This window comes from Myotis daubentonii, chromosome 3 (genome assembly GCF_963259705.1).
Source record: "Myotis daubentonii chromosome 3, mMyoDau2.1, whole genome shotgun sequence".
Classification (NCBI taxonomy): Eukaryota; Metazoa; Chordata; class Mammalia; order Chiroptera; family Vespertilionidae; genus Myotis; species Myotis daubentonii.
In genome coordinates, this window is record NC_081842.1 from 200033077 (window position 1) to 200104910 (window position 71834).

Here is a 71834-nt window from a genome sequence, read left to right on the forward strand (position 1 = left end):
ACTCCACCCCTGAAATCCCATCCTGCCTCAGTGAGCAGACACTCCTTTTGTGATTGGCTAAGTCAGAGGGCGGGGCCTTTACTGTTCCAAGATGGTGGCCCCCAGGGGCACGGCATGCCATGCGGCCAACATGGCGGCTGCCAAGTCAGGCAGCTCAATATTGTGGCTGTCTAAACTGTTCTCTGACAGAAAAGATGATTTCCTCATTCTCACAATAAACAAGGGAAGAGCAAACCAAAACCCCTAAAAGATAGATGGCCAACATTATATTGCAGAATTTTAAACCATGTTTTTTCTGCCTAGGGACTACAGGTGGAAAGCTGATTTCAAAGGAGCCACCCTTTTGGCTGCTTGACCTTTTCTGGGAAGGTCGGCTACAAAAGTTGTAGCCATTTAAATGCAAACTAACATTCCAAAAGATGACTGCTGGGGGGAATTGGATTACCTGAATACTAGGGGAAGGGTGTGTCTACCCCGCCCTCCACTAAAAAAAAAAAAAGTGTAGCTTTAAACTTTTAAACGGTAAGAAACAAGACCTTAAACTTTCAGAGCTTTAAATCTTAGTTAGAAAATTAAATAGTTAGCATTTTTTAAATTAATACTTTTACATTTAAGGATATATTTCAAATAAAACATAAGGCATTTTCAATTAATAGATTAACTTCTATTATCTAGACTTCATACTAGGCATACTCAGATAGCCACACAAAGGAGGGGAGAAGGCAGGCCTCCTCCCTCCATATTTATACACTTTCACCAGACATTTATTCAGAGTTTAAACAATCCATTCAATTTCTAACAACTTCCCCATTCCTGAGGGAGCTCTAAAGCCTCCCCCAATCTCCTTGAAATGATTAATCACAATACCCAAAGGAGCAGTCTGAGTCCACCATAACGTCCATCCAGCAAGTCCACAAAATAAAACGGAAACACAAACAACTAAAGGGCCCAAAACAGTACAGCCTTCCAACTCCATGGAAGCAAAAAAAAACGAAAGCTAGACGATGGCTGCGCGCCAACCAGCGGGTGCGACCCGCCTTTTCTCAGATTGAGGGGTTCCTACAGATCTTCCGACTCCACGGAAGCAAAATTGGACCCCTTCAGATGGAGGATCGAGGCGTCCCCCAACTCCTCCCGCCTGTATCAGATTGAGGGGGTTTCTACAGACCTTCTGACTCCGCGGAAGCAAAGCTATACCCCTTCAGATGGAGGATTGAGGCGTCCCCCGACTCCTCTGCCCGTTGATCCTGTGTGTCCACTTAGATCATTATTACGGGCATTTACAGATTTCAGAAGTGAGCTCACACAGGATAGACAGGATAGATACAAAACACACACGACACAAACAAGACCTACTGCGGTCAGTCAGGCCCTCCGGACTGGGGGTCCCTTGATGGTGTTGGGGATCCCGGCGAGACCCCAAAATGTTATGCCCAGATTTCAAGATCCCCAAAAACCACACCAGGGAGCTATTCCGATGCAAAAGCAGAGGGTCCTGTATTGAGCTAGCTAACTCCACCCTGCCTCCTGGCCAACGCAGCGACCAGAAGCAGAATGCCCCCACCGTGGGAAAAACAGGGTTTTAATAGGGGGTGGAGTGAGGGGAGGGGAGCTGACTGTGGGCCCTGCCGATTGGCCAGGCGCCAGTCGGGTCTTCTTACACAGGATGTGGTCATCTCTATGGCGCGCACGTCCCTTGATTGTCATTGGTTAGTTTAAAGAAATCCCGGGCGTGGCCAGCAGGGGCCTGGGGCTTCTGGAAAGAAGGTACTCTCCTGAGCACATGGCGGCTGCCCCAAAATGGAGGGTACGGGGCAAGATGGAGGGCATAGCCCTCGCCCTTTCAGCCAGAGGTGGTGCGTTCCAGCTGACTCAGTGGTCCTGAGACCAGGACAGCACAATTTCTCTAAATTGTCCTGACAACTCAGTGGTCGGGAGACCCGAGGGCTCTAGATAATGTGTTTCTATCAACTCAGTGATCCGGAGACCCAAAACTGTAATTTATTTTTTTTTAATATATTTTATTGATTTTTTACAGAGAGGAAGGGAGAGAGATAGAGAGTTAGAAACATCGATGAGAGAGAAACATCGATCAGCTGCCTCCAGCACATCTCCCACTGGGGATGTGCCCGCAACCCAGGTACATGCCCTTGACCCCAATCGAACCCTAGACCTTTCAGTCCGCAGGCTGACGCTCTATCCACTGAGCCAAACTGGTTTTGGCCCAAAACTGTAATTTAGATAACATGCCTAAGTTTAACCCAGGTTACCCAAGGACTCTAGATAATGTATTTCTGTCAATTCAGTGACCCCGAGACCCGAAACTGTAATTAACATGCTTAATTCTGCATCTGTAATCTGCTTTTTTGGGAGCCAGGTGCCACATTCCAAACCCTGGGATGTAATCAATACCTTTGTAATTTTTGCATCTATAAGTCTGGTTTTGTCACCATCTTATGGCTATGAGATTTGGGAATGGCCCCTCATAGTCCCGGATTGCAATAAACGTGACTCTTTAATTCGACATCTTGAGGCGTCCTTCTGTGATTCGCGGGGTACATTACAACAATAGCTTTGCTGGGTAAAGTAATCTTGATTGTAGGTTCTTGCTATTCATCACTTTGAATATTTCTTGCCACTCCCTTCTGGCTTGCAAAGTATCTATTGAGAAATCAACAGACAGTCATATGGGTACCCCCTTGTAGGTAACTAACTGTTTTTCTCTTGCTGCTTTTAAGATTCTCTCTTTGTCTTTTGCTCTTGGCATTTTAATTATGATGTGTCTTGGTGTGGTCCTCTTTGGATACCTTTTGTTTGGGGTTCTCTGTGCTTCCTGGACTTCTAAGTCTATTTCTTTCACCAGGTAGGGGAAGTTTTCTGTCATTATTTCTTCAAATAGGTTTTCAATATCTGGCTCTCTCTCTCCTTCTGGCACCCCTATAATTCGGATGTCGGTATACTTGAAGTTGTCCCAGAGGCTCTTTACACTATCTTCATATTTTTGAGTTCTTTTTTCTTTTTGCTTTTCCATTTGGGTGTTTTTTAGTTCTTCGTACTTCAAATCTTTGACTTGATTCTTACGATCCTCTAGTCTGCTGTTGGATCTCTGTATAATATTCTTTATTTCAGTCAGTGTATGCTTAATTTCTAGTTGGTCCTTTTTCATATCCTCGAGGGTCTCACTAGACTTACTGAGGGTCTTACTAAATTTATCAGTGGTCTCACTAGACTTATTGAGGGTCTTACTAAATTTATCGGCAATTTCTAGAAAATTCTTGAAAAACCTTAAAACCATGGTTTTGAACTCTATATCCAGTAGTTTGCTTTCCTCCATTTCTGTCATTTGTAACCTGTTTCTTTGTCTCCGCATTTTGGCTGCTTCCCTGTGTTGGTAGATGGTTTTCTGTGCTAGGTGTCCTATAGGGCCCAGTGGCTCAGCCTCCCCAATTACCTGAGGTGGACACTCTTGGTGCACCCCTTTGTGGGCTGTGTGCACAGTCTTGTTGTAGTTAAGCCTTGATTGTAGTTGGTATCACTGGGAGGAATTGACCTCCAGGCCAATTGGCTGTGAGAATCAGCTGTGTCTATGGTGGGAGACCTTCTGTGCTGGATACACCCTTATGGGGCAAGACTTGTTTCAGTGGGGCTTTGGTGCTCACCGAGTCTGCTCACTTAGTCTGCCCCCTGAGTATGTCCCATATGGATCTGAGGAGTTGTAATCTGGATGGTCCCACTCTGACCATGGGGTACACTGGCTCTTGAATCTCTAAGGAGGTGCTAATTTAGCCTCTCCCTGAGGCTACCCATCAGGAGCTATGGAGAGATCTGCAGATTCCTCTTCTTTGTTTGGGATTTGGAGGTGCCAAGATGAGGCCCACTGTGAAGTGATGCAAGCTGCTGTGGGGCCTTGGGTCTTCTTTTGGATATTCTGTGTCTCTCTGATCCAGCTGCAGTTTGTTAGATAATTTTAGATTGCAAAGGGCCAGGCCATTCATATGCAAAAGCCTCTGTGCACAGTTTGGGTGGGGCGGGGTCTCAGGAAATCAGCAGGGCAGAGCAAACAGCTATGCCTGATCCTCAGTCCTGCCCTAAGAGGCCCAGGGTCTCAGTGTCCCGGTAATCTCTGCAAGCACCTCTGAGAGAAAGCCACCCTCAAGATCTGCCCACTGCCTAACAGTCCAGTTTCTCCCTGTATAAGTCTGGGTCCTCAGAGACTCACCCGGAACTGGAGTTGGGGCCATCGGGAGCTTGTGTCTCCCTCCCGATTGAAAAAGACAACCTTGTCCTCAGTTGCCAGCTCTTTCCACGTGCGCCTCCATACCTCTGCACTTTACTTCCGCACCCCCTCTGAGTCTCAGTGTGCTTTTCTCTTTCCTTCTAGTTGTAGAATTTCCACTCAGACAGCCTTCCTGTGGTTCTGGATGATGTCCGTTTTGTCTTTCAGTTGTATTTTTGAAGTGGTTGTGCGAGGCAGCAATTTCAGGTGTTCACCTATGCCGCCATCTTGGTTTCTCTTCCCTCTTTATTAGATAGGATTTCTCCAGAGTTTCTTTAAAGAAAAAAATCTTTTCAATAATTATTTTGTCCTTTTAGTTTATTTTTTCTCTGTGGAGCTTGAGCAAAATATTTTCTAGGGATATTGTGAAGTGTGCTGCAAGGGTGCTCCTTGTGAGTTGAGCTCTGCAAAGGTGTCACCCTTTGGTCATCTCAATCTCTCTTATGTGTCTTGGTTTCTCTCCTGGTAGTCTAAAACAGACAGAAGGACTCAGGGCGCTGGTTTGCCAAATCATATGTGCGCTCCCTTGGTGAGCCAGTAAATTAATTATAGTTGAGATGGAATTCTCTATAGAGCAGCTTTCATGTCCCGAGAAATAATTTCTGACACCTCCACGAAGTTTCTCAGTCACCTAAAAGCACCCAGTGATTTGGGCAGGAGGGAGGAATTGCTCCTTCTCTTCGGCGTTCAACTTAACTCTCATTCATATAGCTGTTATTTGCTCAGGCTTACAGAAAAAGCCGACTATGCTAATTGTGAAGCCAACTACGCCAATTGTCTTGTGTAGTCACCAACTTCTGAGAACGCCAATTGTCTAAGAAAGGAGGGGCACTTATCTGAGGTGTCCCTTGAAATAAACTTTAACTGTGCAGGTTTTCGGACATTCAAAGTAGTTGCCAACAAAAAGACTACTTTATGCAGGCAGGAATGTGGCAGGCAATTTCATCTGACCTTATATTAATACTAGAGGCCTGGTGCACTAGGGTCCCTCAGTCCGGCCTGTGCCCTCTGGCAGTCCGGGACCCCTCAGGGGATGACCACCTGCTGGTGTAGGCCCCTCCCCGGCAGTCAGACATCCCTCTGGCAGCCTGGGAGCCCTCTGGGATTTGCATGTTTTTCTTTTATTGGATTAGATCATTAACCATAGTAACTGTTGCTTATGTATCAAAGTTCTATTCCTGCTAAGTCTAGAAGCAGCCTCAGAATCCTTCTCACAATTCATCTTAATTCTGATGCTTAGTTGATCAGAATTAATACCTGAGATGAAGCCTCTTACTACAGATGTATCCCAGAATGCATGACATCCTCTCTGCTTTATGATCCAGCTAATAATACATTGCCTCAATCATGTTGATTGCCGTCATTTTTCCCCTTGCAGTTTCTAGTAGTAGATTACCATCTACTGCCTAGGAAGTAAAATTGACTGTCTCCATGTCGATCGCAAAATAAGGCATTTTTCTCATCAATAAAATTTCATTTTTTCAGCATGAGTAATTTTGTCAACAATGTTTTGAGGCAGTAACAGTTTAAAACAAATTGAGTGAATTATTGTTTCAGGTACTGTGCTGTGTCATACACAGATTTCATTTTATCTTTGCAACAACTCTATACAGTAGGTACTATAATGACACAGATGAGAACACGGAGGTATAGAGAGATCAGGTAACTTGACCAGTAAAACCCAAAAGTGGCTGAGTCTCATTTCAAACCCATGAGCCTTGGCATTTAACCATTACACTCCACTCAGTATTGTGCTAAAGCCTGCTCTTACTGGCTCACAAATTTTCATGAATTTTGTAAGCTGGTTGTTAAACATGTTCATTATTAAAAATTAAATTATATAATCTTAAAAGTGAATAAATTACATGAAAACCAAAGAAAATACATACTCTAAATTCATCACTCCTCAATTCTTTCCTACATTTTACTGTTCTGACTCTTGACATTATTTATATCTTTTGGGTCTTTCTGGTAGAATATAATAGTGTATGACTGCATGTTTCTCCTCAGCTCTGCATTTAGTGGCATCACATTAGCAGCTGAAATCAGCCTTGGATGGAGAATTTGTGCCACAGAAGTTGGCTGATAGTATAAACCAGAGTTTTGTTTTCTTTGATTGAGAGCAAGTTGTTAAACATTTATCAGCACAACACTGACCACATTGGTGGTGGTGGTCTTGTCAGAATGTGTTAGATTATGCAGGTGAAAATCATTTTAAACAGATTTGATGTAGATATTTTCAAAGATGGAAGAATTGTCCCTGTCAACTATGTTAGTTGATTCATAGCTTCACTAATTGTCATCATTGCAAAGTTTTCAGTCCCCATATGGATTGCTGGATATAATATGTCATGCCCTGTCCCGGTCCCCCTCCCTTCGTAGCCTTTGTTACCTTAAGGACTCCAGTTTTCCATTTATATGTGTAAGTACCAACCTTACCGGCTTAAAAATGTCAGCTTTTAACACTGCTCTGTTCCGTATCCTTCCGATGAAATGTGGAGTTGGGTTGCGGCACCGGAGAGAAATTCAGAAGGGGAATGTTGGAGTAATGACTGCAGTAGAAGAGGGAACCTATTTCCCGGGACACAGGCGCTGGCGTCCTGGACCACAGGGCTGGCAGCTTCTCCAAGTGGCTGCAGCTGGGAACTTCGGGTTGGATGGCTTGTCTGTCTCCTGGGCTGCAACCAGCTGCAGGCGCTGGCGCTTGGACCGTAGGTGGGCGGCTTCTCCGTGTCCCCTGTGATACAGTGGGCATCTTCTCCTGCTGGCGGCAGCCTGGGATCACGGGGCAGGCAGCTTCTTCGTCTCTTAGGCTGCAGCCAGCCTCAGGAGCTGGGGCCCGGCTTCTCAGTCTTCCCGAGGACATGGGGCAGGCGGATGTGGGGCAGGCAGCTTCTCCAGCCGGCTGCAGCCTGGGGTCAAGGGCAGGCGACTTTTCCGGCCTGCTGAGGCCTGAGATCACGGGCAGGTGGCTTCTCCAGCCATCTGCAGACTGGTATCACGGGAAGGCGGCTTCTCCAGCCGGCTGCAGACTGGGATCAAGGGGTAGGTGGCTTCTTCGTCTCCCAGGCCACAGCCAGGCACAGGCGCTGGAGCCAGACTTCTCTGACTGCCCTGACTTCTGTGTTTCCAATAGGCCTGGAGCGGCCAGAGCCGGGATGCTGGCATGGTAGCTGTGGCTGCAATGCAAGTATCCCGATTCCGGCCTCTGCCATCTTTGTTGGGTTAATGTGCATATCTCTGGATGGGTTTGGTGGGCGTGGCTGGTGGGCGTTCCTTGGGCATAGTGAAGGTACCTTCAATTTGCATGTTTGTCTATTATTAGGTAAGATAATTATTATTGCCAGAGGAATTATGCCACACAAATAGTTGCAGTTACAATTCACACATAGATTTATTCTCTTTTTATCACTGCAGTGGATCCAAAGCTTCTTAACACAGAACACAATGTTACTCACAAAATTCCTGGTGCCATGGGTACAGGCTTAAAGGGAGCTCCCAACGTGTGGCTTCCTCTGGTGGCAGCAGCAGCGGCCCCTTCTCTGGCTGGCTGGTCAGATCAGGAACCAAGTTTCAGTTTCAGGGCGGCCTTGCCTTCAGAGATCCCTGCGCACAGCTTGGATCTACCTGAGGCCCCACCGTTTGTTCGTCTGTATTCTGGCACCAAGAAGAGCTGAACCAAGTGGGGAAGGGGACTGCGCCCAAGCTGAAGGGGATCAGCGAAGGTAACTTCCAGCGATCAGAGCCACCAGTGCAGCGCAGGGATCAAAGCAGTCAGCAATGACCAGGCGTCCAGCAATCAAGAAATGATCAACTTGAATGGCCTATAGTACCCATGGCAGTCCAGGGGGGAGTAGAGGATTCTGGTAAACAAAATGAATAACAAGATCTCAAGTTTAACAGTAGTTCCTATGGGCATATCAGTAAACAAACTTTGCAAGCATTCGGTTTCACTCTGAAGAGGGGAGGATTATATGTCATCAGACATGGTTATCAGGGCAAGTCACTCTAAGTCAGCAGTCTAAGTTCAAATCCTTATCCATGGAATACACACTCTTGAGGGCAGTGGGGAATGTGTCCTTAATATCACACTTTCAGTTTCAGGACAGTTAACTCAAACATTTTAAAACATTTTTAAAATTTTTTGGTATTTTTAAACATTTCTATATTTTACTACCACAAAGCACCATTCTTTATCCATCCATATCCCTTTGCCCTGGTTTAATTTTTCTTTACAATACTTGTTCTTCCACTTTAGTTTATCATTTATATGATTTTTCCAATGGAAGAAAATAGAAGGTAAGCTCAATGAGGACAGGTTCTGCACATCTTATTCACCATGTATAACCTTACCTAGAATAACACCATCACAGACTAGTCCCTCACATATTATTTTATGGATGGATGCACAGCTGGATGAATGGATGAATGGATCAATTGATGGTCAGTGAATGGATGATGGATCAATGGATGAAAGGATGGAAAGACTGATGAATGATAAATGGATGGATGAATGGATTCATGAATGAATGGGTCAATGAGTTGACATCCAAAATGCCACAGGGAAACACCTATAGACCAAAGCACAAAACACTCCAGCAATTCTTGCACATGAATGTAACTTTATTTTTACCTAAAGCCCACTCATATTTGCTCTTCCAGACACCTCTGAGGGGGTAAGTGTGGTTGTTTCTAGCCCAAATTTCAGGATCTGGGAGTAGAGGAATGAGTAACACAGGACCTGAAGGCTGCCTGAGCCCTCTGGCATCCTTAGGAGGCATCTGCAGCCCATCCCTTCTCCTCAGATGTCTGGGGCTGAGATGTCTTTGGCACAAGAAGGCTGGACAATACCCCTGGTCTTAGCTGAGTGTGGAGGCAGCAGTGAGATGGTCGGGCTGACTCTGGTGGATGACAAGGACCATTTGCAGGAGCTGAGGATCAGAGAAGTTGCATCAGGTGAGGCTTAAAAAGGACACAGGACACAGGAGGTGAGTGGCTTTGGCCTCTGGGACCCACTGCCCCTACCTCCGCCAATGTCCTTGCCTGTAGGACACGTTTTCTTCTCTCAGCTCAGAACTTTCCCAAATATTGTTTCTAAACCTGGGAGACACACGGTAGTACCTGTCTTATTTGGAGTTGGATATTCCCATTCATTGTCCTCCCACCTTTCAAACTGGGGGGTTCTTAAGGCCAATGCCAGACCAGTCACCCACATGCCTGGCCAAATACCTGTATGGCCAGATGCAATATCCTCCCTGAGGATGCCCAGACCAAGGGGGCAGGGAGTGGTCTCTGTGTAGGAAAGGTCCAGGGTCAAGGCCAACCTGAGGCAGGGTTCTGGACATGAACTGACCTGAATGAGGATTTGCATTATCTGACTTAATCCCCTCCACAGCCATGCCAGGAGGGTACTAAAAAATATCATTCTCATGCCATTGATGGAGAGACTGAGGCTCTGACCACACTGCCAGTTTGTGGTGGAGCCTGGAGTCGCTACAGGTCTGACTCCAGACCAGGTGTTCTGGGCACTAGAATGGGTGCCTATAGTTCACGTGAATATTTCTGCAACAACTCAGGTGTCACTAACTGGATAAAAGGAGGATGAACCCTGGCCTGTGTGGCTCAGTTGGTTAGGCATTTTCCCGAGCTCCCAAAGGTTGCTGGTTCCATTCCTGGTCAGGGCACATGCCTGGGTTGTGGACGGACTTGATCCCCAGTAAGGGGGGTGCAGAGGATAGCCAAAGGGGGTTCCCCTCTCATACTGATGTTTGTCTCTCTCCCTTTCCCTTCCTCTCTCTCTCAAAATCAATTTTTAAGACACATATTGTTTTAACGCAAAAGAGGGATGAAAGAATCTCAAGGTCCTGGCCAAGGCAGGTTGCTTCACACTCTAGGCTATGGCCTTCAGGGAGCATGTGTTGTAATAACACCAGTTTCTCAACCTACCCCACTCCAGGGCTCAGGGAGTAGGAAGCACAAGGGTGGAGTCGTCTGCCCAGAAGGGCTCGCCTGTGTTTCAGGCCAACATTGGGGGGAAATTGCCTCATCATTTCGGAGGCAACCAAACCTCTGCTTCCCACATGTTACTCTTCCCCACCCCACCCCCACCTCCGCCCCAAGCTTCCCCAGGTGACACACCAAATGTCTGGAACCCCTCCATTCTGCCATGTCCCGGCTTAAGGCGCTGTCTCCAGCAGGCTCCTGTGGAAAGGTTGTACCAGTAAAAGGTGTTCTAGAAGCCCCCATCACCTCGTGGAGTGAACTCTAGATTGAGCTAACAGGAGGCTCTTGGGCAGACCCTGTGGGGGAGCATGAGTAGGTAGGGAAGGGACATTGAATGAGTAAAGCGGGGAACAGCCACAAATGGTCAGAGTAAAGTGGGGGCTTGGTCAAGAATCAAGGGTTAAGGGGGCTTTAAGGATGTCAGCTTGTGGACACAGAGGCGACTAAACATCACAGCTGTCACAGCCGCCCAGGAGGGCTGCCTTGTATTTATATGGGTAATGGGTGTAACAGGCCACCCCATAGGCAGTGTATGTCAGTTGGATCTTTTCTGGGGCCAATGGGGGAGGGGGTATGGTATTTCCTGGACCTGGGACCGCATAGCTTAGCCTTCAGCTCCCTGGAACAAGTTCAGATCCTTGAGCTCTCCTCAGATACCTGAGCTGAGGGCCCATGATGTAGCAGATGGATGCCGGCGGGAAGCCATTGAAGGTGGAGCTCATGACTGAACTGTAGGCGCCCATGGAGGGGAAGATGAGCCAGTCACCCACGTCCAGCTCGGGCAGCTGTATCTCCTCATTGTAGAACATGTCAAAGGCATCGCACGTCGGACCATAAAGGATGCAGGGGAAGAGGGGCGGCTTTGAGCAGAGCTCCTGCAGGGACACAGGGGTGGGGAATCAGAGAAGGAAGAGCTCCTGCCCCCAACCCACCCTCCCAGCCCATGCCCTCGGCCAGCAGAGCACCTCCAGGCACCAGCAAGGACACTCGCAGTCCCTCACACCAGCCAGTCCCTATGTGGGAGGCACTGCTCTTGACCCGGCCCTCATGGTGCTTATATTCGCTCAAGTGACACATCCTAGCCCTGCTAATTCTCAAGGCCACACACATGGGGCCTCCATTTCCCATCTATAAAAGCAAAAGATTTCAGTCAATAATCACTCAAAATAGTGGATGAAACTCATCTGCTATTGGAGTCACTTGGGAGGAGGTTTAACAAAGGATTGATGCCACGTCCCAACCCAGGAGAGGCCTGATTCCAATTGCCTGGGCCTTCGCCTCGGCATCGGGGTCCTTGGAAGCTTCCCAGATGAGTCTACTGGGAAGCAAGTTGGAGAACCTCCATTTCCTAGGACTCCTGCATCTCCAGCATTCAGGGTTCTGGTCACACACACACACACACACACACACACACACACACGCACACGCACACTGCATACAGAGAGATCACATGGAAACCCAGAGGCAAGGCGATGTGCACACACCCACACAGGACCATGTACCCATCCACCCACCTCCCTGTACAGGTGTCAGTCATCCTGCTCACACACAAAATGCACACACACAGAATTGCGCATGCAAATACAAACAGGCTTGCCTGTGCACATCCTTGTACACGCATGGGGTATGACAATCTACAAAGCCATGTGTAATCTAAGACCCTGCCCCCTTGCACCTCGCAGAGGGATCCCTGCCTCACAGGGAAAGGGGCTGACCTCAGTCCTATCAGGGTCTGGGAGGTGCCAGAGCCACACAAGGGTCCCCTTACCTTCACCACAATTGGCATCCTGGGGACATGATCCCTGCGGAAGGCGCGAAAGCTGCCATAGTGGCCCTCATTGAGATAGTACAACAGTTTCCGGTGGCCTCCTGGGAGAGGGGAGAGGACAGGACTGTGCTCAGCCAGGTCTTACCACTGATGGTCAACACTGAGTCCCGTACCCTCAGGACCGGCCCAGACGCCCTGCCCAGCACTGGATAGCCCTTGTGTCCTGCTTCAGGAGCCTCCCCGGGTCTCCTGCAAGATTTGGGCCTGTTTTTTGGGCTCCCATGGTTCCTCTGCCCCACCCGCTCCTCATCAGAGTGCTGCGGCTGCTACTGCCACTAACAATGATTGTACAAGTAACCCGGGCATTGTTCCAACCTGTCTGCACATATTAAATCATTTCATCCTCCTAACAACACTCTGAGTAGGAACAATGAACACTACTGTACATTTTAGAGAACTGAGTCTTGCCAGAAGTTACACAGGACAATGCGGCAGGGCTGGGATTAGTGCCCCTGTCAGTGCCCGGCTCTCACAGTCAGAGAGCAGCATAATTGTCACCTTCTTCCCTCTAAATGCTCTGCCTCTGTTGATGCCTCACTGAGCACGTGGCAGCTTCTCCCCAGCTCCATCGCACTCCGATGTACATTGAGCTGATGCTCACCTGCAGCCCCAGGCCCTAGGACCTGAATTACTACCAACCACTTTCTGAACAACCACTCCTAGTCCAACCTTAGACATTGATTTCCTTAATCTTTCCAACTGGTTTCTGTGGGCACTGGGGCCATTCCATACCCTGTGAGCATTTAGATGCCCAGATATTTCTGATTATTGGTTTCCTCTCCCTGGATTCCCCCGTCCCCACACCACCACCACCACCAACTTCTCCTGGTGTGAATCACTCTTGTCCCCGCTCTCTCTCAGCTGCCTGCACTGATCCAGCCTCCTGCGCTCACAACCTACTTGTCCCTAAGCCAGTTGGTCATAGGTTAGTCATGGCAGCCCTGAGGCTGGGCGTTCCGCTCTGTTGGCATGTCTGCAAACACAAGGGCACCAGCCTCTCGGTCAGACAGACCTGGCGCCGCTGTGCATGAGCTAGCTGTGCTGCCTTGGACAGTCACTCCCTCTCTCTGAGCCTCCAGATCTCTGCCTGCAAAATGGGAATGGCCCCAAACTGCCTCACAGGAGGGCTGAGCAGAAATGAGGTAAAACAGTAATTGCTCACATGAGAGCCCCTTAAATCACTGGCAGCTCATGCTATTGTGAAGGTAAAAATGGTAAGCCATAATATGCATAACTCGGGCTTTTGTTAAATGATGGCTGAAATCATATGCCCCAATTTACAACATTCTCTAATGAGAAGCTTTGTGAGGAAATGAAATTAGTGGACCCACGTGCCTTTAGGGTTACAAAAGTGTGGGTAGGGCATTTGTCCAAAGGATAAGGAAATAGATTAAAATGACTTAGATTCTGGCTGGCGTAGCTCAGTGGTTGAGCATGAACCTATGACCAGGAGTTCATGGTTCAATTCCTGGTCAGGGCACCCTGCCTGAGTTGCAAACTCGATCCCCTGCGTGAGATGTGCAGAAGTCAGCCACTCTGATTCTCCCTGATCACTGATGTTTCTGTCTTTCTCTCTCCCTTTCCCTTCCTCTCTGAAATCAATAAAAGTATAATTTAAAAATAAAATAAAAATTATTTAGAAATACTTATATGACGGTCACAACATTTCAAAGTAAAGGGCACTAACCCAGAGGGTGAGTCTATTCTGGCTCAACATGCACTTCAGTTTGCACTTAGCTCCCTTTGTGAGGACAGCAACCCCACCCAACCGCTTCCCCCAGATAACAAACAATCAAAAACTCCCCTGAGATGGCTGACCTCAGTATCATTTACTGTTACCCTACAAAGGTCACCCTCAACCTCCAGGCCATGGTACCGACAATATTTCCTTCATATGTTTGTTGTAGAAATACTGTTTACTCACTAGAACTTGGTTCTAAAACTCCGCGCCTGTTAGAAAATGCTTGCTTGGAAACAGTAAGGTGCATACCAGCAGGGGAGGCTGTGGCCCATGAGCTGTGCCCTCAGACTTCCCCTCCAGACACAGGAAGAATAAAGACCCTCAATGCCTCCCTCCAGGCTCTCTGAGAACAACACAGTAATGTTACTAACAGGCTCTATCCTGTAGCTAAATCAAAGCATGTTTCCCTCGAATGAGGAAGCCAGGGTGGAACTCAGACCCTCTGCCCCTCCTGCCCCCAAGGCCTGGGGACCCCTGGACAGAGCGCTCCCTGCCCAGTCCAGGCCCACCCACCAGGCTGCAGCACAGCCTTCTTGGCGATGATGTTGACAGCGGCCACGCAGACAGGTGCCGCGTAGAAGCGGCCTGGCTCCGCAATGACTTCAATGCCGGTCTCCTCGGGGAAGTCCTGGGCCAGGGCAGCATTGATCACTCTCGCCATCTGCGGGGACAGACCCGAGCCCTGTGAGGCCAGTCCCTGTGCGGGGTCTTTCCCTGCGTCTTCCCTCTTCATTCCCCTGACAGCTCTGTGGGAAGGTGACAGCACCCCCTTGTGCAGGGGAGGAAACAGGTCCAGACTGTCGCCCAGAGGGGAGAAGTGCCCGAGGGCACAAGCCTAGTGACCAGGCTGACTTGGAAACATTGAAATCATTGAAAACATTGAAATCAATACATGATCAGCAAAGGAACACTGTCCCCTGGGTGTGGGGGACACAGTAAGGAAACCTCTATCTGACTGTAGCCTTACCAGGGGTAGTAACCAACACGTCTATAGAAGGTGCAGAACCGCATGCTCCCGCGCAAACACACACACACACACACACACACACACACACGTGTAAATGCGCACATGCAACACATGTAGAGTCAGAGACCTCTCAGCCAACACAAAGCCCAGCTACTTGCAGGCACAGGACTGAGGTTCAAGAGCTCCCTGTACACACACACACTCTGTTCAATATACCCCGGCTGCAGCCCCCAGTCGCCCTCTCCTCCTCCCCTCTTACCTCCTCAAACTCCGGCTCAGAGCCCTCCACTCCGGGGAAGCCCCCTCCAATGTCCAGGAGGCTCATGTCATGCCCGACCTCACGGCCCATCTCGAACACCCGCCGGCAGTCGGCGATGGCCTGTGTGAAGCTGTGGGGATTCTGGCAGCCCGAGCCCACGTGGAAGCTGAGCACAGGTGCAGTGACAGGTGCAGAAACACACGAGGAAACGCAAGGGTCAGCAGGAGGAGATACATTCAGAAACAGCTACACAGGCACACGGACACAGACACGGGGACACACGTGACTACATGGAGCTCGTGGGCACCCACAGGAACCACAGCCTTGGCTGTGCACATGGGGACCCCAGAGACACACACCACATGACAGTCTGTGAGTTGGGGCTCTCGTGGTTGTGTGGTAGTCACCTCTCTTAGCTACCCCTCCCCAAGCCTCGCAGCAGGGGTTCCTCTACTTTTCCTCCTTGGAATGCAAGTGATCTGAACCCCAAATCTCAAACCATCCACCAGGGGGCACAGAGGAACCAATCAGGCGCAGGTGGGGTTAGGTGAGGGAGGACGCTCCTCAGGTGCAACATTCAAGGGGAAACCAAAGCACTGAGCCATCAACATAGTAACCTTCATGCACTATCTTATATAATAAAGATGTAATATGAAAATTGACCATTACGCCCTCGCACAAGATAGCCGCCCCCACGTGGTCACAAGATGGCCACCCCCATGTAGTCACAAGATGGCCACCACAAGAGGCCGGCAGGGGAGGGCAGTTGTGGGTGACAGGCGGGCAGGGGCGGGCAGTTGGGGGAGACCGGGCCAGCATGTGAGGGCAGTTGGAGGCAACCAGACTCACAGGGGAGGGCAGTTGGGGGCGACTGGGCCAGCAGGGGAGCAGTTAGGCATCGATCAGGCTGGCAGGAGAGTGGTTAGGGAGTGATCAGCCAGGCAGGCTGGCGAGCAGTTGGGAGCCAGAAGTTACGGATTGTGAGAGGGATGTCTGACTGCCAGTTTAGGCCCGATCCCACAGGCAGTCAGACATCCCCCGAGGGGTCCCAGATTGGAGAGGGTGCAGGTTGTGCTGAGGGACACACCCACTAGTGCACAAATTTTGTGCACTGGGACTCTCATCTATATATATTAGAGAGAGAGGAAGAGCGAGTGAGAGAGAGACCTCAATTGGTTGCCTCCTATACACACCCCATCAAGAGATCAAACCTGCTGATGCAAAAATATCTATGAAAATAAAATACAAAAACTTTAAAGACAACATTAGTTAACAGTAATTGGATCCATAGGAAAAAGAAATATCAGCAATGCAAATCCTGTCTTGATTTAAAATTTCATATTCTCTCATCATGGTTTTTTTCTGTGTTAATTTTTAAAATACTGTATTAAACATTATTTATATCGAGTACAAAGTTTTCAGCATCCCGTTAAATTTTACACCCAAGGCCAGTGAATGCCTGCCCCACCCTCCCAGCAGCTGACACCCACCTCCTCTTCTGAGGACCACAGGGAGCCCCCGGAGGCCCAGAGGGGCCACGCTGACCCGAGGGCACCCAGGGAGTCAGAGGCTGCGGACAGGCGTGGGGGCCACGAGCCCTGCCTCACAGGAGGGAGAGTCCGTGCTCTTACCTGGCGCCCACCACAGCCAGGCCGAGGTCTCGGGCGGACTTGAGCAAGTGACCACACAGCTCCAGGCTGGCCCCAAACTTGGCGCTCATACGGATGAGGCTCTGGCTGTCCTCGGTCCACAGTCGGAGGACCAGCCTGGGAGGGGGTGTGAAATGACAGGCATTTTCAGACACATGAATATCAGGCCTGGATGCTTTTCTGTCCCCACCCAAACTCCCTCAGGCGTCCCTCCACCCCTGCCTCGGTTTTCATGGCTGTCCAGCCATGGAGATCCAAGGAGGGAACCCACTACTTTTTTAATTTTTTAAAATATATTTGTATTGCCGAAACCGGTTTGGCTCAGTGGAGAGAGCGTCGGCCTGTGGACTGAAAGGTCCCAGGTTCGATTCCGGTCAAGGGCATGTACCTGGGTTGCGGGCACATCCCCAGTGGGAGATGTGCAGGAGGCAGCTGATCGATGTTTCTCTCTCATCGATGTTTCTAACTCTCTATCTCTCTCTCCCTTCCTCTCTGTAAAAAATCAATAAAATATATTTAAAATATATATATATTTATATATATTTGTATTGATTTCAGAGAGGAGGGGAGAGGGAGAGAGAGATAGAAACATCAATGATGAGAGAGAAGCATTGATCGGCTGCCTCCTGTACGACCCTTACTGGAGATCAAGCCTGCAACCGGGGCATGTGGCATTGACATGAATCTAACCCAGGACACTTCGTGCACAGACCCGACACTCTATCCACTGAGGCAAACCAGTTAGGGCTACACTACTTCTTACAGACTTCAGCCCAGGCAAGAAAAACCAGGAAAAAGATAAAATTATTAATTTTTTATCCCTTCAGCAGACCTCCTGTCACAGGATCAGAGATGTTAAATAACTTTCCCAAGAACACACAGATGCGACAAGTAAGTCAGAAATGTGACCCCTGGTCTTCCTGAATCCTATGTGAGTGCTTTTCCCATGAGGTTGCTGACTCCAGAACCCTAATGCCAGGCTCTGCCAGCGCCTCTGCAGACACAGGAAATCCTTGACATGAGTGGGCACCAGGGAGGGCACTGGGACACCTGGCACTAATTCTTGCTCTTTGCTGGTTGGGCATCCCCTAGTCACCACGGAACAGCCTTCATCTCCTTGCTGAGGCCCAAGTCAGTTTGCCAGAACTTCCTCCCTGTCCCCACCTGCCTGCAGCCCTGCTGGTCTCACCTGGCCCCAGGGTGGTGCTGGGCCACCTTGGTCAGCTCCTCCTCACTGTCGAAGGTCAGGAGCTGCACCCCATGGCGGGCAGCATACTGCAGGTAGGAGACCGGCTTGCAGGGGTGGGCATAGATGATGCGTGAGGGGGCGACGCCCAGGCCCAGCACCTGCTCCAGCTCCACCTGCCATGGGCAAAGCCAGAGTAAGGGGCTGCCTCCCTGCTGCCCTGCTTTTTGGGCACAGGAACCACAGGCATGAGGAGCTGTCCCCTACTGAGTCCCTCCTGTGCATCTGGCACAGCGCTGGGCACATATTGTGCTCCTTAAGCTTCTAGACTGCTCTGAGGAACATATAGTTGAACCCATTTTAAAGACCAAGAAACTGAGGCTCCAGTGAAATGGCTGGGCCAGGACAGAACGGGGTCTGTGGATTAAAGCACATGTTCCCTCCACTCCTTAGCTCAGGCTGACTGCCCTCGTAACCTAGACCAGTGGAGGGTGCACCACTCCCAGTTCATTCATTTATTCTTTCACAAACAACTGGGCACCACACACATCAGCCACTCTTCATGGGCTGCTGTCCCCACTTTGAGACACCTCGCAACTGGCCTTTTCCCTCCAGGAACCGTCAGGCCTATGGATGAGGAAACTGGCTGTGGCCCAAGCTCACCTGGCTGGCACAGTCGAAGCCGGTGCCCAGGATGGCCAGGACACGCAGCACCCAGGGGCTGCTGTTACACTTCACCGCATAGAAGGGGGAGACCCTTGGCAGGGCCTGGCAGAAGGCCTGGTGGCGGCTGGCCAACACTCCCAGGTCGGCCACCATGAAGGGGTCTCGGTGGTCCTGCCAAGGCAGAGAGAGGGGCAAGAAAGGCTGGGCATTGTGTCATTTCAGTGAATCCTCACAGGGTCTCCATGCGGCAAGTACTGCTGTTACCCAGTTAGGAAAGAGGAAACTGTGGCTCTAAAATCTCTTTTTATTTTTTTCCTTTTTCGTGAATACATTGGGGTGACACTGGTTAAAAAATTATGCAGGTGTCAGGTGCACTACAATATGAATCTTTTTCTCAAGGTCAATAGCAACTACATGGCAATGGTAGGATTTGATCCTTGATCTTCTAACTTTTACAACAGGAAGACAGGAGGGCAACAAGCTTTATAGACCAAATGGGCGCCAGGACTCTCCAACCCTCACCCGGATCGCTTGGCACAGGGTGGAATCCCAGGAGCTGGTGGGGGACTAGAAGGGGACAGGAGAGCTACCCCATGCCACCAGGGAACACAGCTATTCAGTAAGACCCAGTAAACTGACTAATAAAACACAAAGTCATATTCTGTCCCACCTAAGTAGGGACTGAGACCCACTCTCCCCTCCCTCCTCTCCCCTCACCGAAGCAGAGAGCTCCCGCATCTTCCTCAGGACCACCTCCATGGCAGATTCCTCAGGCCCCAGCGGGACGATATCCTTCATCGCGGAGCTCCCAGGGTGCCCTTCGTTCTCCTTCGAGTCCATGAGGGTGGTGCTCACCCCTGACTGTCCATCAGAGTGCTCTGCCAGGGACACTCCCAGCATCCTGGAAAGGCCTTGCACTGAGGACACTCCTCCCCCGTCCTCCCAGCGCCCTGCTGGCCCGTGGAGTCAGAGTTCCTAGGCCAGTAAGTCCTCGGCCCTCCCATGCAGCCACGTAGAGCTCCATGGAGCCCTCGTGAACTTTCTCATCTGTGGATGGACCACTGGCCAGGACCAGCCTGCTTCAGGGACCTAGTATGAGACCAAACAAAATGCACAAAATTGCCAGGCCAGTGTTGCTCAATGGTTGAGTGTTGACCCCTGAACCAGGAGATCAGGGTTTGATTCCACAGCAGGGCACATGCCTAATTTTCGCGTTTGATCCCCATTGGAGGCATGCAGGAGGCAGCAGATTGATAATTCTCTCTCATCATTGATGTTTTAATCTCCCTCCCTTCTCTCTAAAATCAATAAAAACATATTTTTAAAACGATACTTAAAACATGCACCTACCATAGATGGTTGGCCTCCTCTTCCAGGCTCCTGCACACACACGTTCCCATTCACAGATGAGAAATGTGACCCACAGAAAAGATAAGTGCAGAGTCCACCATCTTTAGATTATAGGGCTAGCTGGGACCCAGGGTTCATCTAGCCCAACATTCCACTTTACACATGTGGACAAGTGGCCCAGAGAGAGGAAAGGACTTGCCTAAGGTCACCAAGTGGCCGGTAGCTGAGCTGGGACTGGCTCCTGGGCTGCCTAAAGCAGCCACGGCACCTGCTGCTGGCCACCCATCCCTGAGACTGAAGTGAGGGCCGCCTACAGCCTCAGTCCTTCTGTTTCAGCAGGTGGGGCTGCACCCATGGGCCCCACTCCACCCCCAGACTCACCTGGTGCCGATCATCACCTGCTCCTTCAGGCCCAGCACAGGGGACCAGGACCTGTGGTGTCTTGGGCTTCAGGTAAATCCCTTTGGGAAGAGCAGAACTCAGCTCAGATCTCAGGACAGGTGAAGAACCTGTGAGGCTGTCCCTCCAAACCATGGCTACGACGCCCCACTCAGCCAAAACTTCCCAGCCCTGTGGGTGGCCCACACAACAGGACCTCAGGGTGAGGTCCGACTCCCATTATAAGTGAACACCAGTGATGATCAGAGTAGAGAGACCCTGGAAACACAGTCACCCACCTTCCCACCTCTAAGATGGAAATAACCGTGGGCTCAGAGGTCTTCAGACAGATCAGCAAAGCTGGAGTGGAGCTGGGAATGGAACCTGAACTCAGACTCCAGCTGGTCTCTCCCTGCGCTGTGTCTCTGCCCTCCCTGCACATTTAAATATCTGGCTGGGAGACTCTTATTGGATAGTGAGCCCTCTGAGTCACTTGGTGTCCAGTCACACCCCCACATTCTCACTGCCCTTTCTCTCCATATGGGTTGCTGAGGTCTTACTCTGACTTGGTCCACCCAGGATCAAGCATCAGGCTGAGTCTCTGGACCTGCCCTAAGGTCAGCCCAAGCCAGGAAGGGGAAGTGATAAAGATCTCAGGGAAACAGAACCCAGGCCCTCAGCCCTTCTACCTCTGTGACAGATTGAGGTGGGAGGCATTTCATCCCCTCAACAAAGCATGTGGGGATACAAATTAGCTTTGGAGGGATATTGGTCAGGGTGGTGGTGAATATAATGTCATCATTTAGTGCTTACTCACCACCAAGCGCCCTGCCAGGTATCAAACCATTTAACACTCAAAAAACCTTACGGATATAGTTGCAATTATCTTACAGGTAATGAAACCAAGGCGCAGAGAGGCAGGATAATAATAGAATCTATTTACTAGGATCACAGAGAGTGCATGAGATAATGCATGTAAATCTCATATCTAGCACCTTCATATTTCTGGTTAAGAACTCATGAAAGTGAGAGAGAAAACCAAGTTGGCAGCCTAGGTAAATTCCAGGACTCGCTGCCTCTCACAACCACATCAAAATTGCAACTAAAATACAGAACAACCATCATTCAGGACCGCCTGAACTCTGGCTGAATGGATGTCTACAACTAGAGATTTAAAGAAGCACACCAATACTGGTAGGAAGGGTAGAGGCGTGAAAACGGCTGTTCCGACACCCATGTGTGGTGTGTTTTCAATCAGGAGGATATCTTGGCTGCAGAGGCCTCCCATGAGGAGCAAAGGCTCCCAGCCCCTTTTCCATATGAATAGCCTGTCCCCTCAGCCCAGGATTCCAGTGCTGTGATGAAATCTCTCTATAACTTTGGGCTATAAAGACAAGCTGGGATTGTAGCTGAGTGACATGGAGGCTGTTGGAGACCCAGGCAGTTCCTCTTAAAGGGCTGGCACACAGAATTACTCAAACTCACTTCCTCTGAGCTCCAGTGCTGGGGCAGCAGCTTGAAAGGATCCAGGGACGTATGGGGAGTATATAAATTGGCATCAGGGCAAGAACGCCAAGACAACTTTCTCCTAGACAAAAGTGCTGCAAGGGTCACTGTTCCTATGCTGAGGCCTCCCCTGCTGAAGAGCTGACTGGCAGGCACTATACCTGAGTTTCCATCAACCTGGCTCACCCTGTTCACTCTACCCTGGTGATTCCCTGAGATGATGCCCCACCCAATTTTCAACCCTACCCAATTTGCAGCCCGACCCAAGGGTCTGCAGAGTCTTTTCAATATGAATGGCCTGTCCTGGCTCAGGCTTCAGACTTTCCTAAAATCTCTCAAGCAAGCAGCAGCTGGTATCAGCAAGCCCCATACCACTCAATAAGAGGCTCCATGTCCGGCACTAGCAACAGCCTGCCTTGCTTCACAGCTTGGCCTCTTCTGGGTACTTCTAAACCCAACACAAGTAGCAGCCATCTGCAGATCATTCTGTATCTCTGGTTAGGTGGTCCCAGGCAGGGCAACGGCAGTGGCTGATTTTGTACATCCAGGGGGGCCCCAGAGCCTGTGTACCCAACGGACAGCTTCAGACCATGCCAGAGTACAACTCTACACATCCATGAGCAATACACTCAAGGGACAGACTCAGAGCACCAAAGCCCCACTGAAGCAAGTCCTGCTCCATGGGAGTGTCTCCTGCAGGGCATCTCTTCCACTGTAGTCACAGCTAGAACTCACAGCCAATTGGCCTGGAGGTCAATTCCTTCCAGCGATGCTAACAGCAATCAAGGCTCAACTACAGCAAGACAGGACACACAACCCACAAAGCAGAGCCCCTAGAGTGCCCAGCTCAGGTGATGGTGGAGGCTGAACCACTGGGCCCTACAGGACACCTACTACACAGGCCATTCTACCAATTCCAGGAGACATAGCAGCTCTACCTAATACATAGAAACAAATACAAGGAAGCAGCCAAAATGCAGAGGCAAGAAACATGTCACCAATGAAAGAACAGAAGAAATCTCCAGAAAAAAATTAAGTGAAATGGAAGCAAGCAATCTACTAGATGCAGAGTTCAAAACAATGCTTATAAGGATGCTCAAGGATCTTAATGAGAGTTTCAAGGGGCTTAGTGAGAATTTCAAAGAAATTAGTGAGAACATCAAAGACATAAAAAAGGACCAGTCAGAAATGAAGGATACATTAACTGAAATTAAGAATCATTGACAGGGAATCAACAGTAGAATAGAGGATTCCAAGAATTAAATCAGCGATTTGGATTATGGGGAAGCTAAAAACACCCAACCAGAAAAGCAAAAAATAAAATAAATATGAAGATAGTGTAAGGAGCCTCTGAGACAACTTTAAACGTACTAACATTTGCATCATGAAGGTGCCAGAAGGCGAAGAGTGAGAGCAATATATTGAAAACCTATTTGAAGAAATAATGACAGAAAACTTCTTCTACTTGGTGAAAGAAATACACTTATAAGTCCAGAGAGTGCAGAGGCCCACACCAAAACCCAACATAATTAAAATGCCAAAGGTTAAAGACAAAGAGAGAATCTTAAAAGCAGCAAGAGAAAAACAGCTAGTTACTCACTAGGAAGCACCCATATGGCTATCAGCTGATTTCTCAACAGAAACTTTGAAAGTTAAAGGGAGTGGCAAGAAGTATTCAAAGTGGTGAATAGCAAGGACCTACAACCAAGATTACTCTACCCAGCAAAGCTATCATTTAGAATTGAAGGTCAGATAAAGAGATTCACAGGCAAGAAAAAGCTAAAGGAGCTCATCACCATCAAACCAGTATTACATGAAATGTTGAAGGGTCTTCTTTAAGAAAAAGAAGAAGGAGGAGGAAGAAAAGGAGGAGGAGGGAAAGCAGGAGGAGGAGGAGAAAAGAGATAAAAATATGAATAAAAAATGAACGACAAATACATATCTACTAACAATTGAATCTAAAAATTAAAATAAGTTGCCCGAGCTGGTTGGGCTCAGTGGATAGAGCATCGGCCTACAAACTGAAGGCTCCCGGGTTTGATTCTGGTCAAGGGCACATGCCCAGGTTGCAGGCTCGATCCCCAGCAGGGGGCATGCAGGAGGCAGCCAATCAATGATTCTCTCATCGTTGATGTTTCTCTCTCTCCCTTTCCCTTCCTCTCTGAACTCAATAATAATATTTTTTAAATACATAAATAAAATTATAAAATGAATGAACAAGAAATCTAATGAACAAAATAAACTGATGAATAAAATAGAACCAGAGGCATGGAAACATGGAATAGACAGAGGAATCCCATCAGGAAGCGGGGAGAGGGGATCAGAAGAGGCAACTAAAAAACTTATATGCATATGTTCATTACCTAAGGACACGAACAATGAGGTGGTAAAAGCCTGGGGCAGGGTGAGAACGGGGTGGAGGGGAGTAATGGGGGAAAAAAGGGAGATCTCTGAAATACTCTTGACAATAAAGATTTTTTAAAATAACTCATTAAACTAGTTTATGATAATAATAATGTTAGCATGATAAGGAACTTAGAGATCATCTACACCAGCAATTTTTAAACTTTTCGCCTTAAAAACTAACATATGGATCCTACAGTGGATATTTGTCATGTCTTGTGGCTGCCCACCATCTATGAGCACCCCTCCTCCACTCCCTCCCCTCTGCCGTGGGAAAGCGAGAAATGGACCTTCCCAGACTCCTTGTAGCAGGGATGTGTGAGGATGCTGCCTGGGCTCTATCAGATTCATTTGCCGGCATGAGGATCAACCCGTTATAACAGTGACTGCAGCAGGCATGTGGGTAGTGGTGAAATAATATATATAAATATCTACTTATATAAAAACCATGGGTGGTGTTCATCACATCCAGAAGAACAGCTGTGACCAACCTGAAGGAAGTCAGTCCTACAGGGGTTGTCATGGCAACGGCTGCGCCCTCCCCTAAGCTGTTTCCTGGAGCTGTTTCCTGTAAGGGCGGAGTTTGAGGCAGAAACCCGCCCTCGGAATGTGGACCCACTGAATCCTGGGTCGATTTGCCAAGGGCTGCGCCCTCCCCAGCTGTTTGTTTCCCTTGTGGCCTGAGGGAAGAACCCACCCTCAGAGCACCAGGCGCGCCCAGCAGCAGTCAGTCCTGGGTTGCTGAGGTGGAGGCCATGGCATGGTAGAACTCTGGGTCTGGCCCAACAGGGGCCATGGCTGACCTTCAAACCAGACCCTGACAGTAGAAAGGAGGGAGCCCCATTCCTCACAGAATCCGCTGTTGGATAGCTTGCTGTTAGTGGCCTGCCAGCCAGGAGCCCCATTCTCCTGCACCCCGGACCCTGACAGGAAAGAGGAGGGAGCCCCTTTCCTCACAGAATTGACAGGTGGCCAGTTTGCTGTCAGGGGCCTGCCAGCTAGCAATCCTATTCACCAGCACCCTGGCCCCTGACAGCAGGGAGGAGAGAATATGTTTGATGATTCCATTGATTCCACAGATGATGCTGAGAAAGAAAATTTTCCCATCGAATTTTTTAATAGTATTACTCCTTCGGGAATGCCGTGTCATAAATTAAAATGGAAAGTGGGTGCAATCATCATGCTATTGAGAAATCTCAATAGTAAATGGGGTCTTTGTAATGGTACCAGATTTATTATCAAAAGATTACGATACTGGTTTGGTGGTGATGAACTCCTTTAGCTTTTCCTTATCTGTGAAGCTCTTTATCTGACCTTCAGTTCTGAATGATAGCTTTGCTGGATAAAGTAATCTTGGTTGTAGGTTCTTGGTATTCATCACTTTGAATATTTCTTGCCATTCCCTTCTGGCCTGCAAAGTTTCTGTTGAGAAATCAGCTGACAGTCCTATGGGTATTCCCTTGTAGGTAACTGAGTTTCTTTCTCTTGCTGCTTTTAAGATTCTCTGTTTGTCTTTTGCTCTTGGCATTTTAATTATGATGTGTCTTGGTGTGGTCCTCTTTGGATTCCTTTTGTTTGAGGTTCTCTGCGCTTCCTGGACTTGTAAGTCTATTTCTTTCACCAGGTGGGGGACGTTTTCTGTCATTATTTCTTCAAATAGGTTTTCAATATCTTGCTCTCTCTCATCTTCTGGCACCCCTATAATTCTGATGTTGGTACGATTGAAGCTGTCCCAGAGACTCCTTACACTATCTTCGTATTTTCGGATTCTTTTTTCATTTTGCTTTTCTGGTTGGGTGTTTTTAGCTTCTTCGCATTTCAAATCTTTGCCTTGATTCTTGCGGTCCTCTAGTCTGCTGTTGGGAGTCTGTATAATATTCATTATTTCAGTCTGTGTATGCTTAATTTCTAGTTGGTTCTTTATCATAACATCGAGGGTCTCATTAGTTTTCTTGAGGATCTCATTACATTTATCGGCGGCTTCTAGACAGTTCTTAAGAGACCTTAAAAGTGTGGTTCTGAACTCAATATCCTCCATTGACAGTTTTGTCCTGTTTCTTTGTCTCCGCATTTTTTATGCTTTCTTGGTACACCCCCTAGTGGTCTTTGTGCGCAGTCTTGTTGTAGTTAAGCCTTGATTGATGTCGGCAATACCGGGGGTGATTTGACCTCCAGGCTAACTGGCTATGAGAGTCTGCTGTGTCTGCAGTGGGAGAGCTTCTGTGCTGGATCTCTAGGGCGGTGCTAATCTAGCCTTTGCCTGAGGCTATCCGGCAAATGGCTCTGCGCAGGGGTTGGGCGGGGCGGGTCCCCGGGGATCTACAGGGCGGGCAGGAGGGAGCAGTTATGGCTGCTCTCAGTTCCATCCCTAGGGGCTCTGCCTCACAGAGTCCCAGCAACCGCTGGAAACCTTGGAGAGAAAGCTGCCTTGGAGGGGAGAGGGGTAAGAGATCAACCGAAGAACTTGTATGCATGCATATAAGCATAACCAATGGACATAAGACACTGGGGGGTAGGGGAGGCCAGGGGATTGTCAAGGGCGGGGGGTAAAAAAGGACACATATGTAATACCCTTTGTAATACTTTAGGCAATAAAAACAAACAAACAAACAAACAAACAAAACATTTTAGTTATATAAAACATTAAAAAAATAAAAATAAATAAATAAAATATCTCCACTAATTAATTGCTTTTTAAAAATATATATTTTATTGATTTTCTACAGAGAGGAAGGGACAGGGATAGAGAGTTAGAAACATCAATGAGAGAGAAACATTGATCAGCTGCCTCCTGCACACTCCCCACTGGGGATGTGCCCACAACCAAGGTGCACGCCCTTGACAGGGATCGAACCTGGGACCCTTGATTCCACAGGCTGATGCTCTATCCAGTGAGCCAAACCGGTTAGGGAAATTAATTCCCTTTTAATGTGCACGAATTTCGTGCACCGGGCTATTAGTATATATATAATATATGTGTGTGTGCAAATTAGGCTGGGACTCAGTAACGGGTCATGACCAGACAGGAAGAGGTTGCATGTGCAGGTGAGACCTAGAGCAGAGACAGAAATGGAGGCAGGGGGGCCTACCTGAGCAGGCAGCGGCTCGGGCACCCTGGAGTGGACACAGGCAGGGGGCCTGGGGGGCACTGCAAGTCAGGCACAGGTCCTGGCCCCCTGCAGGGTGCCTCCTCCCACAGTGGGAGGTGGAGCGCCTCCTCGCGCAATTTCAATCGCACACTGGGCCTCTAGTAGTTAATAAAATTATTACCTGTCTCATCTGAAATGATCTGATCTCCTAGAAAATCAGGTTTTGGGGACCAAATGTTTGCTGACATAGAATGGCACGAAAGGCACATATTGGGGGTGGAGTGACATCTAAATGTATGAGAGAATTTAGAGGAATAAAAGAATAAGCTCAGAGTCATCATTTATTGGCACAAACATGATCAGAGAACCAGGAACTATCTATGACTGAACTATGAAGAATCCCTCATCTCTTGTAGCTGAAGAGATAAAGAAGCCAATCACAAAAACTAAAATCAAAGCTTAAGATTATAAATTGTCACATTACAATGCCAGTTAAATTACAGCCTTACTTCACACACACACACACACACACACACACACACACACGCGCGCGCGCGCGCGCAAAAGATATCAAATGACGAACAAGCACATGAGGCGATATCCAACATAATTAGTCATCAGAGAAATGCAAAGTAAAATCACCATGAGATGCCACTCATCCTCGCTAGCATGGCTAAGATGAAAGAGGCTGGCAATGCCAAGTGCTTTGGAATATTTAGAGCAGCTGGAACTCCCATTCCTGCTGCTACGACCTCTGGAGAACCTCTTTGGCAGCATTTACTAAAGCTAAGCATACACCTACCCTATGACTCAGCAATTCCACTCTGAGTACATACCCAGAGAAGTAAGAAATGCCCCAAAAAATATATCCACCAAAAATATGGACAAATGTTCACAGCAAGTCTATTTACAATATCCCCAATTGGAAACAATCCTGAAGTACATCAACCATAGAATTGATAAATAAATTAATGCCTATTTCTTTTTTTTCATTATTAATTAAATCTTTATTGTTCAGATTATTACATTTGTTCCTCTTTTTTTCCCCCATAACTCCCCTCCACCCAGTTCCAACCCCACCCTCCTCCCTCACTCCCCATCCACTGTCCTCATCCATAGGTGCACGATTTTTGTCCAGTCTCTTCCCGCATCCCCCTCACCCCTTTCCCTCCCCAAGAATAGCCAGTCCATTCCCTTTCTATGCCCCTGATTCTATTATAATCACCAGTTCATTCTGTTCATCAGATTATTCACTTGATTTTCAGATTCACTTGTTGATAGATGTGTATTTGTTGTTCATAATTTGTATCTTTACCTTTTTCTTCTTCTTCCTCTTCTTAAAGGATACCTTTCAGCATTTCATATAATACTGGTTTGGTGGTGATGAACTCCTTTAGCTTTTTCTTGTCTGTGAAGCTCTTTATCTGACCTTCAGTTCTGAATGATAGCTTTGCTGGATAAAGTAATCTTGGTTGTAGGTTCTTGCTATTCATCACTTTGAATATTTCTTGTCATTCCCTTCTGGCCTGCAAAGTTTCTGTTGAGAAATCAGCTGACAGTCATATGGGTACTCCCTTGTAGGTAACTGACTGTTTTTCTCTTGCTTTTAGGATTCTCTCTTTGTCTTTTGCTCTTGGCATTTTAATTATGATGTGTCTTGGTGTGGTCCTCTTTGCTTTCCTCCATTTCTGTCATTTGTGTCCTTTTTCTTTGTCTCTGCATTTTTTATGCTCCCCTGTGTTGATAAAGTGGTTTTCTGTGCTGAGTGTCCTCTAGGGCCCAGTGGTTCAGCCTCCCCAATTACCTGAGGTGGACACTCTTGGTGCACCCCCTTGTGGGATTTGTGCACAGTCTTGTTGTAGTTAAGCCTTGATTGTTGTAGTTATCACTCGGAGGAATTGACCTCCAGGCCAATTGGCTGTGAGAATCAGCTGTGTCTGCAGTGGGAGAACTTCTGTGCTGGAGACACCCCTCTGGGGCAAGACTTGCTTCAATGGGGCTTTGGTGCTCACTGAGTCTGCCCCCTGAGTGTGTCCTTTATGGTTTTACGGAGCTGCAAACTGGATGGTCCCACTCTGACCTCTGGGTTTCCTGGCTCCTGGATCTCTAGGGAGGTGCTAATCTAGCCTTTGCCTGAGGCTATCCAGCAAAAGCCTCCCTACAGGGCTTGGGCAGGGAGGGTCCCACGGGATCAACAGGGCGGGGCTAGCAGTTATGGCTGCTCTCAGTCTTGCCCTCAGAGGCTCTGCTTCTCAGTGTCTCGGTAATCGCTGCAAGCCCCTCAGAGAGAAAGCTGCCCTCAAGTTCCGACCAATGCCAGACAGTCCCGCTTCTCCCTTATGAGTCTGGGTCCCTAGAGACTCGCCCGGAACTGGAGCTCAGAGCCTGAGACTCCCTCTGGATTGAAAATGACAACCGTGCCCTTAGCTGCCAGCCCACTCCGCATGCACTCCACACCTTAGTATTTTACTTCCGTTTTGCGCCTCCTCTGAGTCTCAGTATCCTTTTCTCTTTCCTTGTAGTTGTAGAATTTCCATTCAGCCAGCATTCCTGTGGTTCTGGATGATGTCCATTCTGTCTTTTGGTTGTATTTTTGAAGTGGTTGTTCGAGGCAGCAAACTCTGGTGTTTACCTATGCCGCCATCTTGGTTTCTCCCTCATGCCTATTTCATGGATACTACAAACCAATGAAAAAAGATGTAATGCAAAACAAAAAAAAATGAGTGAATCTCACATCACATATCTAATGTTGAGCAAAAAAGCCAGGCCCAAAATAATGACACACACATACATACATACTTTAAGATTCCACTGATATGAAATTCAAACCAAGAAAAGTAATCTATGCTGACGGTACTCAGAAGAGTCAAGACCTCTGGGTAGCTGCCAGTGACAGGGAGAGGGTGTGAGAGGGCCTCTGAGTGCTGGGAGGGTTCTATAGCTTACAATCTTCATCTCTATCTTATATACGTAACCTTCATCTTTTTACATATGCATACATGTATATGCATATATAATCTATATTCACATATATATGTAGTATAAATAGTTACTCAGCTGTAAACTGACTGATCTGGCCTCTGATCTCATGTGAAAGTTGAAGGACTGACTGTGAAAGACAGTATCCTAAGAATTGTTAAGAAAGACATATGGGAAGATTTAAAAGTCTCAGAGTATCTTATCCCACAGACCTATTATGAATCCCTTGTCAGCACAAGTAACCTTTAGTCCTGGACTGATGAGGCCCTACCCCACTGTCTAAAGATCTTTTCATAAACAGGCCCAGGGTTCACTCTCTTCATGGACCACCCCACCATCCCCCAATGCCTCAGGTGCTTTAACAGAACCCCAGAGCACCCCAATTACCAAGTCAGACCCTAGGAAGGAAAACTGACATGCCAATATGCTGGGGTCCAACCCCAGCAGGTCCAGGGGTTCCCAAAGGTGTGGACGGAGTCAGCGAAGAAGGAATGACACAGAGACAGCGTTCAGTTGATCAGCAGCCTAGCCAGGATCTCTAGCCAAGTTCTGGTCAGGATCTCCAGCCAGGTTCTGTGTCCATATTCTCTTGCTAGGTTCTCCAGCCAGGTTCTCCAGCCATGTTCCCTCGCTAGGTTCTCCAGCCAGGTTCTGTCCAGGTTCTCCAGCCAGGTTCAGTCACCAGGTTCTAGTCAGGTTCTCTTGCCACATTCTATCCAGGTTCTGTAGCCAGGTTCTGTCTCTAGGTTCTGTGGCCAGTTTCTGTCCAGGATCTTTTGCTATGTTCTCTCGCTAGGTTCTGTCTCTAGGTTCTGTGGCCAGTTTCTGTCCAGGATCTTTTGCCATGTTCTCTCGCTAGGTTCTGTCTCTAGGTTCTGTCTCCAGTTTCTGTCCAGGATCTTTTGCCATGTTCTCTCCAGCGAAGTTCTTCTGTCTCTAGGTTCTGTGTAGCTTCTGTGTCTAGGTTCTGTGTCCTGTTGTCTTGTTACATCTGTATTTATACCAGTTGATTCCAATCCTATCAATCTCTATCCCAAAGGTTAGGGTGTTTCTTATCTCCATTCCAGGGAGTAAGATTATGTAGCTTAAGCATGATTGTTCGTAGTTAAAGTGATTAATTACCCACCTGGCACTTAGTTAAGGGGTTTTATTCCCTCCCTAACTTCAGGGGAAAATCCCTACCTGGGGAAACAACCTTTCTCTGAGAGGTGACCTTGGTTAAAACACATAGTGCCAAGAAGGTGAGCAAACATATTAAGAACAGTATGCCATATATGCCAGGTCCCTTGAAACAGCAAGGATGGACGAGCTCCCGGCATCAATATAATCTGAAGGTTTTAACTACTTCACATGAAGAAAACCTATAGAATCTGTGTGGGAATGAACGCTGAGGTGTTAGACCTGGAAGGGAGGAATATCATTTAAGATCAGACCAATTATTCATGAGTTCTTACCCATATTCTGCCCTCTAGGCACGAGCTCAACATCTGGAAGTTGTTCGAAATGTTTGTTCAGTCCATCACCTGAACCTGAACTCAGTGGCAGGATGGGTAAATAAATGCCATAAATTCCCTTGTCATCTAGAGGAAGGAACCCAGAGATTTAGAAAGAATATTCACACAGTTCGCTCACCACCTAACCCTGAGGTCAGAAAACACAGCTTCCCCAAAGACTGAGAAATGTATTGAGAATCACATCAGTGAAGGGAACATCGGCATCTTTGAAAAGCACCGTGTCAGCCAGAGATAAAGAGGGAATTCCTGCCCTTGAAATGGACGCTCTGTTTTCAACGGGAAAGATGAGATGAGGTCCTGGAGCATCATAGAGGCCAAGTAACAGTACTCCCCCCAGAGGTGATCCGGTTACCGTAGTGGACAGCAGGGCCCTAGTGGAATCAGAATGGTCAGGTTTGCAGGGGTCAACAGCGTGGCTCGTGGACTCTAGGCTCTCTAAGACAACAACAGGAGTTCAGCCTACTGAGACCCCATCTGATCTGTTTAACACAACAGGTAACCAGGTATACCCGATGCCTTTCAAAATAATAGGCAAAGACAAGAAAAATATTTCATGTAGTCATAACACAGTAAAAAGTGACAACGGATATAAGCAAAATTGTGATAAACTATATAGGAAAGACTGAATAGAGTAGAGAGATATAAAAGAACTAAAGTTCCTATTTAAAGCAGTAAGTCATGAAATAGGACCACTGGCTTGTTATCTGGAAATAGTGAGGTAAACACCCAAGGACCCTGACAGAGTTTAAACGATGGCTTCTGGGGCAAAACTAAGGGGAAAGGAGAGTGCTCAGGAGTCTGTTTTTAATGAACCTTAACCATACCAGGCAGCACTCAGATTTGAAAGTCTTAAACCTTAAAGGCTAAAGGTAGTCACAGATGGCTCACAGAGTTTTGTTCTTTTCACACATCCTCTTGCCTATGGCGGCTCTTCAGACGTCTGCAGACAGGCTCACGGGACCCAACCTAGCTCTTCCGTAAGCCCAGTGCCTTTAGATTCTATTGTCCTGGGGACTGCCTTTGCACCTAGAAAGTTATGATTCATGGCCCAGGTCACAACGTGAGTCACGGTCACAGTCCAGTAACACTTTGGTCTCCTTTGACAGGCAGCAGGCTGGGGCCCATGAGTGTCCTTGTGCAGTGACCTGAAGTGACCCTGCAAGGAGGCTGGAGACAGAGTCATCCCAGAGGGACGACCCTGATCCCTCCTGCCGGAGGCCACCCGTGGAGCAGAGTGAGCTTTCCCGGTTTCACCCAAGAAGGACTTGTGCCCAGAGAGGGGGTTACTGTCCTTGTTTTGTGGATGAGGAAATTGAAATCAAAACAGGATAAATGACCTGCTCAAGACACACCACTGATACAAAGCCGATAAGGACCCCAGACCTGACTCCAGAGCCTGTGCTCTTATAGTGCTGTGAAAAACACATTGAGATTTGAGAAATGAGGTCTAAATAGCAGCTGCTTCATTGGGTTATTGTGAAGGTCAAATAAGATGCCATATACAGAACCCATAGGACACTTGTTGACACATCATAAATCCCACATAAGTTCTTTTTTTTTTTTCAATCCTCACCCAAGGACATACTTAGAGAGAGGAAGCTGAGAGAGAGGGAAACATCAATGTGAGAGTGAAACATCTATCGGTTGCCTTCTGTACTCCCCATCGGGGATTAAACCCCAACCCAAGCATGTGCCCTGACCAGAATGGAACTGGCAACCTTTGGGTTGCTCAACCAAGTGAACCACACCGGCTGGGAGCCTCACATGTTTTAACTGATGATGGAGATAGTGATGGCAGTGGTGTGACCTGTTGAGGCTCCCTTGACACCCAATGAGGCCTAATGACACTCTGAAGGAAGCTTCAAGACTCTACGTTTGCCATTATGTACCCCAAGGTGCTCCAACACCTTCAATTTTCACAGATGCAGAAACAAGGCCTCTGGCTGATATTTCTAGGTCTCCTTCCCAGCCTGGAAGGTCTTCTGTAGATTCTGAAGCAGGTGTCTGGAGCTTACCTCCCTGGGAAGGGGAGAGACCGCTGATTGCCTTCTGGAAAAATGCAAAAGATGCCTGTCTCCTCCATGACATAACTCTCCATGGCAAGCTGATTACCTCTGGGAGCCACAGGGGAAGCACAGAATACACTGGATTTCAATCTGCCCTGAGGCTGAGCCTCCCCTGCTCCAGATTCGGGCGGGCAGCTCTGCCACAGCAGGCCTCACAACGCCATGGAAGTCCTGAGATCAGGAGGAAGGACAGTTGGCTGCTTTCAACACTTTCATGATGAAACCAAAGAGAGCAAGACCATGGAGAAAAGCACTCGTCATGTTAACCCATCTACAAACATTATGAGAGCATCTATTCTGTACTAGGCACACAGTGAGGCAGGCAGAGAGGCGATCAGAATCTCCTAGTGAACTGATAAGTAATGTGTTTTACATTTCATAAAATACTCGGGAGGGAAGACACACTCTACTTGGAGGAGCTGGGAGTGTTCCTCTTGAACTAGACCTGGAAGAAAGACTGGGGCTTGTTAAACAGATAATAACAGGATAATTATGTTAAAGAGCTAATAATAATGTCAGGCACTTTGCATTCATTTTATCAACATGTCCCAAACTGTACGCATGACCTGTACCTCCAATATGACCTCTGCCAGCTTTTCCATCTCAGTGAAAGTTACTGCCAAGTGCACAAACCAAGAAATTCAGATTCATCCTTCTCCCCAGCTCATTCTCACTCTCCAACACACATCCCATTCCCATTTTTCCTCACGCATTTCCCCAGTCATCTACTTCAGTTGAGTCTCTCTGGTCTGCCCTTCAATCCACTCTGCATTGCAGTCACAGTGACCTCTTCTGAGAGCACATGTGAACATGCTCCATTCTCTTTAAAAATCTTTCAATGATTTGGGATTCCTTTCATGACTGATAAGGTCTTCCTACCCTAGTCCCCAGTGTCTGTCCTTGCCTCAGTTTGTGTCACAGATCCCCTCACTGTCTACTTCACAACAGAGCAGGTCTTCTTTTAACAGGACATATTCTCAGGCTCCTCCCGCCACCTCACTACCTTCATATATGTTCTTCTCATGAGCACCTCGCACTTCCCGCTCCTCCCACCTTCCTCTGTGGACCCCACTTTCACCAACCTTCCTTGGCATTGAAACGCCATGCTGAAGATCACCAATGGCCTACATTTTCCCAGTGGCGATCTCAGTGCCCACCCCCCCTCACAGAGATGAGTTGCTTCCTTCTTGAATCATTTCTTCTCTTAGTTTCCATGACTCATATCTTCTCTATGGACTCTCACTTCCTGGCTGAATTGGGCAGCCCCAGAGATGTAAGGTCCATCCACTGGGATGATGCCCATGTCCATACCTCTCTCCAAGTTTAGGTCTCTCTTATGTTTAAGATTCTCTCCCATGTTCAAGTCTCTCTCCCAGATTCATGTCTCTCTCCCATGTTCATATCTCTCTCCATGTTCATCCCCCTCTCCCATGTTCATACCTCTCTCCAATGTTCATACTTCTCTCCCATGTTCATGTCTCTCTCCCATGTTCATATCTCTCTCCCATGTTCATATCTCTCTCCCATGTTCATGTCTGACCACCTGCTCACATCTGACTCCATTTGGCAATTGAATAAGCTTCTCAAATCTGTCTGTCCAAACTGAGCTTTCAATTTGAACCCCCTAAGCTGCTTCTCCCCTCACCCCCAGCATCCCCATTTGTGGATTGCTCTGACCAAAAACCATGGAGTCCTTCCTGACTCCTCTCTGCTCAGACCCCACACCTAACCTCTCAGCAAATTCTCCTGACTTGGCCTTTACAGCCTGTCCTGAGCCTGGTCCTTCTTATTACCTGCACCACAACCACCAGCATTTGCAGGGCTTGACAGGAACCCCTCAAGTTCTCTGCATTCCCTCAGTGCACTCACCTGCTCAAACCTTCTGGGGCCTTCCTTCCCTCTCAGAAAAGTCAAAGCCCTGACAAACAAGGAGGTTTGAGAACATCAGCCCTTGGACCCTCCTACTTCCTCACCTCCCAATACCTCCTCTCATTCACTCTGCTCTTCTGCTTTCCCAGGTTCATACCTCTCTCTCATGCAGGCCATAAATGCAAGAATTTCATCAAAATGTTGATGGACCTTGGGGCTTCAGCAGGGCTGAAAATCTGCATGTTATTACCTGCTGCTGGACAGCTGTAGGCATTTCCCCCAACCTATTTATACTTTACTGTTTACCAAACCTTACCTTTGATATGTATATCTGCTTTGCTATAGGACAAAATGTGGGAATGAAAAGCTTTGAGTCTCCAAAAGGAGATTGGGGAGCTTAGTTACTAAAGCTAAGCCTCCCCTGGCTTTCCTCCATGCCTCCCAAATTCATATTTCTTCTCTAGCCTTTTAATTTTTTTTATTAATAAATCTTTATTGTTCAGATTATTATAGATGTTCCTCCCCCCCCCCCCCAGAGCTCCCCTCCACCTGGTTCCCAACCCACCCCAGGCCCTTACCCCTTGCCACTGTCCTCATTCATAGGTGTAAGATTTTTGTCCAGTCTCTTCCCACACCCCCCATACCTCCTTCCCCACAAGAATTGTCAGTCCACCCCCTTTCTATGCCCCTGCTTCTATTATATTCACCAGTTTATTCTGACTTAATTTTTAGGTTCACTTGTTGATAGATATGTATTTGTTGTCACTTTGTTGTTTATAATTTTTATCTTTACTTTTTTCTTCTTCTTCCTCTTCTTAAAGAATATCCTTCAGCATTTCATATAATCCTGGTTTGGTGGTGATGAACTCCTTTAGCTTTTTCTTATCTGTGAAGCTCTTTATCTGACCTTCAATTCTGAATGATAGCTTTGCTGGATAAAGTAATCTTGGTTTTAGGTTCTTGGCATTCATCACTTTGAATATTTCTTGCCACTCCCTTCTGGCCTGCAAAGTTTCTGTTGAGAAATCAGCTGACAGTCATATGGGTACTCCCTTGTAGGTAACTAGCTGTTTTTCTCTTGCTGCTTTTAAGATTCTCTCTTTGTCTTTAGCCCTTGGCATTTTAATTATGATGTGTCTTGGTGTGGTCCTCTTTGGATTCCTCTTATTTGAGGTTCTCTTCGCTTCCTGGACTTGTAAGTCTATTTCTTTCATCAGGTAGGGGAAGTTTTCTGTCATTATTTCTTCAAATAGGCTTAAAATATCTTGCTCTCTCTCTTCTTCTGGCACCCTGATAATTCGGATGTTGGTACATTTGAAGTTGTCCCAGAGGCTCCTTACACTATCTTCATATTTTTGGATTCTTTTTTCGTTTTGCTTTTCCGGATGGGTGTTTTTTGCTTCTTCGTATTTCAAATCTTTGACTTGATTCTTGGGATCCTCTAGTCTGCTGTTGGATCTCTGTATATTATTTTTAATTTCAGTCAGTGTATGTTTAATTTCTGACTTGTCCTTTTCCATTTTTTTGGCATTCTCATTAAGATCCTTGAAGGTCTCACTAAGTTCCTCGGAGGTTCGTAGAAGGTTCTTGAGTAGCCTTATAACTGTGATTTTGAACTCTATGTCCTCCATTAGTTTGCTTTCCTCCATTTCTTTCATTTGTGACATGTTTCTTTGTCTCCACATTTTTGGCTGACTATGACGACCCGCTGTGTCTACAGTGGAAGAACTGCTGTGCTGGAGACACCCTTATGGGTAGGACTTGCTTCAGTGGGGCTTTGGTGCTCACTGAGTCTGCTTCTTGAGTGTGTCCCTTATGGATGTGAAGAGTTGAAATCTGGTATCTGGCCAGGGGTACCCTGGCTCCTGGATCTCCAAGTCAACCCCTGTGTGAGTCCACCCAGCAGGAGCTACAGCAATATCAGCAGATTTCTCCTCTTTGTTTGGGGTTTGGAAGTTTTGGAGCTCTCTGACCAAGCTGCAGTTTGTTAGGCTATGCTGCAAGAGCGCAGGTGGTTCCTTTGCACCACTGCACACAGCTTGGATGGGATGTAAATTGAGTGGGGTGGGATCTCAGAGAATCACGAGGGCGGAGCAAACAGCAATGGCTGTCATCAGCTGTCTCCTTGACTCCGCACCTCTGCGTCGCCCAGTCCCTCTGCGTCCCCGAGTCCCGCGCCCCCACAGCAACAATGATCCCTGCCAGCAGCTCTGTGAGAAAGCCACCCTCACTTTCCGACCCGCTGCAAGACAGTCCAGTTTCTCCCCGTAGGAGTCTGGGACCCCAGAGTCTCGTGGTAAATGAGTTCAGTGCATTCGACAGCTGGTATCCCCTTCCGATTAAAAAAAACCGTTCACCCATTAGCAGCTGCCTCATGCGCACCTCCGTACCTCTGTTCTTGGCACCTCTGTACCTCCTACCCGGTCTCAATGCGCTTTTTTCTTTCCTTCTTGTTGTAGAACTTCCACTCGGCCAGCTTTCCCATGTTTCTGGATGATAGCTGCTTTGTCTTATAGTTGTAGTTTCAATGTTGTTGCGGGGGGCAGCACACACAGGTTTATACCTTATGCCGCCATCTTGGTTCTTCTTCCTCTTGTTAAATTTATTAAATCAAATAAGGGGCATATGCTGGAGGCTAATTCCAGCAGGCCATAAATGCAAGAATTTCATCAAAATGTTGATGGACCTTGGGGCTTCAGCAGGGCTGAAAATCTGCATGTTATTACCTGCTGCTGGACAGCTGTAGGCATTTCCCCCAACCTATTTATACTTTACTGTTTACCAAACCTTACCTTTGATATGTATATCTGCTTTGCTATAGGGCAAAATGTGGGAATGAAAAGCTTTGAGTCTCCAAAAGGAGATTGGGGAGCTTAGTTACTAAAGCTAAGCCTCCCCTGACTTTTCCCCATTCCTCCCAAATTCATATTTCTTCTCTAGCCTCTTTATTAATTTGCATTGCAACCCTTTCTCCAGATTTATGAACCCTAGTAGATGCTGAGAAAGGCCCCAGCACTCCCACACAGGTCACTTTGCCCCCAGCTAAACACATAGCTCCCTTTTGTCTCTGCTCACATCCCAAACCCTCAGACAGACTTCACTGACCTTCTATCTAAAATAGCACCATCCTCACCCTGGCTGGTGTTGCTCACTTGGTTGGAGCATCACCCCGTCCACCAAAGACTCCCATGTTCAATTCCCAGTCAGGGCACATATCCAGGTCTTGGGTTCGATCCCATACTGGAGGCAACTGATCCATGTGGATGTTTCTCTTTCTCTACCTCTCCCTTCCTCACTCTCTAAAATCAATGAAAACATGCTTTAAAAAAAAGGATCATCCTCTATCCTTCCATATCCCTTTTCCTTGCTCTAATTTTTCTTTACAATACTTGTTGCTTGCACTTTATTTTATCATTTATATGTTTGCTCCTGCTCTGATTTTCCCAATGGAGGAAAATGGAAGGTAAGCTTCATGAGGACAGGTTCTGCACATCTTATTCATCATGCATAACCTTGCCTAGAATAACACCATCACAGACTAGGCCCTCACATTTTATTTTATGGATGGATGCACAGCTGGATGAATGCATGAATGGATCAATTGATGGTAAGCAAATGGATGGATGGATGGATGGATCAATGGACGAAAGGATGGAAAGACTGATGAATGATAAATGGATGGATGAATGTATTCATGAATGAATGGGGAGATGAGTTGACATCCAAAATGCCACAGGGCAACACCTGTAGAGCAAAGCACAAAACACTCCAGCAATTCTTGCACATGAATGTAACTTTATTTTTACCTAAAGCCCACTCATATTTGCTCTTCCAGACACCTCTGAGGGGGTAAGTGTGGTTGTTTCTAGCCCAAATTTCAGGATCTGGGAGTAGAGGAATGAGTAACACAGGACCTGAAGGCTGCCTGAGCCCTCTAGCGTCCTTAGGAGGCGTCTGCAGCCCATCCTTTCTCCTCAGATGTCTGGGGCTGAGATGTCTTTGGCACAGGAGGCTGGACAATACCCCTGGTCTGAGCTGAGTGTGGAGGCAGCAATGAGATGGTGGGGCTGACTCTGGTGAATGACAAGGACCATGTGCAGGAGCTGAGGATCAGAGAAGTCACATCAGGTGAAGCTTAAAAAGGACACAGGACACAGGAGGTAAGTGGCTTTGGCCCCTGGACCCACTGCCCCTACCTCCGCCAATGTCCTTGCCTGTAGGACACGTTTTCTTCTCTCAGCTCAGAACTTTCCCAAATATTGTTTCTAAACCTGGGAGACACACAGTGGTCCCTGTCTTATTTGGGAGTTGGATATTACCATTCGTTGTCCTCCCACCTTTCAAACTGGGGGGTTCTTAAGGCCAACGCCAGGCCAGTCACCCACATGCCTGGCCCAATACCTGTATGGCCAGATGCAATATGCTCCCTGAGGATGCCCAGACCAAGGGGGCAGGGAGTGGTCTCTGTGTAGGAAAGGTCCAGGGTCAAGGCCAACCTGAGGCAGGGTTCTGGACATGAACTGACCTGAATGAGGATTTGCATTATCTGACTTAATCCCCTCCACAGCCATGCCAGGAGGGTACTAACGAATATCATTCTCATGCCATTGATGGAGAAACTGAGCTCTGACCTCAATGCCAGTTTGTGGTGGGAGCCTGGATTTGCTACAGTTCTGACTCCACACCAGGTGTTCTTGGCACTAGAATGGGTGCCTATAGTTCACGTGAATATTTCCGGAACAACACAGGGGTCACTAACTGGATAAAAGGAGGGATGAACCCTGGCCAGTGTGGCTCAGTTGGTTGGGCATTTTCCCAAGCACCCAAAGGTTGCTGTTTCCATTCCTGGTCAGGGCACATGCCTGGGTTGTGGACTGACTTGATCCCCAGTAAGGGGTGTGCAGAAGATAGCCAATGGGTGTTCCCCTCTCACATTGATGTTTGTCTCTCTCCATTTCCCTTCCTCTCTCTCTCAAAATCAATTTTTAAGATACATATTTTTTTTTTAAATAAAAAGAGGGATGAAAGAATCTCAAGGTCCTGGCCAAGGCAGGTTGCTTCACACTCTAGGCTATGGCCTTCAGGGAGCACGTGTTGTAATAATGCCGGAAGCCGGTCCATCCTTGCTGCCTGACATAGTCACTTCAAGGAAGAAACATCTGCACAGCATATGTTTCAAGGGACCTGGTGTATATGGCATACTGTTCTTAATATGTTTGCTCCCCTACTTAGCGCTATGTGTTTTAACCAAGGTCACCTCTCAGAGAAAGGTTGTTTCCCCAGGTGGGGATTTTTCCCTGGAGTTAGGGATTAACAGGACTAAGGAAGAGAATAAATCAGTAAAACCCCTTAACTAAGTGCCAGGTGGGTAGTTGATCACTTTAACTATGAACAATCACATTTAAACTACATAATCTTTACTTAGGATAATCTCCTTCAGTTGCTTCCTTGTATCTTAACAGAACAATAGAGTAGTGACCTTGGAATGGAGATAACAAACGACCTAACCTTTGGAATAGAATGGATAGGATTAATACCAACTGGTATAAATACAGATGTAACAGGAGAATAAAGACAGAACCTGGCTACAGAACCTGGCTGGAGAACCTGACTAGAGAACCTGGCGAGGCTGCTGATCAACTGAACGCTGTCTCTGTGTCATTTCTTCTTCGCCGACTCCATCCACACCTTTGGAAACCCCTGGACCTGCTGGGGTTGGACCCCAACATAATAACACCAGTTTCTCAAGCCTACCCCACTCCAGGGCTCAGGGGGTAAGAATCACAAGGGTGGAGTCATCTGTCCAGAAGGGCTCACCTGTGTTTCAGGCCAACATTGGGGGAAAATTGCCTCATCATTGCAGAGGCAACCAAACCTCTGCTTCCCACATGTCTCTTCCCCACCCCACCCCCACTTCCGCCCAAGCTTTCCCAGGTGGCGTACCAAGTGTCTGGAACCCCTCCATTCTGCCATGTCCCAGCTTAAGGCGCTGTCTCCAGCAGACTCCTGTGGAAAGGTTGTACCAGTAAAGGGGTGTTCTAGAAGCCCCCATCACCATGGGGAGTAAACCCTAGATTGGGCTAACAGGAGGCCCTTGGGCAGAGCTTTTGAGGGAGCATGAGGCTGGTAGAGAAGGGACTTCGAATGAGGGAAGCGGGGAACACCCACAAATGGTCAGAGCAGAGTGGGGCCTTGGCCAAGAATTAAGGGTTACGGGGGCTTTAAGGATGTCAGCTTGTGGACACAGAGGGGTCTAAACATCAGAGCTGTCACAGCTGCCCAGGAGGGCTGCCTTGAACTTATATGGGTAATGGGTGTAACAGGCCACCCCACAGGCAATGTATGCCAGTTGGATGTTTTCTGGGGCCAGTGTGTGTGTGTGTGTCGGGGGGGGGGGGGGGGCGGTAATTGTATTTCCTGGACCTGGGAACGCATAGCTTAGCCATCAGCTCCCTGGGCCAAGTTCAGATCCTTGAGCTCTCCTCAGATACCTGAGCTTAGGTCCCATGATGTAGCAGATGGACGCAGGCGGGAAGCCATTGAAGGTGGAGCTCATGACTGAACTGTAGGCGCCCATGGAGGGGAAGATGAGCCAGTCACCCACGTCCAGCTCGGGCAGCTGTACCTCCTCATTGTAGAACGTGTCAAAGGCATCGCAAGTGGGACCATAAAGGATGCAGGGGAAGAGGGGCGGCTTTGAGCAGAACTCCTGCAGGGACACAGGGGTGGGAAATCAGAGAAGGAAGAGCTCCTGCTCCAACCCACCCTCCCAGCCCATGCCCTCGGCCAGCAGAGCACCCCCAGGCACCAGCAAGGACACTGGCAGTCACTCACACCCACCAGTCCCTAAGTGCCAGGCACTGCTCTTGACCCGGCCTTCATGGAGCTTATATTCGCTCAAGTGACACATTCTAGCCCTGCTAATTCTCAAGGCCACACACATGGGGCCTCCATTTCCCATCTATAAAAGCAAAAGATTTCAGTCAATAATCACTCAAAATAGTGGGTGAAACTCATCTGCTATTGGAGTCACATGGGAGGAGGTTTAACAAAGGATTGATGCCACGTCCCAACCCAGGAGAGGCCTGATTCCAATCACCTGGGCCTTCGCCTCGGCATCGGGGTCCTTGGAAGCTTCCCAGATGAGTCTACTGGGAAGCAAGTTGGAGAACCTCCATTTCCAAGGACTCCTGCATCTCAACCATTCAAGGGTTCTGGTCAAACACACACACACACACACACACACACACACACACACACACAGTGCATACAGAGAGATCACATGGAAACCCAGAGGCAAACCAATGTGTACACACACCCACACAGGACCATGTACTCATCCACCCACCTACCTGTACAGGTGTCAGTCTTCATGCTCACACACAAAATGCACACACACAGAAGTGCACATGCAAATACAAACAGGCTTGCCTGTGTACATCCTTGTACATGCATGTGGTGTGACAATCTACAAAGCCATGTGTAGTCTAAGACTCTGCCCCCTTGCACCTCACAGTGGGATCCCTGCCTCACAGGGAAGAGTCCTGATTTCAGTGCTATCAGAGTCTGGGTGTCCTTACCTTCACCACAATTGGCATCCTGGGGAAACGCTCCCTGTGAAAGATGCGGAAGGTGCCATAGTGGCCCTCGTTGAGATAGTACAACAGTTTCCGGTGGCCTCCTGGGAGAGGGGAGAGGACAGGATTGTGCTCAGCCAGGTGTCACCACTAACCGTCAGCACTGAGTCCAGCACCCTAGGACCGGCCAAAACCCTCTGCCAGCACTGGATAACCCTTCCCTGGCCCCTGCAAGAATCAGGCCTGTTCCCTGGGTTCCCACTGTTCCTCTGCCCCACCTGCACCCCATCACTGTGCTGGGGCTGCTACTGCCACTAAGAATAATATAAGTAGCCATGAGCAATGGCCCAGACATTTTTCCAACCTGTCTACACAAGTAAAATTATTTCATTCTCCTAATGACACTCTGAGTAGGGACATGGAACACTACTGTACAGCTGAGGAAATTGAGTCTTGCCAGAAGTTGCCAGAAGCCAATTCCAGCATGTCAGCAGGGCTGAATCATCTAGAAATGGCTGAGGGCATTTCCCCAAACCTGAAAAGGTTGCATTAAATGATTGTTTGCTGCCAGGCAGCTAAGGGCATCTTAATCTACATGTTATTGCCTCCTACTGGCCAAACACCTGAACAGCCAAAGGCAAGTCCTCCAATCTGACAATGGATTCTGTGTACTAAACCCTGGCCGTTTGATGTACAATGGGGCCTTGACTTATGAGTGTCCTGACTAACGAGTTTTTTGAGATACCAGCTGTTTCTCTGCTGATTTTTTGCATTGAGTTGATAAAGTAATTTGAGTTAATGAGCTCCTTAATGAGCTCGGTCTCGGAACCAATTAAACTCGTAAGTCAAGGCACCACTGTATATATCTCCGCCTTGCCTTAGGACAATTTTTGTTAATAAAAAGCAACGGGTCCTTAGACAGGGAGAACTCAGTTCCTTTAGCTTAGTCTTCTCTGGCCCCCCAAAATGACTTCCAAAATTATGTTTCATCTCTGGACCCTTGGTTAATTTACACACTGCGCTTCTCCAGATTCCTGAACCCTTCAAGATGCTGGATCAGGCAGCCAGCTGGCCTGGAGGTCAAATCCCCCTAGTATTAACTACAAAAATCAAGGCTTAACTACAGGAGGACTGCACACAAATACCACTAGGGGGTGCACCAAGAAAGCATAAAAAATGCGGAGACAAAGAAACAGGAAAAAACTGTCAATGGAGGATATTCAGTTCAGAACCACACTTTTAAGGTCTCTCAAGAACTGTCTAGAAGCCCCCGATAAAGTTATTGAGATCCTCAACAAATCCAATGAGACCCTCGATGTTATGATAAAGAACCAACTAGAAATTAAACATACACGGACTGAAATAACGAATATTATACAGACTCCCAACAGCAGACCAGAGGACCGCAAGAATCAAGGCAAAGATTTGAAATGCGAAGAAGCTAAAAACACCCAACCAGAAAAGCAAAATGAAAAAAGAATCCAAAAATACGAAGATAGTGTAAGGAGCCTCTGGGACAGCTTCAAGCGCACCAACATCAGAATTATAGGGGTGCCAGAAGATGAGAGAGAGCAAGATATTGAAAACCTATTTGAAGAAATAATGACAGAAAACTTCCCCCACCTGGTGAAAGAAATACACTTACAAGTCCAGGAAGCACGGAGAACCCCAAACAAAAGGAATCCAAAGAGGACCACACCAAGACACATCATAATTAAAATGCCAAGAGCAAAAGACAAACAGAGACTCTTAAGAGCAGCAAGAGAAAGAAACTCAGTTACCTAAAAGGGAGTACCCATATGACTGTCAGCTGATTTCTCAACAGAAACTTTGCAGGCCAGAAGGGAATGGCAAGAAATATTCAAAGTGATGAATACCAAGAACCTACAACCAAGATTACTTTATCCAGCAAAGCTATCATTCAGAACTGAAGGTCAGATAAAGAGCTTCACAGATAAGGAAAAGCTAAAGGAGTTCATCACCACCAAACCAGGATTATATGAAATGCTGAAAGGTATCCTTTAAGAAGAAGAAGAAAAAGGTAAAGATACAAATTATGAACAACAAACATGCATCTATCAACAAGTGAATCTAAGAATCAAGTGAATAAATAATCTGGTGATCATAATAGAATCAGGGACATAGAAAGGGAATGGACTGACTATTCTTGGGGGGGAAAGGGGTGTGGGAGATGCGGGAAGAGACTGGACAAAAATCGTGCACCTATGGATGAGGACAGTGGGTGGGGAGTGAGGGCGGATGGTGGGGCGGGAACTGGGAGGAGGGGAGTTATGGGGGGGAAAAAGAGGAACAAATGTAATAATCTGAACAATAAAGATTTAATTTAAAAAAAAATAATCTTCTAGAAAGCTCCGAGGAACTTAGTGAGACCTTCAAGGATCTCAGTGAGAATGCCAAATAATGGAAAAGGACCACTCAGAAATTAAGTATACACTGACTGAAATAAAGAATAATATACAGAGATTTGCCCTGACCAGTTTGGCTCGGTGGATAGAGCATCGGCCTGCAGACTGAAGGGTCCCAGGTTTGATTCCAGTCAAGGGCATGTACCTTGGTTGCAGGCACATCCCCAGTGGGGGACGTGCAGGAGGCAGCTGATCGATGTTTCTCTCTCATCGATGTTTCCAATTCTCTATCTCTCTCCCTTCCTCTCTGTAAAAACTCAATAAAATATATTTTTTAAAAAGAATAATATACAGAGATTCAACAGTAGACTAGAGGATCCCAAGAAACAAGTCAAAGATTTGAAATACGAGGAAGCAAAAAACACCCAAACAGAAGAGCAAAAAGAAAAAAGAATCCAAAAATATGAAGACAGTGTAAGGAGCCTCTGGGACAACTTCAAGCATACCAACATCCGAATTATGGGGGTGCCAGAAGAAGAGAGAGAGCAAGATATTGAAAACCTATTTGAAGAAATAATGACAGAAAACTTCCCCTACCTGCTGAAAGAAATAGACTTACAAGTCCAGAAAGCGCAGAGACCCCAAACAAGAGGAATCCAAAGAGGACCACACCAAGACACATCATAATTAAAATGCCAAGGGCAAAAGGCAAAGAGAGAATCTTAAAAGCAGCAAGAGAAAAACAGTCAGTTACCTACAAGGGGGTACCCATATGACTGCCAGCTGCTTTCTCAACAGAAACTATGCAGGCCACCAGAAGGGAGTGGCAAGAAATATTCAAAGTGATGAATGCCAAGAACCTACAACCAAGATTACTTTATCCAGCAAAGCTATCATTTAGAACTGAAGGTCAGATAAAGAGCTTCACAGACAAGAAAAAGCTAAAGGAGTTCATCACAACCAAACCCATATTATATGAAATGCTGCAGGGTATTCTTTAAGAAGAGGAAGAAGAAGAAAAAGGTAAAGATAAAAAGTTATCAACAACAAAGTGACAACAAATACATATCTATCAACAACTGAATCTAAAAATCGAATAAAAAATGTGATGAACAGAATAAACTGGTGAATCAGGGGCATGGAAATGGAGCAGGCTAACAATTCTCAGGGGGGTGGGGGAGTGTGGGGAGTGTATGGGAAGAGATTGGACAAAGATCTTATATGCATGTATGCAGTACCTATGGATGCGGACAGTGGGGTGGTGAGGGCCTGGTGTGGGGTGGGAACCGAGTGAAGGGGAGCTATGGGGGCAAAAAAGAGGGACATCTGTAATAATCTGAACAATAAAGGTTTTTTTAAAAAACGTAAAAAAAAAAAAAAAGATGCTGGATCAAGACCACCGGCATTAAGAAGTTACACAGGACAATGTGGCAGGGCTGGGATTAGTCCCCAGGTCAGGACCCAGATCTTCTGTCCTCACCTTGACCAGGTTCCCTGACACGTAGGTTTTGCCTACAGTGCGAGGAAAAATCCAGAGCAAAATGCCTTTTTATGGCATGATGCCATAGGGTGCTATTAGGGGTGTGCTAACTGGTCCATTTCCCTCCTCAAAGGACTGCCTGGGTTACCCATATTTTCTGTTTTCTTTTTCCTGATGCTCTGGCATCTGGGGCCTTGCTGACCCTGGAGACACCGCTCCTCCCAGGGCTGCCAACTTCCTAGGCAGGAAGACAGCCCTGCGAGGGCACCTGAACACACGGACCAGCCAGACCAGAGTCTGCATCTGCCAACGCCCTGCCCGATTAAGCTCTCACAGGGTGAACCAGTACCCTCCCCTAACTATCCCAGGGCTAGGCACTAGGCATCTCAGTTACTAGGGCTGTCCTTACAGCCCACAGCCCATGGAAATGACCCAAACCTGCCTACTTAGTTTTGCCTGCCTCCCTCGTGCCTTCCCAAGAAAACCACAGTGAAGCCTCTCACCACTGCCGGCCCTTTCTCCTGCCTCCTGACCTGCCCAAGGCTTCCCCATGTGACCGGGGTGCATTCCATGCCTCCTCAATCCAGGGAACCATGAGTGAAATCTTCTTATTTAAGGCAGTTATTTCTGTGTCTGTATGTCCTGTGCTATCTGATTAAAGCAGATCCCGGCTACATCTTAAACAGTGCCCGGCTCTCACCGTCAGAGCAGCGTAATTGTCACCTCCTTCCCTCTAAATGCTCTGCCTCTGTTGATGCCTCACTGAGCCCGTGGCGGCTTCTCCCCAGCTCCATCACACTCCGAAGTACATTGAGCTGATGCTCACCTGCAGCCCCAGACTCTAGGACATGAACTACTACCAACCACTTTCTGAACAACCACTGCTAGTCTGTCCTTAGACATTGATTTCCTTAATCTTTCCGACTGGTTTCTGTGGGCACTGGGACCATTCCATACCGTTTGAGCATTTAGATGCCCAGATCTTTCTGATTATTGGTTTCCTCTGCTTGGGTCCCCTCACCACCACCACCACCATCTTCTCCCTGGTGTGAGTCCTCCTGTCCTGCGCTCTCTCTCAGCTGCCAGCACTGATCCAGCCTCCTGCACCCACAGCCCCACTTGTCCCTAAGCCAGTTGGTCATGGGTTAGTCATGGCAGTCCTGAGGCTGGGCGCTCCATTCAGAAGGCATGTCTGCAAACACAAGGGCACCAGCCTCTCGGTCAGACAGACCTGGCGCCGCTGTGCATGAGCTCGCTGTGCTGCCTTGGACAGTCACTTCCTCTCCCTGAGCCTCCAGACCTCTGCCTGCAAAATGGGAATGGCCCCAAAATGCCTCACAGGAGGGCTGAGCAGAAATGAGGTAAAACAGTAATTGCTCACATGATAGCCCCTTAAATCACTGGCAGCTCCTATTATTGTGAAGACAACAATGATAAGTCATAATATGCATAATTTGGGCTTTTGTTAAATGATGGCTGAAATCATATGCCCCAAATCACAACATTCTCTAATGAGAAGCTTTGTGAGGAAATGATATTAGTGGACCCCCATGCCTTTAGAGTTACAAAGGTGTGGGTAGGGCATTTGTCCAAAGGATAAGGAAACAGATTAGAATGACTTAGATTCTGGCTGGCGTAGCTCAGTGGCTAAGCATGAACCTATGACCAGGAGGTCATTGTTTGATTCCTAGTCAGGGACCCTGCCTGAGTTGCAAACTCAATCCACCGCGTGAGATGTGCAGAAGTCAGCCACTCAGATTCTCCCTGATCACTGATGTTTCTGTCTTTCTCTCTCCCTTTCCCTTCCTCTCGGAAATCAATAAAAATATATTTTAAAAATAAAATAAAAATTATTTAGAAATACTTATATGACGGTCATAACATTTCAAAAATTAAAGGGCACTAACCCAGAGGGTGAGTCTATTCTAGCTCAACATGCACTTCAGTTTGCACTTAGCTCCCTTTGTGAGGACAGCAACCCCACCCAACCGCTTCCCCCAGATAACAAACAATCAAAAACTCTCCTGAGATGTTTGACCTCAATATCATTTACTGTTACCCTACAAATGTCACCCTTAAGCTCCAGGCCATGGTACCGACAATATTTCCTTCATATGTTTGTTGTAGAAATACTGTTTACCCACTAGAACTTGGGTTCTAAAACTCCGCGCCTGTTAGAAAATGCTTGCTTGGAAACAGTAAGGTGCATACCAGCAGGGGAGGCTGTGGCCCATGAGCTGTGCCCTCAGACTTCCCCTCCAGACACAGGAAGAATAAAGACCCTCAATGCCTCCCTCCAGGCTCTCTGAGAACAACACAGTAATGTTACTAACAGGCTCTATCCTGTAGCTAAATCAAAGCATGTTTCCCTCGAATGAGGAAGCCAGGGTGGAACTCAGACCCTCTGCCCCTCCTGCCCCCAAGGCCTGGGGACCCCTGGACAGAGCGCTCCCTGCCCAGTCCAGGCCCACCCACCTGGCTGCAGCACAGCCTTCTTGGCGATGATGTTGACAGCGGCCACGCAGACAGGTGCCGCGTAGAAGCGGCCTGGCTCCGCAATGACTTCAATGCCGGTCCCCTCGGGGAAGTCCTGGGCCAGGGCAGCATTGATCACTCTCGCCATCTGTGGGGACAGACCCGAGCCCTGTGAGGCCAGTCCCTGTGCGGGGTCTTTCCCTGCATCCTCTCTCTTCATTCCCCTGACAGCTCTGTGGGAAGGTGACAGCACCCCCTTGTGCAGGGGAGGAGATAGGTCAAGACTGTGGCCCAGCCGAAACCGGTTTGGCTCAGTGGATAGAGCATCGGCTTGCGGACTGAAGAGTCCCGGGTTCGATTCCAGTCAAGGGCATGTACCTGGGTTGCGGGCACATCCCCAGTGGGAGATGTGCAGGAGGCAGCGGATCCATGTTTCTCTCTCATCGATTTTTCTAGCTCTCTATCTCTCTCCCTTCCTCTCTGTAAAAAATCAATACAATATATTTTTTAAAAAAGACTGTGGCCCAGAGGGGAGAAGTGCCCGAGGGCACAAGCCTAGTGACCAGGCTGTAGCACCATGAGGTCTGACTTGGAAACATTGAAATCAATACATGATCAGCAAAGGAACACTGTCCCCTGGGTGTGGGGGACACAGTAAGGAAACCTCTATCTGACTGTAGCCTTACCAGGGATAGGAACCAACACGTCCATAGAAGGTTCAGAACCGCATGCTCCCATGCAAACACACACACACACACACACACACACACACATACACTTGTATATGTGCACATGCCACACATGTAGCCAGAGACCTCTCAACCCACAGAAAGCCCAGCTACATGCAGGCACAGGACTGAGTTTCAAGAGCTCCCTGTACACACACACACTCTGTGCAATAAACCCCGCTGGGGCCCCCAGACGCCCTCTCCTCCTCCCCTCTTACCTCCTCAAACTCCGGCTCAGAGCCCTCCACGCCGGGGAAACCCCCTCCAATGTCCAGGAGGCTCATGTCATGCCCGACCCCACGGCCCATCTCGAACACCCGCCGGCAGTCGGCGATGGCCTGTGCGAAGCTGTGGGGATTCTGGCAGCCCGAGCCCACGTGGAAGCTGAGCACAGGTGCAGTGACAGGTGCAGAGACACACGAGGAAACGCAAGGGTCAGCAGGAGGAGATATACATTCAGAAACAGCCGCACAGGCACAATGTGAACCAGCACGGACACAGACACGGGGACACACGTGACTACATGGAGCTCGTGGGCACCCACAGGAACCACAGCCTTGGCGGTGCACATGGGGGCCCCAGAGACACACACCACATGACAGTCCGTGAGTTGGGCTCTCGTGGTTGTGGGGCAGTCACCTCTCTTAGCCACCCCTCCCAAAGCCTCGCGGCAGGGGCTCCCCTTCTTCTCCGCCTTGGAATGCAAGTGATCAGAACCCCAAATCTCAAACCATCCACCAGGGGGTGCAGAGGAACCAATCAGGGGCAGCTGAGGTGAGTTGAGGGAGGAAGCACTTCAGGGGCAACGTTCAAGGGGGCACCAAAGCACTGAGCCATCAAGGTAAGTAACCTCCATGAACTATCTATATATATTAGAGAGAGAGGAAGAGCGAGTGAGGGAGAGACCTCAACTGGTTGCCTCCTGTACACACCCCATCAAGGGATCGAGCCTGCTGATGCAGAAATATCATGATGAATAAAATACAAAAACTTTAAAGACAAGGTTAGTTAAGAATAATTGGACCCAGAAGCCACAGGAAAATTTAGAAATGCCAATCCCATTTTGATTTAAAATTCTGATATTCTCTCATCATGGATTTTTTCCTGCATTTTTTAAATACTGTAATATAACATTATTTATTAAAACATTATTTCTCTCGAGTACAAAGTTTTCGGCATCCTGTTAAATTTGCACTCAAGGCCAGTGCCTCGCCTGCCCCACCCTCCAGCAGCTGAAACCCACCTCCTCTTCTGAGGACCACAGGGAGCCCCCGGAGGCCCAGAGGGGCCACGCTGACCCGAGGGCACCCAGGGAGTCAGAGGCTGCGGACAGGCGTGGGGGCCAGGAGCCCTGCCTCACAGGAGGGAGAGTCTGTGCTCTTACCTGGCGCCTACCACAGCCAGGCCGAGGTCTCGGGCAGACTCGAGCAAGTGTCCACACAGCTCCAGGCTGGCCCCAAACTTGGAGCTCAGAGGGAATGGGCTCTGGCTGTCGTCGGTCCACAGTCGCAGGACCAGCCTGGGAGGGGGTGTGAGGTGACAGGCGTTCTTAGACACACGAACCCCAAGCCTGAATGCTTTGCTGCCCCACCTAAACTCCTCGGTCCTCGGGACTGTCCAGCCATGGAGGTCCAGGGAGGGAACACACTACTTTTTAAAATTTTTTAAATATAATTTTATTGATTTCAGAAAGGCGGGGAGAGGGAGAGAGAGATAGAAACACCAATGATGAGAGAGAAGCATTGATCGGCTGCCTCCTGTACGCCCCTTACTGGAGATCAAGCCTGAAACTGGGGCATGTGCCCTTGACATGAAGATAACCCAGGATACTTCAGTGCACAGACCCGACACTCTATCCACTGAGGCAAACCAGTTAGGGCTACATTACTTCTTACAGACTTCAGCCCAGGCAAGAAAAAGCAGAAAAAAGATAAAATTATAAGCATCCCTTCAGCAGACCTCCTGTCACAGGATCAGAGATGTTAAATAACTTTCCCAAGAACACACAGATGCAACAGGAAAGTCAGAAATGTGACCCATGGTCTTCCTAAATCCTATGTGAGTGCTTTTCCCATGAGGTTGCTGACTCCAGACCCGTAATGCCAGGCTCTGCCAGCGCCTCTGCAGACACAGGAAACCTTTATTTGACAAGAATGGGCACCAGGGAGGGCACTGGGACACCTGGCACTAATTCTTGCTCTTTGCTGCTTAGGCGTCTCCTAGTCACCACGGAACAGCCTTAATCTCCTTGCTGAGGCACAAGCCAGTTTGCCAGAACTTCCTCCCTGTCCCCACCTGCCTGCAGCCCTGCTGGTCTCACCTGGCCCCAGGGTGGTGCTGGGCCACCTTGGTCAGTTCCTCCTCACTGTCGAATGTCAGGAGCTGCACCCCATGGCGGGCAGCATACTGCAGGTAGGAGACCTGCTTGCAGGGGTTGCCATAGATGATGCGAGAGGGGGCGACGCCCAGGCCCAGCACCTGCTCCAGCTCCACCTGCCATGGGCAAAGCCAGAATAAGGGGCTGCCTCCCTGCTGCCCTGCTTTTTGGGCACAGGAGCCACAGGCATGAGGAGCTGTCCCCTACTGAGTCCCTACTGTGCATCTGGCACAGCGCTGGGCACATATTGTGCTCCTTAAGCTTCTAGACTGCTCTGAGGAACATATAGTTGAACCCATTTTAAAGACCAAGAAACTGAGGCTCCAGTGAAATGGCTGGGCCAGGACAGAACGGGGTCTGTGGATTAAAGCACATGTTCCCTCCACTCCTTAGCTCAGGCTGACTGCCCTCGTCACCTAGACCAGTGGAGGGTGCACCACTCCCAGTTCATTCATTTATTCTTTCACAAACAACTGGGCACCACACACATCAGCCACTGCTCATGGGCTGCTGTCCCCACTTTGAGACACCTCGCAACTGGCCGTTTTCCTCCAGGAACCATCAGGCCTATGGATTAGGAAACTGGCTGTGGCCCAAGCTCACCTGGCTGGCACAGTCGAAGCCGGTGCCCAGGGCGGCCAGGACACGCAGCACCAAGGGGCTGCTATTACACTTCACCGCATAGAAGGGCGAGACCCTTGGCAGGGCCTGGCAGAAGGCCTGGTGGCGGCTGGCCAACACTCCCAGGTCGGCCACCATGAAGGGGTCTCGGTGGTCCTGCCAAGGCAGAGAGAGAGGCAAGAAAGGCTGGGCATTGTGTCATTTCAGTGAATCCTCACAGGGTCTCCATGCGGCAAGTACTACTGTTACCCAGTTGGGAAAGAGGAAACTGCGGCTCTAAAATCTCTTTTTATTTTTTTCCTTTTTCTTGAATACATTGGGGTGATATTGGTTAAAAAATTATGCACGTGTCAGGTGCACTACAATGTGAATCTTTTTCTCAACGTCAATAGCAACTACATGGCAATGGTAGGATTTGATCCTTGATCTTCTAACTTTTACAACAGGAAGACAGGAGGGCAACAAGCTTTATAGACCAAATGGGCACCAGGACTCTCCAACCCTCACCCGGATCGCTTGGCACAGGGTGGAATCCCAGGAGCTGGTGGGGGACTAGAAGGGGACAGGAGAAATACCCCATGCCACCCGGGAACACAGCTATTCAGTAAGACCTAGTAAACTGACTAATAAAACACAAAGTCATATTCTGTCCCACCTAAGTAGGGACTGAGACCCTCCCTCTCCCCTCCGTCCTCTCCCCTCACCGAAGCAGAGAGCTCCCGGATCTTCCTCAGGACCACCTCCATGGCAGATTCCTCAGGCCCCAGCGGGACGATGTCCTTCATTGAGGAGCTTCCAGGGTGCCCTTCGTTCTCCTTTGAGTCCATGAGGGTGGTGCTCATCCCTGACTCCAACAGAGCGCTCTGCCAGGGACACTCCCAGCATCCAGGAAAGGCCTTGCACTGAGGACACTCCTCCCTCCTCCTCCCAGCGCCCTGCTGGCCCGTGGAGTCAGAGTTCCTAGGCCAGTAAGTCCTCGGCCCTCCCATGCAGCCACGTAGAGCTCCATGGAGCCCTTGTGAACTTTCTCATCTGTGGATGGACCACTGGCCAGGCCCAGCCTGCTTCAGAGACCTAGTATGAGACCAAACAAAATGCACAAAACTGCCAGGCCGGTGTAGCTCAGTGGTTGACTGTTGACCCCTGAACCGGGAGATCAGGATTTGATTCCACAGCAGGGCACATGCCTAATTTTCGCGTTTGATCCCCATTGGAGGCATGCAGGAGGCAGCGGATTGATAATTCTCTCTCATCATTGATGTTTCTATCTCTCTCCCTTCCTCTCTCTAATATCAATACAAACATATTTTTGAAAAGATACTCAAAACATGCACCTACCATAGATGGTAGGCATCTTCTTCCAGGCTCCTTTACACACATGTTCCCATTCACAGATAAGAAATGTGACCCACAGTAAAGATAAGTACAGAGTCCAAGACCTTTATAGTTTCCCTGTCAGGGATTTCCTTGTAGGAAAGGGTTATTTTGTCTGTTTCCTTGTAGGAAAAGATTTTGTTGTGTAGAGGATCCAGGTGGATTATCCTGCTAAAGTGTCTGTTTGAAAGGATTATTTTCCTGTCTGTTGAAAGGACAGAGCAGGACTGATGGCTGTGTCCTTAACCCCTCTTCCAAGAAAAAGCCCCAGGGTGTATCAGTTACTCAGCCTGCCCTTATCTCGGCCAATGGGAAAGCGGGGGAAACTAGCCCAAGGCCAAAAGTATGCTGGCCACCCCCCCCCTGTCTTTGTGTAACCAGACCCTAGCTGCACCCTGCCCCAACCCCCGACCCCAAGCCCTATAAATTCTTTGTTCTCTTGGGATTCGGGGCTCCCTCTTGCACCCAGTAATGGAGGCAAGGGGAGGAACCAAGCGAGGTTGTATAAGAGACCCTCTGCTTTTGCATCGGACTGGCTCCCTGGCATGGTTTTTTGGGGATCTTGAAATCTGGGCATAACATTTTGGGGGCTCGCCGGGATCCCCAACACCATCGAGGGGCCCCCCAGTCCGGAGGGCCTGACTGACCGCTGTAGGTCCTGTTTGTGACGTGTGTGTTTTGTTGTGTTTTGTATCTATCTTGTGTGAGCTCACTTCTTAAATCTGTAATCGTAATCGCCCGCATGATCTAGGGGATCAAGGGCGGGAGGAGTCGGGGGACACCTCGATCCTCCATCTGGAGGGGTATAGCTTTGCTTCTGCGGAGTTGGAAGGTCTGTAGAAACCCCCTCAATCTGAGACGGGCGGAGGAGTCGGGGGACGCCTCAATCCTCCATCTGAAGAGGGGAAATTTTGCTTCCGCGGAGTCGGAAGGTCTGTAGGAACCCCTCAATCTGAGAAAAGGCCGGTCGCTCCCGCTGGTTAGCGCGCAGCCATCGTCTAGCTTTCGGTTTTTTGCTTCCATGGAGTTGGAAGGCTGTACTTTCTTGGGCCCTTTAGTTGTTTGTGTTTCCGTTTTATTTTGTGGACTTGCTGGATGGACGTTATGGTGGACTCAGACTGCTCTTTTGGGTATTGTGATTAATCATTTCAAGGAGATTGGGGGAGGCTTTAGAGCTCCCTCAGGAATGGGGAAGTTGTTAGGAATTGAATGGATTGTTTAAACTCTGAATGAATGTCTGGTGAAAGTGTATGAATGTGGAGAGAGGGGGACTGCTCTCACCCCTCCTTTGTGTGGCGGTCGGGCGGCCGCCTGAGTGAGGGTCTGTGGAAACAGGTCACCCCCTCCCCAAGTATTCTAAAATTAAAATCCTTCTTGTAATTGAAAAGCTTTTACAAATTTATAAATGCATCCGGGATTTCTATGCACATGTAAAGGGAAAAGGCCAGTTTAAAAATGAGTGCACATAGTTTTGAGCTGAACTTGACTTTTTGCTGTGTACAGAATAAAAACCCGAGACTGTTTTGGCCTTAAAAATGGCGAAGATGAACCTGAAAAAGAAATACAGGCTGGTTTCCCAAGGCCATTTAAAGTAGCTCTTTTGAAATTTCCCACCCTGAGGCCAGTACCACCAGGAAGTTGATAGTCAAGTTTACATATGAATAGCTATGACTTCCCCAGCAGGAAAATTGTGACCATTTTGAAATTTAGCAGCTATGCCAGGCTTATTGGCTGAAAACTTAAAACTTTTAAGTGCAAATCATCTAAAATCATTGAAATTTATAATACTGAAATGTTGATCTAAATATGCCTAGTATGAGGTCTAAATGATAGAAGTTAAACTGTTAATTGAAAATGCCTTTGCTTATTGATCTGATTGAGAAGAGAGGATTGATTTTGTGACCTCAACTGAAGATTTTTGATGCAAGGACCAGTTTAAATTTAATTGATATTCTTTAAAATGATTATAAAAGATATAAACAGCTAATATATGCCTAAGTTTAACCTATGTTCTAGATAATGTGTTTACCCAAAGCTGTGGTTTAAATTGCATGCTGTCTCTGCTTAACTAGTGAAATTTCTGTGTCTCTTAAAATGTATTGCTAATCCCCTAAGAATTAAGGCTAAGAGTTCTAGCTACCTGGAAAGCATGGCCTTGGTGTGATAGGACATTGAATGGTTCTTTCCTTCTTCTTTAACTTTTAGGGAATTGTATAAATGGATTACTGATGTAGATTATCAAGAATCTCTAAGGGACTTGTCCTGTATCTGGAGTAATGGCTTCTAGATGGTATTCACTGTCTCTGGGACTTCCAGAGAGAAGTCGAAACTCGGACTGGCTAAGGGTTCAAATCTGGCCTATCTTTTAGAAAGATAGAAAAGAAGCATTCCTAGGCAGTTTTCTACCACCTCTGTTCAGGGACTTGTTCTGTATCTTGACACAACTGAAACTGATTTGTTGGTATTTTGTGGTATAAATGTGGCATGCACCTCAAAGTTCTTAATGGGGAATGTATCTAGTTATCATGTCTATTTAGTCTTGATTTCCTTGTTCAATATGAGTACTGTTCTATCTGGATGAGACATAGGTCAAGAATCCCGTGTTGGGATGTGGGAAAGGGAGGCCCCCACATCTGTTCCTGTCAGGCCCCCATCAGGGGACTTGGGCGGTGTTCCTGTTACCTGCTCAAGATCCCAAGGCTGTATTTGTTCATGTAAGTGTGGAAATATATTCTGTGCTAGGTTGGGATTTTGGAATTCTGGGGTAGATTTAAAAGATATTTGTGACTTTTCTAGTCTGATTGGAACATTTAAGGGTGGGGCTCACAGTTCCTCAGGGCAGAGATTCCATGGGCCCTTCCCCCTGCCTGTGCTGAATTAAAGAATACAGGCCAGTGTCATTTAGCTTGCTGGTTAAAGGAAAACAATGGGCCTTAGAATCTGTAAAGGTGGGCGGGAATGAAGCTGGTCAAATGTACTGAAGGAGTTTGGTACCTGTTGCTGCTAGCTAAGGAGGGGCTGATGCCCACTTCTAGCGCACTCCCTTGAAAGAGGCCTGGTTGCTGCTCTGCCACAAAGGGAACTGGTAGAAAGACAAAAAGGCAGAGCGCTGTAACTGATAAACAGGGTTACCTAGAAGCCATCAGGACTTTGAAGTTCTCCAAGAGAGGAGGAATCTGACTCAGAGACTGGAGAGGACTGGGTGGCTTTTCTTTAACAATCTCTTTCCTTGAGAGGGCTCCAGAGGGTGCACGAGGACATTTGGCCGTGCCTCCACGCTATCTACGGGACCAGCCCAACCCCAACTCCTCATCAGCACAGACCAGGAGATTGGGTCTACATCAGAAGGCACTGCTGGGAGACCCTAGAGCCACGTTGGAAGGGTCCCTACACTGTGGTGCTGAAGACCCCCACCGCTCTCAAGGTAGACGGCGTCGCGACCTGGGTCCATCTGGAAAGACTTCATCACCAAATGGAGCATCGATCGATTGAGATCAACGCAACCCGCTCAAGCTCAAGCTACGGAGTGCTTGACCTGCCGGATGCCGGTAACATGACTCGCGATCACTCCTGTCACCAGGAGCCCCCACAATACTGTGTAATACACTTAGATAATGCCTGCAACTTCATGGACATGGCTCCAAAGAGACAAGGACCATTTATAGGATCACATGTTTAGTAGAAAATTTGGCTACCTGAAGCGGCCATGATGCCAATATTATCTTTCATTGTATTGATATGTTATATTAACCTTTGATTCTTTTGCAGGTTTGAATGTGTGTTGGCTGTCCTGGAAGGGAGCTGTGTGGGGTGACCCCCAAAAGTAAAGGGTGTCTAGCTGCCAAAAGGGCAGGTGCCCAACTAGGCAGGGAAGGATGCCCATCAGATTTTGGTCTCTGTTGAGAGACAGCTAACAGTTGGCAGCCTGTAATACTGTCTTGCAGGCCTGAGTCACCATGCCAGTGTCAGGGGTAGTAAAGCTGGAAAAAGTCTGTTTAGAATAGAAGGTCTGAGGCATGGTTATACATAGAAAAAAGGTTTTATACCAACAGTTGCTGTTTTGTTTTAAATCCATGAAAAGGAATTAGCAAGGAAAGTCAAAAAATCTTAGAGTAGATCAGTATGTTTTTCTCCTTATGTAATTCCTCCGAAATCTGGCAATGCTAAATAAGTACGTTTCTTTGCATAGATTCAGTAAGACTGGTTCCTAATAGTGGTTTTATTAACGGAAAACTTTGACTGGAGTATCATGTTTTGAAGAGCCCTATCTGAGTTCTAAAGACTTGAAGCCAGTAAAAATGCCACAAAGAAAGCCTGGTATCCTGCTTGGGAGCCCTGAAGATGGCTGGCGCTGGGGCGTCAGGCTGATGCCCTACCATCACTGGCGGTTGGTAAGAGTAGAAGGGGAGCAGTAAAGATGCCTCTGCATCCCTGCAGAACCCCCACACACTCTGGGCCGCAACGAGTAGGAGGGCTACTGAGATGGGCCTTAAAGCCTGGAGCGTGGGCTCAGGTGGAGTTGCTACAGGTGAGGGATTCACCTAACTCAGCAGATACTGCAGGCAGGCTTGATGGCAGCTGGATGGCTTGGCTTCCTGGCACTACGGGGCACATTAAGGTTCAACCATGAAATTCCAGCAAAGGTAGTCAGTTACCATTCTTGTTGTGTTTATGCAAACATCAGGACAGTAAATAAATTAATCTTGATTTGGCTTTTTAATAGCCATGGAGAAATTTTAAGAAGAAAAATCCTATTTCAATAGAGGTTGTTAAAGCTAAAATGGTTTCTTTCCCTTCCACTGGACCATTTGTTAAGCTTATAAAATAGTTCAGTTGGTAGTTCTGTGTGCTCAGTACGGGCCTCTAGCAACGGTGGAATAGAAATGCAGTCTGTCTCATGATTGAGCCGGAAGTTCCAAGACAAGGGGGGAATGAAAGGACAGAGCAGGACTGATGGCTGTGTCCTTAACCCCTCTTCCAAGAAAAAGCCACAGGGTGTATCAGTTACTCAGCCTGCCCTTATCTTGGCCAATGGGAAAGCGGGGGAAACTAGCCCAAGGCCAAAAGTATGCTGGCCACCCCTCCCCCCCCACCCCGTCTTTGTGTAACCAGAACCCTAGCTGCACCCTGCCCCAACCCCCGACCCCAAGCCCTATAAATTCTTTGTTCTCTTGGGATTCGGGGCTCTCTCTTGCACCCAGTAATGGAGGCAAGGGGGGGACCAAGCAAGCTTGTATAAGAGACCCTCTGCTTTTGCATCGGACTGGCTCCCTGGCGTGGTTTTTTGGGGATCTTGAAGTCTGGGCATAACATCTGTACCTGTCTTTGTAGCCTTTTCTAAATGGGTTGTTGGTTCCCCAAGATTGTGCCTGATTTTTTTAAGTAATTTGTGATTGGGGTTTTTCTTTAACATTATTTTATGATTTAAATGGGCCTCTGTATGACTTTTTATAGTCATTGTTATGTGTATGTTGTTGTGAGTTAGTTCTTTGATAAACTTTACCTCTGAGGTTTCTATTTAAGTTAGGAACTGCCTGATGTGTGAAATTATCTGGTATTAAGCCTTCCTTAGTAGCGAAGGAAAATTGCCTAGTGCTTATAGACAGTTGTCTAATCCTCGTGTAATTGTATCTGACTTCTAATTTCCTGTGCAGAATTTGCTGGCCTGATAAGATTTTCTAATTTTATTTTATTTTCATCGGGTGCCCCAGTATTAGAGTTCTAATAATTCCTGATACATTTCTATTTTCCCCTGGTGCCAGAAGCCAATTCCAGCATGTCATAATTTCAAGAGTTTCGTCAAAAGGTTGATGGAACTTGGGGACTCAACAAGGGCTGAGTCACATAGGTTGTCACCTGTTTGGAATGGCTGATGGCATTTCCCCGAACCTGAAAAGGGATGATTGCTTGGCTGCCAGACAGCTCAGGGCATCTTAATCTACATGTTATTTCCTCCTACTGGTCAAACACCTGAACAGCCATAGGCTAATTCCCCCATTCTCACAATGCCTCTGTAGACCAAATCCTACCACTTTGAAGTGTATATCTCTCCCTCGCTTCAGGACAATTTATGTTCATAAAAAGCATGGGGTCTTGAAACGAGGAGATCTTAGTTCCTTTTAGCTAAGCTCCTCTGACCCCCCCATATGCCTTTCAAAATTATGCTTCATCTCTAAACTCTTTAAGTTACACATGGCCCCTTCTCCAGATTGCTGAACCCTTCTAAATGCTGGAACAAGACCCCGGTATTAATGGCGCCTGAACTGGGGCTTCCTGAACCCTGGCAGCACCAATATTAATGGCGCTTGAGACAAGGACGGAAATCTGGAAAAGAAGGATTCACCTGAGCATAAACAACACCAGTGTAGGTGGTAAGGTTGAACTGTGTGTAAGCACTTGTACTAGCTTTGGAAATCGAGAAACTGTGCTAGGGTGAGGAACTGTGGCATGGAAGGGTTACAGAATGTTACAGAATGTGCTGGGAGGGGGGACTGACGTATGGAGGATTGTGTAAGGGTTAGGAACCATGGAAGAAAAATTGCTAAATTGTCTTAGAAAAACAATGTGTTATGATATGCTCCAGCCAGGTGTGACTCTGTTTACTGCCCCCCCCCCCTTTTGTGCTTATGAACTTTCTATGAACTTCTAAGGTAACACTGTTTTGCTATAAAAGATCATACTGCACCCTTGGTCTTTGCCACATGCTCCGAATCTCCCAGAGGGGGAGATAGGCGCTGTGGTCAGCTGGCCAGCTTAATAAAAGGCTCTTAAATTTCAATTCTGAGTCAGTGGTCTATCTCGTTGAGCCAACCCATAACATTTGGAGGCCCGCAGCGAGATACCCGGCAGGGAGGAGAGGGACCCCTTGTTTAGGGCTGGAGGTTCTCCCCTGACGGGGAGGAGAGGGACCCCCTATTCAAGGCAGGAGGCTCTCCCCCGGCAGGGGTGAGAGGGACCCCTTGTTTAGGGCTGGAGGCTCTCCCCTGACGGGGAGGAGAGGGACCCCCTATTCAAGGCAGGAGGCTCTCCCCCGGCGGGGAGGAGAGGGACCCCTTGTTTAGGGCAGGAGGCTCTCCCCTGGCAGGGGTGAGAGGGACCCCCTATTCAGGGCAGGAGGCTCTCCCCCACTTGTTGCCGGGCACTCAGCAAGATACCCCACACCTGTGGAGAATGATTACCAAGGAGGCCTCCAGTCCACCCAAAAACTTTCAATTCGGAAACCGAGCCACCTGGACTCTCGAGAGAGGTAAGGACCGGTCGTTAAACAGGAATTGGGACGTCCCACGGAAGGACCTATACGGAGGGCTGGACGCAGCGGTACTCCTGGTCCTGACCTGCGGCCACGACGGTGGCCGGGGTCCCTGGTTCGTGCGGCTGTAGGCTGCACTGGGTTTGTCTGTCTGGTATTTGTTTGTCTTGGTGTTTATTGTCAAAAAGTTGTCTGCTTCTGTGTACACCCTGCTGCAATGTTTTTTGAAAATTTTCAGGACTTCAAGGAGCGAGCTGCAGGTTCCGGGCAACCTTGGGTTGCATTTGGCTGATTTATTTTGTCTTTGTTCTTTGTTGTCTTTTTCTTTGTCAAATGGGATAGGGTCAGTCATCTTCGTCGACCCCCTATCAGTCAGGCCCACTCTGGGTGAGTGGAAGGGGAGCTTGATCACCTCCCGGGAAGCTATAGAGCTCCCTCAGGAATTGGGAAATTGTTAGAAATTGGGTGGATTGTTTAAACTCTGAGTGAATGTCTGGTGAAAGTGTGTGAGTGTGGAGGGAGGGGGCCTGCCCTCTCCTCTCCTTTGTGTGGCTCCACGACTGCGGTTACGGAGTCCGAGTGGGCCCCAACCTGCGGTTCCGCGATTCGTCATATGGCATAACGGTGACTCACCCCCATGTGGAGGTGACCAGGCCCGGGGTTTATACGGGTGCACCTTAGCTACGACGAATCTAAGCTCCCAAGGGACGCGGCCAGGCGGGCATCTGCGTGAGGATCTGTGAAAACAGGTCACCCCCTCCCTTGTCTGTCTCTCGCCACCGATCATCATGGGGTCGGGACAAAGTTTGTTTGTGTGGGACTAGCCAAATTACTACAGAGAAGGACTATATACAGCTCCAGCCTGGGCTGGTCTACTAAGAAAGTGTAAATCATTACTGGTCTGTGTAAAGTAAAAGCTACTTTGATTTATTCTGCTTTCTGTTGATATGCTTGGCTGAACGTTTGGGCTGGCCCCTTTAATAGTCTTCAAAGCCTCTGGCAGCTGTGAGAATTATTTTTTCTCAGAGTCTTTTGCTCACTGTTAAAGGGGAATCAGCCTACTTAGTTAATAAAGATTTCTGTCTATCAGTTGCTCTTACCTGGGTTGTAATTTACTGTATTAAACTGAAGTTCTGGGGTAGATTTAAAAGTTATAGTGTTAATGCTTTTGATTTACAGCGATTCTGTGAACAGGAGTGGCCCACTTTCCAGGAGGGGTGGCCGGATGCAGGGTCTTTTGATCTGACCACTGCCTACCGGGTCCATTATGTCATATACGGCCGCCCAGGGCACCCTAATCAAATTCCTTATATTCAGGTTTGGGTTGACATATTGTCCAAGAAACCCCGGTGGATGAGGGCTTGCCTCCCGAGGAGAAAATTGGGACAGAGACAGACCATTCTTTTGGCCGGGCCCCAGAAGGGAAAGGCTCCCCGGTCCTTCAGGGAGAGCAGGAAGAACCCATTAGCCGGCCGCCCCCTATGGTCCCCAGGCGCCGGATCTGGGTGAGCCCTGGCCTCAGGCCCAGGCCACGCCACCAGCTCTTGACAGAGAGAGAGGGGAGAACCTGCAGGACCTTGCGACATCTGCCAGTCCTGCAGTTCCTATGTTGCCACTACGGCAGGCCGGCCCTCTAGATCTGGGGCTAGACAGGCAGCCCTCTGGGGAAGCAAGGCAGACCGAGGCGCTATTCCCAGCTCCAGACCAGATTGGGGAATGAATGATCAAATAAGGGGGGCTGGATGCCTGAGCTACCTGCAGTGGCCCTAAAAAAAGAGAAGCAGCAGCACCAGCGAGAAAGTACTTGGGCCTTTGGCTTGCAGGCTACAGCAGTTAAGCCATAAGCCAGTGATTGGTACTAGCCTTCCTACAGCCCCAGAAATAGAGTAGCAAGACTGAGATCTATGAAAACTGCAGATAGAGCTAGTAAAAGCTCCCTGCTTGCAAATGTACTGAAAGGGTTTAGTACCTGTTGCTGCTGGAAGAGGGGGAGCTGATATCCCCTTCCAGTACACTCCCTTCAAAGAGGCCTGGTCGCTGCTCTGCCATAAAGGGGACTGGTGGGAAGACAAGGAAAGCAGGGCCCTGTAACTAATAAACAGAGTTAAGAAAAGGTTAAAAAAAAAAAAAAAAAAAAGAAAAGGGCACTCTCCCTGGACCTGGGAGCCATCAGGACTTTGAAATTCTCCAAGAGAGGAGAAGTCTGACTCAGAGACTAGCTGAAACCTCGTTGGGTTAGGAGGACCAGAGGCTGCATATTGAACTTATAGACTGCAGTTTGCTAGGCAGAGGTCCGAGCCCAGTTGTATAAGGGTTAAGCTACCTGTGTACAGCAAAACAACTTTCTCCTGTGCCAGAATACATTTTAAGGAAATTGGACAAACTGTATTTGTGGCTAGGAAGAAGAACTGGCCCATGTGTAAACTGTCCTGGAAAAAGGCTATGTGGGGTGAACCCAAAAAGTAAAAGGTGTCTAGCTGCTGGGAGGGCAGTTGCCCACGTGGGCAAAGAAAAATACCCATTAAATTTTGGTCTCTATTGAGAGACAGTTGACAGTTAGCAACCTGTATACTGTCTTACAGGCCTGTGCGACCATGCCCATGTCAAGGGTGGCACAAAACCTCAACTGTAGGAAACTGGGGAAGGCCTGTCTAGAACAGAGGGGGTTAATAAAGTGGTGAATACTAGCCCTCTATTACAGGAATTACAGACCCTGTGAGGTCCTGTGACATGTAAGACCCTGTAAGGAAATAGAGCTCCTTTAGTACAGATTAAGGGCTGTGTTTCCCTCCAGGCAACCCAACTGGAACCCCAATAGTGACAGGGGAAAGGAGGCTCTCGATCGGTATCGCCAGACTCTATTAGGGGGCATCCGAGCTGCTGCTTGGAGACCCACAAACCTCTCTAAGGTGACAGAGACAGTCCAGGGGCCTAACCCTGATGCCCTGGAAAGTCGGAGGGCTGTCAATGTTGCATTTGTTTCCCAGTCGGCCCCAAATATTAGGAAAAAATGACAGAAGTTAGAAGGCTTTGAGGGGAAATCAATCTCTAAGTTGGTTGAGGTGGCCCAGAAGGTTTTTGACAATCAGGAGGACCCGATGGCAGATTTAAACACCCGGATGGCCAAGGTCCTCCTGGCCCTGAGCGAGGAGGGAGGCCCAAGGGGCCGGAGAGACAACAAGGGCAAAGAAAAGCCTCGCGGAAGAAAAGGAGTCCAACCCAGGCTTAAGAAAAAATCAATGTGCATTTTGCAGAAAGGAAGGACATTGGAAAAGGGAGTGCCCTGAACATGCGGGGGAACCGACTCCCTCCCATGCTGGTGGAGGAGGTGGGTTGGAGTTGGCGGGGCTCAGCTGGCCCCCAGGAGCCCAGAATGACCCTGACAATGGGGGGCCAAAAGGTGGACTTCTTTGTGGAACTCATAGCACTCACTCAGGCCCTCTGATGGGGAAAGGGAAAAAAAGTAAACAATTTAGGTTCCTGAAAACAGCTGCCTTGAACCCGGCCACACTCCTCCCTGATGAGAAGGCAGAGGCCCCTTTGCATGACTGCGAGGAGACACTGACTACCCTCACTTCCCTCCGTGAGGACCTTGTGGACCAGCCCCTGCAGAATCCGGATGAGACCCTCTACACGGACGGGAGCAGGTATGCGAGGGCGGCAGTAGTGACATGAGGAGGAGCCAGGGGAGATCTAAGAAGCCCTGGTGAGTGCCCCGGCACTCGTCCTGCCAGACCTACACAGGGACTGCAAGGATATATCTCCTCACACTGCCCTTACAGGAGGCCAAGGAAGTGGCTAAAAGACCAGTAGGGCCCCTAGAAGTTCTCGTAGCCCTGCCAGCACGAAGGCTCCCAGAGAAGCCTACTCATCTGCCGGAGGAGCAGAGGCTAGCTGAGAAACTAAGGGCCCGGAAAGGAGAGGCTGGATGGCTAATTCTGCCAGACAGGAGGCCTATAGTGCCAGAAGCCCTGGGGCGGACCATCACTTCCCAGACCCACCAGAGGACCCACCTGGAGAGAACGAAGCTATCAGAACTACTGGGAAGAAAATTTTACATCCCAGAACTATCTCAAGAGTTGGCTAGTAGGTGTCAAGTGTGTGCCCGGGTGAATCAAGGGCCCCCTGTTGTGGCTGCACCGGGACAGCGATTCTGAGGTCAGAACCCCGGAGAACACTAGGAAGTGGACTTCACTGAGATACCAGGAGGACGAGGAGGATATAAGTACCTGCTGGTTTTCATTGATACCTTCTCTGGCTGGCCTGAGGCATACCCAACCAAGGCAGAGACAGCACAGGTAGTAGTTAGAAAACTCCTCACTAAAATTGTCCCCCGGTTTAGCCTACCACTATATATGGGGTCCGACGATGGCCCAGCGTTTATCGCCAAAGTTACAATCCATAGTTTAGGCCCTGAGAGTTACCTGGAAATTGCATTGTGTTTATAGACCACAGAGTTCTGGACAGGTAGAGAGGATAATTTGGATCTTAAAGAAAACATTAACTAAGTTAAAATTAGAGACTGGCGAAAACTGGGTAAGTCTCCTTCCTTTTGCCCTCCTCAGAGCTAGGAGTACCCCGTATATAAAAAAACTCACCCCTTTTGAAATTATGTTTGGCAGGCCGCCACCTCTTCTTCCCTGCCTAAGGGAGGAAGAAATTGCCCGGCTGTCTACCCGAAATTTGCTTAAGTCCTCACAGGCTTTGCAGAGCAGCGCCACGTCAGCACAACGGGTGGTGAGAACCGTACGGGAGGAGGACGTGCTGAGATCCAGTCCAACACAGCCTGCCTTCTCTCTGGGTGATCTCGTCTGGGTGCAGTGCCACGACCCTAACAGCCTGGAACCTAGATGGGTGGTACTAAGTGCTCCAACCGCCATCAAAGTCGCAGGAAAGAGGCACTGTAACTCCGTCCTCCTCATGCCTCTCGCCTGGTGAACTGAACAATGGGAAGGAGAACTCTATGTCAGCGGCCGAGACCCTGGCCAATTCTTCACCATCAAATGCCAGACTCTTCCCCGGTGGCTCGACCCCTACATTGCCAAATGCCTCCTGAATTTCATATCGTAGAGGAGGGCACTGAATCAAAGATTTGATTCGGGCATAAGACCAGTAGGGAATGTGCTAGGGTGAGGAACTGTGGCATGGAAGGGTTACAGAATGTTACAGAATGTGCTGGGAGGGGGGACTGACGTATGGAGGATTGTGTAAGGGTTAGGAACCATGGAAGAAAAATTGCTAAATTGTCTTAGAAAAACAATGTGTTATGATATGCTCCAGCCAGGTGTGACTCTGTTTACCCCCCCTCTTTTGTGCTTATGAACTTTCTATGAACTTCTAAGGTAACACTGTTTTGCTATAAAAGATCATACTGCACCCTTGGTCTTTGCCACATGCTCCGAATCTCCCAGAGGGGGAGATAGGCGCTGTGGTCAGCTGGCCAGCTTAATAAAAGGCTCTTAAATTTCAATTCTGAGTCAGTGGTCTATCTCGTTGAGCCAACCCATAACAAAACCAGAGTGGGCAAGGAAAATCTTTTGTTTTAAGTCAGATTATAATGGGGAAAAATTTGGTTAAAAGGCAAAATTATAAAGAAATTGGAATTTCAAAAGGCACGTTTTTAAATCAGGCCCTAGAAAAGAGAGTGCTGTGGTCATCTTTAATGTGGTTTCTTGTTCAAATCATAGAATACCTCATTTGTTTGGAGGATCAAAAATCTATAATTTCTAAAAAGTCACCAGATCCTCTGCTCCTGGAGAGGATTCTGGGCAGCTAGAGGGATTAAAGCTGTCAGCTTTCTCCCTGGGAGACTACTTAACGCTTTGTTTAAAAATTACTGGAGAACACACTTGGAAAAGGAAAATTTGGCTAAGGTCACCTTGGGGGCTAGTTATTACTTTGGAAAACGAAATAGGAAAAAATTTAAAATCTGTTGTTATCTATTAAGCATGCCTTTAATTGGGATAAGAGATAGGTGGCCAGGTCAGTTGCTGAAACTTCCCCCAAAGCAAGCAGGAGGTGGGGGAAGGGAGACACGTGGGGATCCTGTAATAGGGACATCCCCCTCCCCGAGTATGCTAATTTAAACTCTCTTTCTCACCATGAAAAGTTTTACAAAACAGAGTAATGTGTCTGGAATTTCTGTGCATGTGTAAAGAGGAAAGCTAGCTTAAAACAAATGCTGCAACTGGCCTATTTTTGGACATTTAGATAGAGTTTTGAGCTAGAACTTAAATCTCCCTACAAGTGCTACAGAATAAAGCCCCAGTGTTAGGTTAGGTGGCTCAGGAGGCGGCATAGGAAATAAAGAGTCCAGTGAGTCAGAAAAGAAAGAAAAGGAAAGGTTTATGGCGTCCCCGGGAGACCCATGTACCCCAAAGACAGAGCACGTGGATTCATGCCAACCGGGAGGGGGGCGGTTGTTTTATAGTGGGGTTGGGTGAGGGGCGGGGACATGAGCTGAGGTATTCAGCTGAGGAAGTTTCCACTGCAGGGAGTCAGCAGGGGTATTCAGGAAGGAGTCAGTATCTGTGTGGGGGTCGTGTTGATTCAGAGAGAAGCCAGTATCTGTGTCTGGCACACTGATCTGTTAGAAATGCCAGGGGGAGTCCATTATCTCATCACACGTCTGCATGTATCCGATCCTGGGCTCTCTGTGACCTAACACCCAGGACTGGTTTTTTCTAAGAAAGATGGCAGATTTGGCCAAAGGAAAAAAGATGCAGGCTGGTTCTAGCAACAAGATTGGTATTTCCAGAACCTGGCTGGAGAACCTGGCTAGAACCTGGCTAGAACCTGGCTAGGTAACCTGGTTAGAGAACCTGGCTATGCTGATCAACTGAACACTGTCTCCGTGTTATTCCTTCTTCGCCGACTCCTCCGTCCACACCTTTGGGAACCCCTGGACCTGCTGGGGTTGGACCCCAACATATGATTGCCTAAACGCTCCCTCTAAATAGTTGTGCCATTTTACATTCTTACTGTTATGCCCAGATTTCAAGATCCCCAAGAAAATCACACCAGGGAGCCAGTCCGATGCAAAAGCAGAGGGTCCTTTATTGAGCTAGCTAACTCGACCCTGCCTTCCGGCCAACGCAGTGACCGGAAGCAGAGTGTCCCCACCGTGGGAAAAACAGGGTTTTAATAGGGGGTGGAGTGAGGGGAGGGGAGCTGACTGTGGGCCCTGCCAATTGGCCAGGCGCCAGTCGGGTCTTCTTACACAGGATGTGGTCATCTCTATGGCCGCACGTCCCTTGATTGTCATTGGTTAGTTTAAAGAAATCCGGGCGTGGCCAGCAGGGGCCTGGGCTTCCGGGAAGAAGGTACTCTCCTGAGCACATGGCGGCTGCCCCAACATGGAGGGTATGGGGCAAGATGGAGGGCATAGCCCTCGCCCTTTCACTTACCAGTATTTGTGTAGACCTTTTCCCCTCCGCCCTTGTTAATATTAGGTGAAAGTGACCTGTCCCTTTTGATAAATTCAAGTTAATTCTTAAAAGCAAACAAGTAAATAAGATATTGAATTCAATATAGAAGATGCCCACCCACAACTAGAAAAAAAAAGAAAAAAAAAAAAGATTGGTATTTCCATAATAAAAAGTAGTTTTTAAAATGATAGTGGATTGTCCCTCGGCGGCTGCCGTAGCGTGATCGGTTACGTTGCCATGGAGATGCGCTAGGCCAGGGGAGTGGGCTGCGCGCGCTGAGCGGACCCTACTTTCCGACTCGGACTGCTGTGGCCCCGGCGAGATCGTGGAGCGGGTAACCAGTTCTCCATGGACAGAGCCTAGCAGAAAGATGCGGCCTGCATGTCTCACTGGCCGCTGACCCACTGGCCTGATGACCGCATCTCCCTGTACCTCCCCGCTTCAGTTCCCACGGCCCTCGGTCAGCGGCCTCTCTCAGATCACCAGCAGCCTGTATATCAGCAATGGGGTGGCCGCCAACAACAGGCTCCTGCTCGCCAGCAACCACATCACCTCGGTCGTCAACGTCTCGGTGAAGGCAGTGAGTACCTTGCATGAAGACATCCAGTATGTGCAGGCGCCTGTGGCCGACACTCCCACGGCACGTCTCTGTGACTTCTTCGACCCCATTGCTGACCACATCCACGCCGGCGGGCTGAAGCAGGGCCGCACGCTGCTCCACTGCGCAGCCGGTGTGAGCCGCTCGGCTGCCCTGGGCCTCGCCTGCCTCATGAGGTACCACACCATGTCCCTGCTGGAAGCCCACACCTGGACCAAGTCCTGTCGGCCCATCATCCGGCCCAACAGTGGATTTGGGGAGCAGCTCATTCACTATGAGGTCCAGCTGTTTGGCAAGAACACCGTGCGCATGGTCAGCTCCCCCGTGGGACGCGTCCCTGACATCTTCGAGAAGGAGGTTCGTTTAATGATCCCACTGTAAGCCATGCCCCAGCCCCCGCATCGGGGGTCAGAGGTGCAGATCTGCCATTGACCCTGCACTGAGAACTGAAACATCCTACTTTTGTGCTACAGAAAAAAGACAGATGATGCCTTTTATCAGAGCAATAAAAAAGGAAGCGTGCCGTAAAAAAATAAATAAATAAATAAATAAATAAATAAAATAAAATAAAATAAAATGATAGTGGAACCCATTCAAAAGTTAACTTTAAGGTCGCCAAGAAAATCAGTAAATTGTCTCTGTTACAATAATTTGGAAAGAAAATGCCTTAAAATAATTATAATTGACTCTAGAATCTAAAAATTGTTGAAACATAAATAAATCAATTTCAAATGGAGGAAGGCAGTAGCCGCCCTTCCCCCAGTAGAAAAAATATGGTCTTTTTAAATTAGGCAGGTAGGCCAAACTTTCCCCACCCACAGCAACCTCTTACAAAAAAATTTGGCTGTTTTAAAAAGTCAAGTGGCTAGGCCAAAAAACTGGTTCCTCCAGCTTAGAGCAAAGCTTTTTCCCCTGCAGGAAACCAGCAGGAAGAAGATGCAATTTGCATTTGTATAGCTACCGGCCTGCTACTGAGCTCTAGCACCTTAATTTAAAGAAATACTAAATGTTTCACTTACCAGCAAAAATTGAAAAGCTCTAAAAGTTCAAGATTCAAATTAAATTGAAAGAAAATATATAATTGCGATAACTAAATGCCTAAAGTGTAGAAATTTATTTTTGTGAAAATAATTTTTGTGTTTTCTCTAAAATAATTAGAAATTCAAAATATGTTGCTTAATGGTCTAATTAAAAAAAAGGATTAATTCTGTAATCCCAACCGAAATTTTTGTTTCTTTGTTTTTTTAATTAAATCTTTATTGTTCAGATTATTACACTTGTTCCTCTCCCCCACGCCCCCCAATAGCTCCCCTCCACCCGGTTCCCACCCCACCCTCTGCCCTTACCCTCCCCACTGTCCTCATCCATAGGTGTACCATTTTTGTTCAGTCTCTTCCACACACCCCATGTCCCTTTCCCCCTGAGAATAGTCAGTCCATTCCCTTTCTGTCCCCCTGATTCTATTATAATCACCAATTTATTCTGTTCATCAGATTCTTTATTCACTTGATTCTTAGATTCACTTGTTGATAGATGTGTATTTGTTGTTCATCATTTGTATCTTTACCTTCTTCTTCTTAAAGGATACCTTTCAGCATTTCATATAATACTGGTTTGGTGGTGATGAACTCCTTTAGCTTCTTCTTATCTGTGAAGCTCTTTATCTGACCTTCAATTCTGAATGATAGCTTTGCTGGGTAAAGTAATCTTGATTGTAGGTTCTTGCTATTCATCACTTCGAATATTTCCTGCCACTCCCTTCAGGCTTGCAAAGTATCTATTGAGAAATCAACTGACAGTCGTATGGGTACCCCCTTGTAGGTAACTGACTGT

At 48.1% G+C, this 71834-nt stretch overlaps 2 protein-coding genes across 2 annotated transcripts; one reads left to right on the forward strand and one right to left on the reverse strand.

Annotated features, from left to right (window-relative positions):
- Positions 1 to 8886: 8886 nt before the first annotated feature.
- LOC132231401 (antizyme inhibitor 2-like) lies at positions 8887 to 54238 on the reverse strand. The gene is given in 11 exon segments (XM_059690428.1): positions 8887 to 9238; positions 10415 to 10477; positions 42221 to 42438; positions 43310 to 43410; positions 49628 to 49775; positions 50574 to 50739; positions 51740 to 51874; positions 52676 to 52848; positions 53336 to 53509; positions 54058 to 54202; positions 54204 to 54238. Coding segments are annotated over 10 exon segments (1320 nt in total). The 3' UTR covers positions 8887 to 9238; positions 10415 to 10452.
- A 15363-nt stretch (positions 54239 to 69601) lies between these two features.
- On the forward strand, positions 69602 to 70528 carry LOC132229530 (dual specificity protein phosphatase 18-like). The gene has a single exon (XM_059686114.1). It carries the CDS (start codon positions 69816 to 69818, stop codon positions 70380 to 70382), a length of 567 nt encoding a protein of 188 aa, XP_059542097.1. The 5' UTR covers positions 69602 to 69815; the 3' UTR covers positions 70383 to 70528.
- Positions 70529 to 71834: the final 1306 nt, after the last annotated feature.

Bases quoted from the DNA above. Each gene is read 5' to 3' on its own strand.
- LOC132229530 (XM_059686114.1), top strand. From the start codon at position 69,816: ATGACCGCATCTCCCTGTACCTCCCCGCTTCAGTTCCCACGGCCCTCG.